Below are 71,783 nucleotides of genomic sequence, written 5' to 3' on the forward strand. Positions count from 1 at the left end.
TGTCTTCCGGTTTAGAGGATGTCTACAAGCCACAAGGTCATTCAATTCTATTTTTAAAAATTCAGTTCAGTTCAGTCGCTCAGTCGTGTGTGACTCTCTGCAACCCCATGGACTGCAGCACACCAGGCCTCCCGGTCCATCACCAACTGTCAGAGTCTACTCAAACTCATTTTCATCGAGTCAGTGATGCCATCAAACCATCTCATTCTCTGTCGTCCCCTTCTCCTCCTGCCCTCAATCTTTCCCAGCATCAGGATTTTTCCAATGAGTCAACTCTCGATCAGGTGGCCAAAGTATTGGAGTTTCAGCTTCAACATCAGTCCTTCCAATAAACACCTAGGAGTTTAGGATGGACTGGTTGGATCTCCTTGCAGTCCAACTTATTTGTCTGCCCTGGGTCTTAGTCGGGATATGTGGGATCTAGTTCCCTGACCAGGGAGTGAACCGAGGCCCCTGCATTGGGAGCATGGAGTCTTACCCACTGGAGCACCAGGGAAGTCTCTAAATTAAATGATGTATCTTTCTCTTTATTTTTTTCTGCACTTCAACCCATTCATTCAAAATAGACCTGCGAGGAGGCTACACTCATTAAGCGCCTGGGCTCTGGGGCCAGACTTCCTAGGTTTGCATCTCGGCAAGTGTGGATCATGACTCAGCAGTTTTTGAGGGGACTTCAGCATTCAGCCCTGAGGGAACCCACGACAGGCCCCAGCTGTAGAAGTAACTGTAGGGAGAGGAGCAGAAGCAGAGTGGGTGATTGGTGAGGGAAGGAAGCGTGCCGTGGAGGGCTGCGCCCAAGAAGAGGCGGAGGGCAGCAGGACAAGGGGTCTTGGGAAGGAAGAGGGGACTGAGGGTGCGGTCTCAGAAAGCTTCCCGTAGCAGGAGGTGCATGGACCATGGCCGGAAAGGGTCGATCAGGCAGCGAAGGCGGGAGGAAGCGTCCCAGCTGGAGGGAGGGACGCCGGGCCCCAAACACCAGCGTGCCTTATTGGTTAGATGAGCTGCTCGCTTGTTGAAGGGTTCTGAGTTGGAGGGTAACCTTTAGGTCACTGGGCTCGAAGACAAGGAATGAATTTGAGTCAGTTCTGGTGAAGTAGACGAAGGGAAGTGAAAGTGAAGTCGCTCAGTCGTGTCCGACTCTTAGCGACCCCATGGACTGCAGCCTACCAGGCTCCTCCGTCCAGGGGATTTTCCAGGCAAGAGTACTGGTGCCATTGCCTTCTCCAACTAATTCACTAGTTTAGTGTGCAATCAAATAACAGAGGCTTTGAATAAGGTAAACTGGCTAGTAACAACTAATCAGTGTTCTTCAGTGATTACTGTTCTACACAGGCAGGAGGTAGGCAAACCTAGAGCCTATTACAGAGAGTGAAGTCAGTCAGAAAGAGAAAGACAAATATCATATACTAATGCACAAATACGGAATCTAGGAAGATGGTACTGATGAACCTACCTGCGGGGCAGCGGTGGAGAGGCAGACGTAGAGAACAGACTCTGGACACAGCTGGGGAGACAGAAGGCGCGATGATTTGAGAGAGGCGCACGGAAACATATATATTGCCATATGTAAATAGCCCGTGGGAATTTGCTGTCTGACGCAGGGAACCCAGATCTGGGGCTCTGTGACAACCTGGAGGGCTGGGGTGGGGAGGGCGCTGGGAGGGGCGTTCAAGAGGGAGGGGCCATGTGTATACCTGTGGCTGGTTCACGGTGATGTATGGCAGAAACCAGGACAATACTGTAAAGTAATTAGCCTCCAATTTAAAATGAAGTTAAACTTAAAAAGGGGATGGTAACTGTACAGAGTGATGGGGCCAAAAATGTGTCTCCAACAGAGGAGATAAAAACAATATAATGGCCTTTAAAGCACTTACTATGTGCCTGGCACTATCCTAAGTGTGTCCATGGGTTATTTCATGTTTTTTATCGCAATCTGATTGGATGAGGACTCTTGTTGTCTTCAAGTTACAGATGGCACAGAGAGATTAAGACACTTGCCCAAGGTCACACAGAGGAAAAGTATAGATCCAGGATTCAAACCCAGACATCCTGGCTGTGTACTTTTTGAGATGCTTTGTGGGCATTCGGGAAGGAGTTGTTGTTCAGTCGCTTAGTCGTGTCCAGCTCTTTGCAACTCCACAGACTGCAGCACGCCAGGCTTCTCTGTCCTTCACTATCTCCAGGAGTTTGCTCAAACTCATGTCCACTGAGTCGATGATGCCATCCAATCGTCTCATCCTCTGTCATTCCCTTCTGCCTTCAATCTTCCCAGCATCAGGATCTTCTCTAATGAGTTGGTTCTTTGCATCAGGTGTTCAAAGTATTGGAGCTTCAGCTTCAGCATCAGTCCTTCCAATGAATGTTCAGGGTTGATTCCTTTAGGATGGACTGGTTGTATCTCCTTGCAGTCCCAGGGACTCTCGAGAGTTTTCAGTGCCACAGTTTGAAAACACCAATTCTTCAGTGCTCAGTCTTCCTTATGTTCCAGCTCTCACATCCATACACGACTACTGGAAAAACCATAGCTTTGACTATACTGACCTTTGTCAGCAAAGTGATATCCCTGCTTTTTAATACACTGTCTAGGTTTGTCCTAGGTTTTCTTCCAAAGAGCATGCATCCTTTAATTTCATGGCTTCAGTCAAGTGATTTTGGGGCCCAGGAAAATAAAGTCTGTCACTGTCTCCATTTTTTCCCCATCTATTTGCCATAAAGTGATGGGACTGCATGCCATGATCTTAGTTTTTTGAATGCTGAGTTTTAAGCCAGCTTTTTCTCTCTTCTCTTTAAGTTTCATCAAGAGACTCTCTAGCTCCTCTTCACTTTCTGCTCTTTAGGGTGTCTGCATATGCCGTCTGCGTATCTGAGGTTATTGATATTTCTCCCGGCAATCTTGATTCCAGCTTGTTTGCAGGATAACAATATAATAACAAAGTAATTGAGAAATGACGCTGCTCCAAAAAGATAATGTAGGAAGAGACTCAGACAGAGTGTTTGCTGTGGGATGGGATGTCTAGGTCTCTAGAGCAGGAGAGAAAGAGGACCTATGAGTTAAGAAGAAAGAAAGTGAAGTCGCTCAGTCGTGTCCAACTCTTTGTGACCCCATGGACTGTAGCCCACCAGGCTCCTCTGTCCATGGGATTTTCCAGGCAAGAATACCAGAGTGGGCTGCCGTTCCCTTCTCCAGGGGATCTTTCTGACCCAGGGATTGAACCCAGGTCTCCCACCCTACAGGCAGACTCTTTAGCGTCTGAGCCACCGGGGAACCTTACAAGTATAAGGGGGCAGGGAAATCAGGGCAGTTGAGGGATCTCTTGGGAAACAGTTTATATGTCCACACCCATGGAAGAGCAGAAAGGCAGGTGGCAGAGGGTACTTGTTAGGGGCTTACAGAGAGGACACAGGCTTTTGGAACAGTGTCCCTGACCACGCAATCTAATAAAGGCTGCACACTCTCTGGGAAGGCAGGGTGTCTGAAACCGGAAGGGCCGGATCCTAGTCCAAGGTCTGCCCTCCTAGCTGCGGAACTTGGGTGGGGCATTTACCCTCTCTGTGTCTCAGTCTCCTCGTTTGACAAACAGGGTTACTTACTTCATAGGGCCGTTGGAAGGACTGATCTTTTAGTTTTCGGAGTGGGCTTGGGATAGTCGACACCCTGCAAGTACTGGGCTTCCCGGGTGGCTCAGCAGTAGAGAATCTGCCCGCCAATGCAGGTGACTGGGGTTTGATCCCTGGGTTGGGAAGATCCCTGAAGACAGACAGAAGTGGCTATCCACTCCAGTGTTCTTGCCTGGAGAATCCCATGGACAGAGGAGCCTGGTGGGCTCCAGTCCATGGGGTTGCAAAGAGACGGACAAGACTGAGGGACCAAAACCACCACAACAATGCAAGTATTGACTCTTATTATCGTCGTCATTATTTTCCCTGAATCCCAGAAGCCTTGACAGCCAAGGACAGAGGCAAGGTTTGGGTGTGGCCAGTGGTCTAGGCCACTCTAGCCTGAGCCCAACAGTATGGTGGCTTGAGTTCAGAGACAGTCACGACGCTCCTGTCTGGAAATGTGAGAAAAGGAATCTCCCTCTGGTTGAAGAACTTCCTCTTTTTTTAGTGGCTGATTCTGGAATCTCCAAAGAGGTTTCCAGATTCACATTCCTATCGTGAGAACACACGTGTGCAGCAGAGTGCTTGCGAATAAGGCAGCAAGCCCTGGGAAAACACGGCGGCTTACAAAACGGGCTTACAAAACGGGCGGCTTACAAAAAGCACCAGAGGCACTTGCAGAGGAACTCGGCGAATCCGAGCTTCAAACCACCGATGCTGCCACCCCCTCATCGAGGTTTCAGTTGATGTAAAAGCTTCCCCCCAAATTTCCCGTTTCAGGGCAGACATTCTATCATGCGAAAATCTTCCCCTTCCCCCTCCGCCCCCACCCCAACCTAGTGGCATTAGAGCTTCTGCTCACGAAAACAGCAAAGACACTGGGACCTTTAACCGACAGACACGCCTCCCTGATGGAGCGACGTCATCCTGATTCCCTTTTAGAGAGCATACTGCCTGTTTAAGATGTCACTCAATCAGTTCACTGTATCAGCAGGACTTCTGAGTCAATCTGTCAGCATCTCAGATGGGAATTCCAGAGGCGCCATCTCTAATACAGGAGAGTCATGTTAGAGACCCGGATCTATCGGCCTGGGTTGTTGGAACTGGTAAAAGTAAGGGATGTGGGAGAAGACCCGAGTCTCCAGTGCACACCCCCAAAGGTTTCTTCCACTCACTGAAGACTACTCGGATTTACAGATCCCTCTTGTGAGAATGCGTGCCTAGGGAATTCCCTGGTGGTCCAGTGGCTAAGATGCCGAGCTCCCAATGTGGGGGTCCCGGGTTTGGTCCCTGGTCTGGGAACTAAAGGATCCCACATGCTGCAACTGAGACATGTGCAGCCAAATAAATTAATTAATTAAATCAACTATTGAAAAAAAAAAAAGACTGCATGCCTAGGGAATTCTCTGGTGGTCCAGTGGTTAGGATTCTGTGCTTTCCCTGAGAGCCCAGATTCAATCCCTGGTCAGGGAACTAAGATCCTGAAAGCTGCATGGTGTTGCCAAAAAGAAACAAATAAAGATAAATGTTTAAAAATAGAGAAAAGTTTAAAAAATGCATGCCTATTCACCTTAGAGTTCATGCTGGGGTATCTCCCACCACGCAGCTGGATCAGGACCTCCAGGGCTGCCTGAGTACCCTGAAGCCAGGGCAGAGGTGGGAAAGCGGTGTAGAGAAGGGCAGGCTCCAGCCCTTGTGACCTTCCACGCTGAATGCCACTGAGAGATGACCACCTGGGGAACTTTGCAGGTCAGTTCAGTTCAGTTCAGTAACTCAGTCGTGTCCAACTCTTTGCGACCCCATGGACTGCAGCATGCCAGGCTTCTCTGTCCATCACCAACTCCCAGAGTTCACTCAAACTCATGTCCATCGAGTCGGTCATGCCATCCAACCATGTCATCCTCTGTCGTCCCCTTCTCCTCTCACCTCCAATCTTTCCCAGCATCAGGGTCTCTTCCAGTGAGTCAGTTTTTCGCATCAGGTGGCCAAAGCATTGGACTTTCAGCTTCAGCATCAGTCCTTCTGATAAATATTCAGGACTGATTTCATTTAGGATGGACTGGTTGGATCTCCTTGCTGTCCAAGGGACTCTCAAGGGTCTTTTCCAGCACAACAGTTCAAAACCATCAATTCTTCGATGCTCAGCCTTCTTTATAGTCCAGCTCTCACATCCATACATGACTACTGGCAAAACCATAGCCTTGACTAGATGGGCTTTTGTTGGCAAAGTAACGTCTCTGCTTTTTAATATGCTGTCTAGGTTGGTCATAGCTTTTCTTCCAAGGAGTAAGCATCTTTTAATTTCATGACTGGGGAACTTCGTAAAGAGGTTACAAAATATGGGGCTTGAATGAAGGAGATGATTTTAGTGTCTTTAAAAATCAATCCCTTAGAGATGTAACTGCAAGCCAAGGAATGGTAAGGATCAAAGGCAACCACCATCACTGGGACTAGGCAGGGAAGACATTCCAGAGAGAGAGTGGTTTTGCCGACACTTGACTTTGGACTTACGATAAAATTCTATTGTTTCAACAGCCCCCAGATTAATCACTGAGAGGACCATTGTTTACTTAATAAGCACTGATATCCTAGGTTCTGCATCTCGGCTACATGTTGGAGTCACCTGGGTAGACTCGACAAGCTCAGATGCTCGGGCACACCTCAGATCAGTTAAACCAGAATCTCTGGGGGTGAGACCCAAGTGTCCAGGTGTTTCCACAATGCAGCCAACATACACAGCACTTGCCCTGTGCCTTTATGCCTGTGTGCGTGCTGAATTACTCAGTCATGTCTGAATCTGTGTGACCCTTGGGACTGCAGCCTGCCAGGCTCCCCTGTCCCTGGGATTCTCCAGGCAAGAATACTGGAATGGGCTGCCGTTTCCTCCTCCAGGGGATCTACCTGACCCGGGGATCCAACAGGGGTCTCCTGTGTCAACTGCATTGCGGGCAGATTCTTTATCGCTGAGCCACCGGGGAAGCTCGTGCCTTCTGCGTATCCACACATTGAATCCTTGCGACTCTCTTAGAAGAGAGGTGCGGACTGTGTTCCCGTTTTATGGGTGAGAAGATGCAGGCACAGCCAAATCCCGTGCTCTGTGCAAGATCACGCGGCTGGTGAGTCGCAGGATGTGGAATTGAGCCCAGGCCATCTGGCTCCAGAGTCCACGCTCTTAGCCAGCAGGTTCATCTCCTCTTGTGACATGGGAAACATAAGTTCTTGGCAAAGCCCCGTGCTGCAAAGTGGCCACGGAGCCAGGAATGGAGACCCTGTAACTACTTTCCGGGAAGCCGAGTAAAAGATTTTTCCAAGCCAGCCCACGTTTATAATTAGTAATTCAAAATAATTTTTGCCAGAAAATGCAGACTTTCCCATTCCTCCCACAGACTCTCTGAGGGTGAAATTTTTCACCCTTTCCTTTCTCTTCCCCATATTCACCCCAAAATGCCGGGAGCTAGACTCCAGCCAGGATTAAGTGGAGAGCGGGTTTAGTTCGTCGTTGGATCTCCTGTTTGTGGTCAAGGTCCAGTCCATTAGGCAGAAGTCTTAATGACACGTGTGCCTGGGTGGAGACTCGTCACGTGCTTATCTAAGTAGTCTGCTGCTACTGGTGGGACGGAAAAGTGGAAGAAACAGCAGAGGATGGGAAGGCACAGCTATCTGGCCCCAGCTCCGTCCCCAGACCAGCCCACAGTCAACTCCAGGCAGCCGACTTCACCCCCCTCCAGGCCTCTTTCGTAAAACGAAGAGAGCTGGATTCAATCTGAGGTCACGTCTCAGTTCAGCCAAGAGACATGTTTTGTTTGGCCCTCACTTTCACATTTTTTTAAATTAATTGCCAACATTAAAAAATTGGAATCATTTACATCAAGTCTAGATTTCCAGCTTCTCTTGAATAACTGGTAGAGACGCTCTCACCCTGCTGGGTTCCCTAGGGAACCGCGGGCTGGCATTGAGGGATGGTGCTCTCTTTAGCGGAAAAGGCAATGGCACCCCACTCCAGCGCTCTTGCCTGGAAAATCCCATGGATGGAGGAGCCTGGTGGGCTGCAGTCCATGGGGTCGCTAAGTGTCAGACACGACTGAGCGACCTGACTTTCACTTTTCACGCATTGGAGAAGGAAATGGCAACCCACTCCAGTGTTCTTGCCTGGAGAATCCCAGGGACGGGGGAGCCTGGGGGGCTGCCATCTTTGGGGTCGCACAGAGTCAGACACGACTGGAGCGACTCAGCAGCAGCAGCAGCAGCAGCAGCAGCAGCAGCAGCAGCAGCAGCAGCAGCAGCAGCAGCTCTCTTTAGACGGGGCTGTGGTCTGCAGGCTTCCCCATCCCTCGCTGGCCGCTGTAGCTCTTTCCTTACCTTTTGGCCCCTGCAGGGACTGGAAACCAGAGGATCTCCATAGTCTCCTCCAGAAGCTGAGACGCCTCGACTCAGCATCTTAAAACCTGGAAGGCAAAGACAGAGTCTCAGAGATTCAGGCTCAGTCAGTATTTTCATATAGAGCTAGGAACCATCCAAGTCAAACTAGTAAACAGCAATGTTCTCCGAGAGATGCTTGCCTCTCACAGAGATGTTTTGTCTTTCCCCTTGACACGTAATTTACAGTGTTCCGCATCCTCTCTGTGCATTTTTATATTCTGGCTCATTTTTCGAAAGCAGAGACAAAACAAAACCCATAAAAGGGGATGAAGAAATTGCATGGTCAGGAGCACAGAGGACATGGGATAATGCGTCCTCAGAAGGACAGTCTGAACTTGCAGAGGAACTACCTGTTCTTCAAAACAAGATAATCTGAAATAAATTCCAGGAAAATAAGTCAGGTGGAGGCTGAGTCTGCTGTTGTTTCGCACAGACCACATTCAATAAAACCCTCTTCTCTTGATGGGACATGATGTTCTCAGGGAGCTGGGAGGTTTATTTAAGAAATTTAAGATGGCCACATAGTCGCTTGAAATCACACATACATGTTTAGGTGCTGTTGACTCAGAGCGCTTCGCCTGTGTGTGCCCAGTCCCCCAGGCGTGTCTGCCTGCTTGCGACCCCGTGGACTGCAGCCCACCAGGCTCCTCTGTCCATGGGATTCTCTAGGCAGGAGTACTGGAGGGGGTTGCCATTTCCTCCTCCAGGGGATCTTCCCAACATAGGGACTGAACTCTGAACCCTCGTCTCCTGCATTGGCAGGCAGGTTCTTTACCACTGAGCTGCCTGGGAGCTCTTCATATGGGACGTTAATAAAATACAGCAGCTGGATGGTGATTTTTAGTCCCTCTGACTACTCACAGTTGTCTTTTATGCATTTCCTTAATTTTTTACTGGCCTAATAATGCAAATCGGAGAAGGCAATGGCACCCCACTCGAGCACTCTTGCCTGGAAAATCCCATGGGCGGAGGAGCCTAGTGGGCTGCACTCCATGGGGTCGATGAGGGTTGGACACGACTGAGCGACTTCGCTTTCACTTTTCACTTTCATGCATTGGAAAAGGAAATGGCAACCCACTCCAGTGTTCTTGCCTGGAGAATCCCAGGGACGGCGGAGCCTGGTGTGCTGCCTTCTATGGGGTCACACAGAGTCAGACACAACTGAAGTGACTTAGCAGCAATAATGCAAATAAAAGTAATATGAATATCAAAGAGTAGAAAGATCTGAAGTGAGAAGTAAATGTCTCTTCGTTGTTATCTTTTTTTATTGTGGTAAAAAATTCACAACATACAATTTACTATCTTTACTTTTAAGTGTTCAATTCAACAGTGTTAAGTGTCCTCACATTCTGTGTTTTCTTCATCATCTTAGCCCCAGTGTTAACCACAGTTGTGTTCTGTGTCCTTTCAGAAAATTACATGCACATTCTTTATTAATATAAATACACTTTTTTACATCTTTTAAAATTTCTACATCAGCATAAGTCAGTATTGCTTGTTCTTTTTAGTGACTGGCAAATATTCCATTTTAATGGATAATTTACTTAACTACTTATTATTGGATAGCTAGGTTCTCTTGAGACTTTGGCTATTACTAAAAAGAAAATAATCCTATAAAGAATGTCTTTGGCGTACACACTGGTGATTGGTTTATGTACAAGTGTATCCTGTGGCTAAATTCTCGGTAGCCCACAAGCAGAAACATTTGTCTGGTTGACACTTCTCTATCTGAAAACAGATAAAAGATCATTTACACACCACTGCAGATGGTGACTGCAGCCATTAAATTAAAAGACGCTTACTCCTTGGAAGGAAAGTTACGACCAACTTAGACAGCATATTAAAAAGCAGAGACACTACTTTGCCAACAAAGGTCCGTCGTGTCAAGGCTATGGTTTTTCCAGTGGTCATGAGAGTTGGGCCATAAAGAAAGCTGAGCCACTGAAGAATTGATGCTTTGAACTGTGGTTTTGGAGAAGACTCTTGAGAGTCCCTTGGACTGCAAGGAAATCCAACCAGTCCATTCTAAAGGAGATTAGTCCTGGGTGTTCACTGGAAGGACTGATGTTGAAGCTGAAACTCCAATACTTTGGCCACCTGATGCAAAGAGCTGACTCATTTGAAAAGACCCTGATGTTGGGAAAAATAGAAGGTAGGAGGAGAAGGGGACGACAGAGGATGAGATGGTTGGATGGCATTACTGACTCAATGGACATGAGTTTGAGTAAACTCCAGGAGTTGGTGATGGACAGGGAGGCCTGGGGTGCTGTGGTTCATGGGGTCACAGAGTCGGACACAACTGAGCGACTGAACTGAACTGAACACACCAAGAGTTTTTAGACAGAGGAGAATCCTTATTGTAAATTATAAGGGCATAGAAAATAATTGTAGCGATCACCCAGACTCTGAAATTAGATGACTAAGCCCAAATTTAGGCCCTGCCAGACTGATTCTAAGTGTTAGTTGCTCAGTTGTGTCAGACTCTTTGTGACCCCATGAACTTACCCTAGTCTTCTCTGTCCATGGGATTTCCCAAGCAGAATTCTGGAGTGGGCTGGCATTTCCTTCTCCAGGGGATCTTCCCGACCCAGGGATTGAAACTGCATTTGCTACAGATCCCACATTGTAGGCAGATTCTTTACTGTCCGAGCCACCAGGGAAGTGTGACTGATTATAAAGCCTTGGAAAATTTGCTCATAACATCCCTCGCCTCAAATCGCTCTTCTGGAAAATGGGTTAATAGTCGTAGCCGCCTCTGAGAGTTGCTGAAGAACCAAATGCATAGTACATGAGTTCTATCAAGAATTCCATGCATTAATTATTGTTTTTAGGACTCTTCTCTTCAATGCAAAATTTAAGCCTGACATTTTAAACGTAATAGCTTACAAGGAATTTTCATTTTTGAGATTTTGAAATCCCATTGTACTTTATAATTCAATTGCTTGTTCAGTTCAGTGGCTCAGTTGTGTCTGACTCTTTGCAACCCCATGAACTGCAGCGCATCAGGCCTCCCTGTCCATCACCAACTCCCAGAGCTTATTCAGACTCATGTCCATTGAGTTGGTGATGCCATCAAACCATCTCATCCTCTGCCGTCCCCTTCTCTTCCCGCTTTCAATCTTTCCCAGCCTCAGGGTCTTCTCCAATGAGTTGGTTCTTCACATCAGGTGGCCAAAGTATTGGAGTTTCAGCTTTAGCATCAGTTATTCCAATGAATATTCAGGATTGATTTCCTTTAGTATGGACTAGTTGGATCTCCTTGCAGTCCAAGGAACTCTCAAGTCTCCTCCAACACCACAGTTCAGAAGCATCAAATCTTCGGCGCTCAGCTTTCTTTCTAGTCCAACTCTCACATCCATACACAACTGTGGGGCTTTGACTAGATGGAGTTTTGTTGGCAAAGCAATGTCTCTGCTTTTTAATACGCTATCTAGGTTGGTCATAGTTTCTCTTCCAAGGAGCAAATGTCTTTTAATTTCATGGCTGCAGTTACCATCTGCAGTGGTTTTGGAGCCCAAGAAAATAAAGTCTGTCATTGTTTCCCCATCTATTTGCCATGAAGTGATGGGACCAGATGCCATAATCTTAGTTTTCTGAATGTTGAGCTTTAAGCCAACTTTTTCACTCTCCTCTTCCACTTTCACCAAGAGGCTCTTTAGTTCTTCTTTGCTTTCTGCCATAAGGGTGGTGTCATCTGAGTATCTGAGATTATTGATATTTCTCCCAGCAATCTTGATTCCAGCTTGTGCTTCATCCAGTCCAGCGTTTCTCATGATGTACTCTGCATAGAAGTTAAATAAGCAGGGTGACAATATACAGCCTTGATGTACTCCTTTCCCAATTTGGAGCCAGTCTGTGGTTCCACGTCCATTTCTAACTGTTGCTTCTTGACCTGCATACAAATTTCTCAGTTCAGTTCAGTCACTCAGTCTTGTCCGACTCATTGAGACCCCATGACTGCGGCACGCCAGGCTTCCCTTTGCCAAAGTGTGGCTAAAATAGACAAAACCCATCAACATGTAAAAACTGCCTTATGAAAGATCTTATCATCTGGATCCAATCATTCCTTGTCTTCCTCCACTTCCTTAGGAACTCTTAGGGGTTTCCCTTTCCTTTTTTTTCCTTACATTTGACATGGCAAATTGCACTTACTTTTCCTGAACTTATTCTAGGTCAGATAAAGCCAATGCCTAGGGACAACCTTTGGAGATTTTTTTTTTTTTTTTAAATATTTGGCTGTGCTGGGTCTTAGTTGCAGCGGGTGGAATCTAGTTCCCTCAATAGGGATCGATCCCAGGTGCTTGTGTTAGGAGAGCAGAGTCTTAGCCACTGGACCTCCTGGGAAGACCTCCAAGAGAATAATTCTTTATACACTTTAAGTGTCTGCAAACGTCTTGGTTTTGCCTCATAATCTTGACTTCACTTTGTCATGTTGCCTGAAATGACTTATTTTCCTTTAATAAATGAAGCAGAGTCCAAAGGCCCGCTATCACCCCTTCTCCCTCTGTTGCCCTGACTTGGGTGGGGGGAGGGATACAGCTTCACCCCCAGCCCATCTTCTTGGGGTGCTTGGGTCACTGCTGGCTGCCTGCCTGGATCTGAGGTCTCACTTGGCATCCTGGAGCCCAAAGCACTCACTCTTGGCTCCAGACTAGCGCTTCCTCTTTTTACAGAAACCTGCTCCTCTCAACTCTCCATGGCTCTGATTGCTCATCTTTTGTTAATCCTAATAAAGGATAGTTCCAGAGAAGCTACAGAAACACTGGCCAGCAAGAGGTTATTGGCAGGAAATGTGATAGGGAGACATGCGTTCAGATACATGTGGAATTTGTCGAGTGCAGCGGCTGTAGCAACTCTTGAATGAGCCTTCATCCTGGAGACTCTACATCCACGGGTGGCATTCAAAAGGCCCCTCAAGCTCCTGGCACTGCTCTGCAGCCACAAGAGGTCCCTGTGCCCTCGGTTGTCAGTGACACGGTCCCTAGAGGCAGGCAGGCAGTCAAGGATCTCATAGACCCCCATCTTGGAGCTTGAGATGCAAGTTGATTTGCTAGGAATAGTTACAGAAGGAAAGGAACTTTGCTGTTTGGCACTGCCCGTACTGACCCCGGAAAGGGTGCCCATCCTGGAACAGTGGCCCCAGCTGCCCTGACCTGCTCCCATTCAGCTGTGGCCTTAACTCCAGGGAGCTCTGGGCCTTGAGAACAGGCTGAGGTCAGGATGTCAGGTCCCTTTGGAGGACTCACCCTGAAAGCTAACAGAGAAGGTAACATTTGTTCAGGACCTACTATGTGCCAGGCTCTGTTCTAGAAGATCTGGGAAGGCAGTGAACAGAAAAGAGGAAGCACCTGCTTTCTGAGAGCTCATATGCCAGAAAGGGCAGTTATAAACAGGTAAACAAACAGTGTGTCTGGTAATGATAAGCCCAGTGAAAAATATCAGAGGCAAGAAAAGTCAGGAATAATAGGAATGAGAACATGAAATAAAAGACATATTGTGAATAAATAAATAAAATTATTTGCAGATGACATCTTGTACATAGAAAATCCTGCAGAGTCCGCTAAATCACGGTCAGAACTAATAAAAGAGTTTAGGAATGTTGCAGAATACAGGATCTTTGCGTCAAAAGATGACGCAAAGCTCAAGAGTATTTACATATACTTGCAATGAACAATCCGAAAAAGAAATTGAAAAACAGTGCCATTTACAGTAGCATCAAATAGAATGGAATACTTAGGAATACATTTAACAAGGGCATTTCGAAACATATTCAAAGCATATTTGTTTCGGCACCCAGGCTTTCTCCAGTTGCAGCACGGGGGGTCTCTTGTTGTGGAGCATGGTCCCAGAGCACATGGGTTGAGTAACTGAGATGTGCAGGAGTTAGTTACCTTTTGGCATGTGAGCATGTGGGGTCTTAGTTCCCCGACCAGGGATCGAACCCATGTCCCTGCATTGGAAAGCAGAGTCTTAACCACCAGACAACCAGGAAGTCCCTTGGAAAACTTAATGTCGTTAAGAAGGCAATACTTACCAAATTTATCTCTGACTCAGTCCAATCCCTATCAGAACCCTAACTGGCTTCTTTGTAGACATTTTCAAGCTGATCCTAAAATTCACACGAGTCCTAAATAGTCAAAATAATCTTTAGGAAGAAGAACAAAGTTGGAGGACTCACTTCTCAATTTCAAAACTTATTATAAACAACAGTAATTGAGACAGTGTGGTACTGGCTTAGGATAAACTTATAGGTCAACTGGATAGGCATATGGAAGAGAACAAATCTGAATCTTTTCTTCCCACCATAAACAAAAATTAACTCAAAATAGAGACTTAAATGTAAAGCCACAGCTATACAACTTTCAGAAGAAAAGTGAAAGCGAAGTCACTCAGTCATGTCCGACTCTTTGTGACCCCATGGACTGTAGCCTACCACACCCCTCCATCCCTGGGATTTTCCAGGCCAGAGTACTGGAGTGGGTTGCCATTTCCTTCTCCAGAGGATCTTCCCAACCCAGGGATCGAACCCGGCTCTCCCGCATTGTAGGCAGGTGCTTTACCATCTGAGCCACCAGGGAATTCATGGGGTAAATCTTCTTGATCTTGGGTTTTGCACTGCATTCTTAGATATGACACCAAAACCACAACCAACAAAAGAAAAAAAGATACATAAGTTGTACCTTATTGAAATTTAAAGCTTTTGGACTTAATTGCAAACTAAATATTTGGTAAGAGACTTAAGAGCTAGAATATGTAAGGGACTCTTACAACTGAATAAGAAGACAAACAAAAAGATGAGCAAAGGCTCTGAATAGTTGTTTCTCCAAAAAATAGGTACAAGTGGACAATAAGCACCTGAAAAGCGGCTCAGCACCCTTAGCCACCAGAGAAGCGCAAATCTTTTGTTTTCCAAATCTTTGGTTTTCCACAAAGATATCCCACTTCGTACCCATCAGAATAGTTATCATCAAAAAGTCAGATAATAGTGTGCCGGCCAGGGCTCTTGGCTTCCTTAATCAATAGAAATTATTAATAGCAAGAGATCAAACAAGAAATTCAGGTAAGGCTTTGTTGGGTCCCCTGCTCCAGCAGGAGGGAGTAAGAGCAAGTAACAGGTTCCCTATCGTCCTTTAAGGGGAACTGCAATATGAAACAGGACCACCTAAACTTTCCAAGAGCAAGAAGCAAACGTTTGTTGAATTAAGCCAATGAGATTCATCTTTGGGGGCAGCAAGTATTTTGACTCCAACCTATCATGCCCTTTCCCCCCTATTTTTCACAAGTACAGAGCTTTACAATACACACTACAGTGTTAGACTGTTTAGGAGAACAATAGTTGGAAATTGCCTGTTGCCTCTTGAGTTTAATTCTCCTTGCTGTTGTCTCCTACCTAAAAAGACAGTTTATGCTTTTTCGAATATTCTGATCACTTTGGGGATCGTGATCGTAAAGTGCGGGCACATTTCATAATTCCCGGAAGGCACTCAGTGTAGCTGGGCCAAAGGCCCTTCTGATATTACTGGAGGCAATCTATTCACGTTCTAATAAATGGAGCTAGACTTTCTCCCATAATTTTTCCAGTAATTGGAGGCAAAAATGTGAACAGTTCATTCAGTGGAGAAGAGCATTAGGCTGCTTTCTGGAAGCCACAAGCACCAACTGAGCTTTGCCTTAAATGTTCCTGCCTTTGCTCATTTTCTCTCTTAATTCTGCCCACTCAACTCCGTTCTCACTTTCTTGCTAGCTGGAAACCAGTCTGTGGGATCTAGAACTAAAACGGGGAGAAAGATGTTTAGGATAACCAGGATCATGTTTTATTTTTAACACTAAGCCCACAAACCAACTGTTTTTTACCCATCATATCCCGATTACAAGAAAACCCTTTAAAGATCTATAATAATAACTCATTTTAGTGGGAAAATGAACATCTTGGCAGGTCAGAATTCCACTCCTGAGAGAATCTAAGAGGTGGACATTAATCTTAGCATCTAGTCTTTACCCTGTACTGACTCAAATACTGCATATGTAAAAGTAAAGTGACCATCCCCATGGAAAAGAAATGCAAAAAAGCAAAATGGCTGTCTGGGGAAGGCTTACAAATAGCTGTGAAAAGAAGAGAGGCGAAAAGCAAAGGAGAAAACGAAAGATATAAGCATCTGAATGCAGAGTTCCAAAGAATAGCAAGAAGACATAAGAAAGCCTTCTTCAGCGATCAGTGCAAAGAAATAGAGGAAAAGAACAGAATGGGAAAGACTAGAGATCTCTTCAAGAAAATTAGAGATACCAAGGGAACATTTCATGGAAAGATGGGCTCGGTAAAGGACAGATGGGCTCGGTAAAGGACAGAAGCAGAAGCTATTAAGAAGAGGTGGCAAGAATACACAGAAGAACTGTGCAAAAAAGATCTTCATGACCCAGATAATCACGATGGTGTGATCACTCATCTAGAGCCAGACATCCTGGAATGTGAAGTCAAGTGGGCCTTAGAAAGCATCACTACGAACAAAGCTAGTGGAGGTGATGGAATTCCAGTTGAGCTGTTTCAAGTCCTGAAAGATGATGTTATGAAAGTGCTGCACTCAATATGCCAGCCAATTTGGAAAACTCAGCAGTGGCCACAAGACTGGAAAAGGTCAATTTTCATTCCAATCGTGTAGAAAGGCAATGCAAAAGAATGCTCAAACTACCGCACAATTGCACTCATCTCACATGCTAGTAAAGTAATACTCAAAATTCTCCAAGCCAGGCTTCAGCAATATGTGGACCGTGAACTTCCTGATGTTCAAGCTGGTTTTAGAAAAGGCAGAGGAACCAGAGATCAAATTGCCAACATCTGTTGGATCATGGCAAAAGCAAGAGAGTTCCAGAAAAACATCTATTTCTGCTTTATTGACTATGCCAAAGCCTTTGACTGTGTGGATCACAATAAACTGTGGAAAATTCTGAGAGAGATGGGAATACCAGACCACCTGACCTGCCTTCTGAGAAATCTGTATGCAGGTCAGGAAGCAACAGTTAGAACTGGACATGGAACAACAGACTGGTTCCAAACAGGAAAAGGAGTACGTCAAGGCTGTATATTGTCACCCTGCTTATTTAACTTATATGCAGAGTACATCATGAGAAACGCTGGGCTGGAAGAAGCACAAGCTGGAATCAAGATTGCCGGGAGAAACATCAATTAACCTCAGATATGCAGATGACACCACCCTTATGGCAGAAAGTGAAGAAGAACTAAAAAGCCTCTTGATGAAAGTGAAAGAGGAGAGTGAAAAAGTTGGCTTAAAGCTCAACATTCAGAAAACGAAGATCATGGCATCTGGTCCCATCACTTCATGGGAAATAGATGGGGAAACAGTGGAAATAGTGTCAGACTTTATTTTGGGGGGCTCCAAAATCACTGCAGATGGTGACTGCAGCCATGAAATTGAAAGACGCTTACTCCTTGGAAGAAAAGTTATGACCAACCTAGATAGCATATTCAAAAGCAGAGACGTTACTTTGCCGACTAAGATCCGTCTAGTCAAGGCTTTGGTCTTTCCAATGGTCATGTATGGATGTGAGAGTTGGACTGTGAAGAAGGCTGAGCACCAAAGAATTGATGCTTTTGAACTGTGGTGTTGGAGAAGACTCTTGAGAGTCCATTGGACTGCAAGGAGATCCAACCAGTCCGTTCTGAAGGAGATCAGCCCTGGGATTTCTTTGGAAGGAATGATGCTAAAGCTGAAACTCCAATACTTTGGCCACCTCATGCGAAGAGTTGACTCACTGGAAAAGACTCTGATGCTGGGAGGGATTGTGGGCAGGAGGAGAAGGGGACGACTGAGGATGAGGTGGCTGGATGGCATCACGGACTCGATGGATGTGAAACTCCGGGAGATGATGATGGACAGGGAGGCCTGGCGTGCTGCGATTCATGGGGTCTCAAAGAGTCGGACATGACTGAGCGACTGAACTGAACTGAAAAGTAAAGTGAAAGTGAAAGTCACTTAGCTGTGTCCGACTCTTTGCAACCCCAAGGACTGTACAGTCGATGAAATTCTCCAGGCCAGAATATGGAGTGGGTAGCCTTTCCCTTCTCCAGGGGATCTTCCCAACCCTGGGATTGTACTCAGGTCTCCCACATTGCAAGTGGATTCTTTACCAGCTGAGCCACTAGTGAAGCCCAAATACTGTGTAAGGGATTGAAAGAATACTAGTCACTAACACTTGGGGAAATTCGTCTGCCTTGCTCTTCTCTTAGTTCCTACGGGGCAGGTGACTGGGCGTGGAGATAGTGCTGGTCGCCCCCGGATGGGAGCCCCCCGCTGCAGTACCCCCACACGCCAGCGCCCTGCGGGACTGCTGCTTCCTCCCATACCCATGGGGGATGCTCAGAGCCGTGGGCGGCCCCTGCGAGCGAGGAGTCCTGCAGCTTAAGCTTCGTCAGCTCCAGAGTGAATCTACCACGGTTCTCAACACACATCGTAATGCTCTCACGGTCCAGAGAGTTAGCTCTTTTAAGACTTTCCTTTCCTTGGGGGCAGCAGGTCACGGCTGCTGCTCTCAGGGCTTCAGTCTCTCTGACCCGAGAGGCTTGGGCAGAGGGGGGCAGTGGGAAGCCTTGGCGATTCCTCCTCTGAGCCTTGCCCCTGCCCTGACTTCCCATCCATGGAAGGGTGTCCACCCTCTCCGCAGGCGTACTTGTTTGTCCTTTAAGAGTTCTCCTCGATCAGTGAGGTCCCCGGTGCGAAGCTCACCTCCTTTGCTCATATAGAACTGCTGGGGGTGACGTGCCCAGCCGCAGGCTGGACCATCACACCCATCCCTGGGGCTTTGTGAGGGTCCTGGGGGCACTGTGATTTGCCCTCCCCCCAGGATAGGCTGAGGGGCCGTGGCCCATGCCGCACATCCCCGTCACGACCTCCTCCACTCACTCATTCATTCATGTTCACTTGTTGTCAGCTTCGTGCCCAACCCAAACGGAGGAACGGCTGGGCGGGACTGCTCTGCAGGGAGCAGAGAGCAGGGCTCCGGTGACGGCCGGTGCCACACCGCCTGGGCGAGGCAGAGCTCCTAGACGTTCAAACGCCGGTCTAGGTGTTGCTGGAGGCATTCTGCGGATGCAGTCAAGTCCGTAATCAATTGCCTTTAAGTAAGGAGAATGTCCTCAATCACTCGGGTGGCCTTGGCTCTGTTGAAAAGTCTTGGAAGCACAGCTGAGGTTTCCGCCTGTCACGGCAGCTCCGGCTCATGCAAGCCCCTCCTGACAGCCTCCCCTGTGGACTTCATCTCCTCCTACCAAGCCCTCCCCATCAAGGGAGCCAGTTCCTGTGATGAGTCTTCTACTCTCTTTCTCCTCCTGTCGGGACTCTCTACTTAACCCTGATCTGCGAATCAACCCGTTTCAGCTCTACTCACTTTCGTCAGCCTTCAGCTCGCAGAGAAAGAGTTGCGTCCAGGTGAGCTAAGCAATTGGTCGGTGATGCTTCTTCTTGAGATCTGAGCTGGGGATCACCATTTCAGGTGACCTCCAAGTTTCTGGGAATGAGTAGAACGTGGAGATGGAACTCAAAATGGAAAAATTAGATGTCAGTCCATAGTGGGTCCCTGTTGTGATGAACCACCAAGAGGCCAAAAGCCTTGAACAGCACAGCCAGCCAAGCCATCAGTCCCCATCAACGAGGCAAAGGGTGGGCCACACCAGGGAAGGCCCGCCTTACTTGCTTCCAGGTACCCAACACTTCTCCATTTTAGACTTTCAAGGTGGTACAGGCTCATACCACTAAGACCCTCATGGAAACCACCGAGAGTGGCATTGTGAGTGTGGGTTCTGGGCTCTAAAAGCTCGGGTCTCCATTCCTGATGTAAACACTCTGATGCGTGGGCTTCCCCAGGGCGCCTTCCGACACCAGCATCCTCTGATTCTCATTATTAACCAACAGCTTGCACATGAATTGGAATGTTTTCCAGAGTAATAAAGTTTGGTCGTGGATTTGGATGGGCTCTCCTCAGAGAAGCTGAACTGATAAAAACCAGCCTGATCAGTGTGTGTGTGTCTGGGGGCTGCAGCCTCCTAATATTTTGAAAGCCTACTTCCTGAGAGACATGTGTACAATTCTGGAAATTCTTCAGAATCTGAAAGCTCTGGCAGTTACTGTTGATCACAGTTTCCCCGTTTGCTGTTTGAGGACCAGATTGTGAGAGACACCTTCGCTGCTGAGAGAACACTGGTTTTTCTCAGCGTCTCAGTGAGCGCGCCTAGACCTGAAGCTTGGAGTAAATGAGTGTGGAAACGTCTAGAAAAGGAAGACCTGTGTGAGGGGAGGGAAGAAGGCAGCCTCTCGATTTGGGTTGAGGTTAGTTTGATGGAGTAATTAATGAAAAGCGATCAAGAGAATGGATTAATTAATTCTCTTTCAAATCCTGCCGTGGAGGCCTATATCCAGAAAAGGAGGTCAGTGACCCTGAAATCAGGGGAAGAGCTGCCCCAGAAGGTGGTTTTAAGCCTCCAAAGCCGCAGCAATCCCAGCGGGGCATAAATAATGCAGTTTCTAATCAAGCCGTCAGCCCCGAAGTCAGATTCTATCATCTCCTGTTCTGTCATCTCCTGTTCTGTCTGTGCTTCAGAGTGGCCAGGGGCCTGCAATCCATCTCTAGACGGAAAAATAGCTCGTTTCACAGCTCTAGTATGCCTCGTTCCCAAATCTATATGGACAGCGTGGTGAGGAACGAAATGCGAATTACTTTTTAAAGTCTTATGAATTCCTTGTGGCTGGTATCAGTCTTTTGACCACCCGGAACATTCACACGGCAGGGGGAGGCCTCTGCACTGTCCTTGACTTTGAAAGACAGTCCTCCAAGCCCAGCCGTTGGAATGGCTGCTCTGGTCCCACAGGCCGCGGCTCAGGTGGTACCCACTCTGCAGGGGGAGACGGAGGGGGCTCTGGGACGCCGGCTTCGCCCCGCTGGCCCGCCTCCGGCTCGGTGGAGCCCCGCCAAGCCCACAGTTGCTGGTTCTGTCCCCACACTCCCCCGCCCCCGTTGCCAGCCGTGAAAGACGTGTCCAGCTGTCCCGGATGAGAGGCGCCCGGGACTGTCCCGGTGTGGCCTTAACCTTTAGTAAGCACAGCCGCTTAGCTGTGCAGCAATTTAGTGAAAGCCTCTCTGGAGCTTACACTCAGCTATTTTCTGGTTCTTTGTTCCACTTCATTCCTCTCTGGCTGGGCTGTGTTTCCATTTCCTTCAAAAGGCGTGGTTCCCCTCTCATCCAGGAGAAATGTCAGTCTTGTTTCTAAAGCTGCCCTTTTCTGCTCCCCTACCCTCATCTCTTATCTTTGGAAAACACAGATATTCAGCCCCAGAACACGTGGAGATCCTCTTTCCAGCGCTCTCTTTTAGAATCAGCTAGTCCAGTTCTGGGTCCACAGAAAGCTCCTATGCTCTACTGTGAAGTTTGACACAGGTTTTGATACATTTTGTGAAACAGAATGGTGAGCCACTGCCAGTTTGGGGGTCTGTTATTTTATTTTTTTGCATGGGAAAAGCATGACACGGAATTTGGGGTATGCTCCTCTATTTCCTGAACAAACTCTAGCAGTTGCTATCTGCCAGATCCAGGGGACTTCAAACCCTGATAGGTGATGTTTTCAAAATGACAACATATGTACCTGGAAATGTCCTTCATTTCACAAGAGCACCCATGGTTTCTTGCTGGCGGTGTTGGAATGACCGAGCATTGGACTTTATGTTTTTCCACTCTCACGTTTTCCTGAAACCGGCTCAGTGCATTGAGCCGGTCCTTTTGCCATCAGATGGATTTCCTGAATTGCTGGCTTCAAGTACTTTGCTCCCTTTTCTGACACTCTGCTTCTATTCATAGCCGGCAGATAATCGGAAGCCAGGGTCAAGGGCAGCTGTTGAACGCTGATTGGCAGCTGGCAAGGTGTGGTGACTGCCATCTGGTCATGCCAGGTCTGGATAGCACTGCCAGAGTTTACTTAATTCAGGCAGAAGCAGTTAACTCCAGCTTGCGTGCGGAAGCAAAGCTAGTTAACCGTTCTGTACACTCCAGGCAGTCAAACTGGTTCCCAAGTTTAGACACAAGTTGGAAATTAAAAACAGCATGGTCTGAAGTCATGGGGTCTGTGCGATACGCCTTGCCTCTCCCTCCTGATTAGGATTCAGAGACAGAAGGATGTGTTTCTCAACCCCTTCGTGACAAATAGCATTGGGTACGTTTAACAGAACATGAATAAGAAAACTGATTTCTGTAGCTCAGAGGGATGAATATTTTCATAGCTCCCCAAGTATTGGAAGTGAGAGAAATATTACCTCCATCATATGAACCAACATGGCATAATTGATCGGTACCTCCCAGAAATTAGGTCAGCCCTATGAGAAACCAGGCTATGAATTCTGTAAATGTATGTTTCGTAAATACACGCTTCAGAGCTCAACTCATTGCTTTTAAGCGGTGGATTGTAGCTAACCCCGTTTATCGCCCGTCCCAGCACTGTAGGGGTTGAAGGGCTGGTGGGGAAAATGCCTACTCTGGTGGTTAAAGCTTTGCTGGGATTGATACGCAGCATTCTTGGCAAGACATTGCAGATCCCGCTTTGTAATTGCGAATGACTTTCGCAGTGATCTCAACCATCGCTCATCAGCAGGCGCTGTGAGTGACAGATGCCCAGCGTGTAGGGAACCATCCCATACACCCCAGGAGTGTTCTCTTCATCCAAGGACTGTCACAGCCAACGTCACCAACTTTCCGAGGGAGGGTTTAGAGTTGGAGCCCCTTTTTCAGGACAGAAACCTGAGTCCTGATAAGAGGAAGTCGCTCTCTGGGAGCCAGGATGACCCTTGACCTCAGCTTCCCTCTCGGAAGCATAAGACCCAGGCAGGGGAGGTGCCAAGAAATGCTTCCATCCATCATTTGGCAAGTTCTCAGGGAAACGAGACTTCTTGCCTGGAGACGGTCATTTTAATTTGAGGATAAAAAATCAAATTGCTTTGCTCTCAAAAGTTTTCTTTGAGGCTCTCCGCATGTAAACTCGTCATTTTCATGTCTGAAGACATGTTTTTAAGGGAAGCTGTGCGGTTTGGTAGCTGAGAGCATCTGCTTTGGGGTCCGACTGGCCCAAGGTTGAATCTTTGCTCCGCCACTTACTCTGTGAACTTTGACGACTTAACGTGTTTGAGCCAAGGTGTCCTCATCCGCGAAAAGGGGCTGGTGAGAGGCGGCGGTGTGAACTGGCAGCCCCCGCCCGAACAATGTGCCTCATCTTGTCATCACCCACTCTCAGGGATCTGCCAATCCCCGGGTGCCCCCGGGGGAGCTGGTGTGTTACCTCTGGGTTCTGAGCCTGTCTGCGCCTGGCATGGGCTCTGATGATCGCCTGGGACACAGATAGGATGACCTGTCTGCTGACCATCCCCCTACTGGACAGGATGACCACCCACCCACCTGCTGGATGCACGCGGCTCCCTGGACTCTTTGCCCGTTGCCTACCCCTTCCTCTCCCGTGGCTCCTGAATGGAACCTGCATTTAGACCACTGTACGGATGCAGAAAACAAACCTACAGTTTCCAAGCAGGAAGAGGGGAGGGATAGATTTGGCAACCCACTCCAGTGTTCTTGCCTGGAGAATCCCAAGGATGGGGGAGCCTGGTGGGCTGCCGCCCATGGGGTCACACAGAGTCAGACACGACTGAAGCGACTTAGCAGCAGCAGCAGCAGCAGCATTTACACACAGATCACTAATAAGGACATACTGTGTAGCACAGGGAATTCCACTCAATACTCTGTAATAATCTACACGGGAAAAGAAACTCTAAGAGTGGGTATATGCGTATGTATAACTGATTCACTTTGCTATGTGGGGGAAACTAACATAACATTGTAAGTCAACTATACTCCAGTGAAAGCTGATTTTAAGACAGACCACTGTATGGTGTACACAGTGACTGGGAAGTTGCCAGATGTTTACTCGTGTGTGTTTCAAGTTAAAGACACCTCTAATCAAATCCCAAATGGTCTCACTCTTAGCCTGTCCAGCTGTGTGTAGAAAGAGATTGTTTCTGAGTTTTGACATGAGAAACGCCACACACAAAAGGAAAACCCAAACGTTATTAGCAAACTTGATTGCTAAATTATGTTTTACTGTGGAAGAGGCCATACAAATGGTTAATGAATATGAAAAAAAATGTTTCGATTTCACTGGCAGCTTTTCAAAATGCAATATCAAAGAGCAAGGAAATTGAATTTTCACAAATTGGCAGATTTAAAAACATGAAAATTTACTGCTAGTGAGGATGCAGAAAGACAGGTAATCCCACTTAAGGCTGGAAAAAAAAAAATTAGTGCAATCACCAGGAAATTATTTGCTGATATGTAATAAAAAGCCTTGGAGATACTCATATCATCCAACGTAGTCATCCATTTTAAAGAGATAATGCTTCCTTAAAGTGAATAAAAGTTATATTCAAAGATATCTGTACCAGTGCTACAATTTTAAATGGGAAGAATTAGAAATAAGCTTAGTACAACAAAAGGATGTTTAAATGTGCTCCTTAGAATGAAATATTATGCTGGCATTGAAATGAGATTTTAGCAAGAATCTATGGCCTAACTACTATTTATGAAAAGTTTACTATATGCAGGGTTACAGGTTAAGCACTCTGAATATACATTACCTCATTTAAACCTTATTATGACAGATTAGTAATCTCCTAACTTCCCACAATTTATCATCTCATTTAAACCTGTCTGACAAATGAAAAATGGGGGGAAAAAAAAACAGTTAACATGAGGGAATACTTTGATATTCTTTTAAAAACAATGACTAGCATACAAAATTGCATGTAGGTTTAGTTCAACTCTATGAATACAATAAGACCCACCTTCCTGTTGTGAGTAGGGGCCAGAATTCCAAACTGCGCCAGCTGTAGGGTTCGTGTGGTCCCCGAGTCCTAAAGTGAAGGTGGGGCCTGGAAGGTGGATACCAGCTCATCCCTCGTCACCCTCCATCCAAACTCACATTATTCCAGGGCTGCAGGTGTTTAGGGAAAAACTTACCAAAATATTAACAAATCGTGAGATAGTAACTGTATTGTGGTATTTGGTTTTTCCACAGAGGGCATAAAATCCTTGTGAAAGCTTTAAAAGTGGAAAAGCCATTTGCTTGACAGCTTCTTAAAGGAAGTGGGCAGTTCCTTCTTTCCTCCAGTCCTTTCCTCCTGACGGCCAGTGACCGACAGGAAAGGGTGAAGGCGAAGCCCCGCCGTCCCAGGGAAGCCAGAGGCGTGTCTCCGTCCGAGCCGCTGAGCGACCCACGTGATGCCCGCAGTGGCTTTGTGGTCACTCATGTACAAGCGGAGAAAAGAGCACGACGGGGTTGCCCAAGCCCTGGGTGTTACCCAACCTCGGGTGCTACCAAAAATGCTCCGAGCAAAACAGAACGCCAGCTACGTACGGAAGAAAGACATCCGTACGAGGGAATGCGCCTTGTCCAGGTTCCCGGGACCGCAGCGCCTCCCTGGAGGCCGGCGCGAGGCCCACGGAGCGTCTCCAGGAGCAGCAGGAAGCGGCTCGCAGCCCCTCCTGCTGCTTGCGGCCCCCTGCTTGCAGCGGCCGCCGCCTCTGAAGCGGTCCCCAGGGCAGGGTGTGCCCTCCGCGCCCGCACAAACCCCAGAGACAGGGAGCGGCCGGCTTCCTGAGCGCCGGGGACCCCCGCGGGGGGAGGCCTCGGGCCGCGCCCCACAGGAAGCACCCCGCTTTTGTTGAGGCTACAGTGCCGAGGGCCCGCCCTTGTTTGCTGGGGCTTTCCTGCCGGGCTCTGTGGCGAGGGGGCTGAAAGCAGAAGGCTCGCGAGCCCCTGGCCGGGCTCCGGCCTAGAGGCGGAGGTGCGGAGGGCCGGGGGAACCCACTCGCCTGCCCGGGTGGTGGCCACGGGCAGCTGGAGGGAGAGAGGCCCAGGACAGCGCTCCAGACGGCGTCCAGGCCAACCTCTCGGAGCACAGCCACATTCTTTCAGAGCCGCTCACTCACGTGTTCAGCTGGCGCCTGCCCAGAAGCGTTACAGGCCCTGGAGCTGGGCCGCGCTTAGTCCCTCAGTAGCGTGTGCCTCTTCGCGACCCCGTGGACTGTAGCCTGCCAGGCTGTCCATGGGGATTCTCCAGGCAATAGTACTGGAGTGGGTGGCCATGCCCTCCTCCAGGGGATCTTCCTGACCCAGAGACCGAACCCAGGTCTCCCACATTGCATGCGGACTCTTTACCAGCTGAGCCACCAGGGAAGGCCAGGAATACGGGAGTGGGTAGCCTGTCCCTTCTCCAGGGATCTTCCTGACCCAGGAATCGAACTGGGGTCTCCTGCACTGCAGGCGGATTCTTTACCAGCTGAGCTACCAGGGAAGCCCATGGGCCCTGGAGCAACCAAGAGAATTAGGACACCACAGCTGCCCCCAGGAATCCAGGGTGGAGGCAGAGGCCGCAGCCTCAAGTAATGGGCTGAAGACCAGGGGGACACAGGTGCTCCCAGGCAGCTCAGGGGGCGGGGTGCCAGCTGTGTGAGTGCATCTTGGACTCTGATGGGATGGACATCACCAGGGCATCTCGCTAAGGTGCACATTCCCATCCAGCAGGTCTGGAGGAGAGCCTGAGATGCTGTGCATGTAACACGCCCCCCAGATGATGATGCTCCTTGTGGCCGGAGGTGCGCGCCGTGAGGGGCAGAACCCTGGGAGAGGACTCTGAAGAAGCTTGGCAGGTGCAGACTTGGGACAGGGTGTTCCTGAGAGACAGGACGTTCCAGGTGGGCCACTGGGGATGTGGGGGGGTTGAATTGTCAAAGAGGCTGAGGCTAAATTGGAGGGCCTTGAAATGGCCCTGGGCTTACCTTTTAATTCTATTCAGTTTTAATTCATTCTGTAAGACTCGGTGTCAAAGCCAATATTCTGAGAAATGTGTTTCTAACCCTCACCTGACGCGGATCCTTCTGCTCACTGTCATCTTCACAGGGACCCTTCCCTGCCGTGAAGGTGATAAGGCTCTCAGAGCACGCCTGGTGGTGGAGGACCAGGCCCCATGACTGAGTGCCTCCAGTCCTAGGCTCCAGCGAGCCCTCTGCAGCCCCATGGCCTGGTACACAGGGCCAGCCAGAGCTCACTGTGTCTTCAGCTTGAATGAAGGAATGGCTAGGAGCACCTCCGATGTGGCTCAGCAGGACAGCAGCAGAGCAGTCAGGAGCCCAGGCGCTGCCGTTAGAATCAGTTCAGTTCAGTCGCTCAGTCGTGTCCGACTCTGTGATCCCATGGACCGCAGCACGCCAGGCCGCCCTGTCCATCACCAACTCCCGGAGTCCACCCAGACTGGCCCCGGTGCAAATCCTGGCTCTGCGCTGCACCTGCTCCCTGGGTCTGGACATACCCTGTGACCTCTCGGGCCTCTGTTTCCTCATCTGAGAAATGGGGATGGTAATAGGACCTGCCTCCAAGAGTTGTGTGTCTGCTGTGATGTATACACCTTGCCCCCAGCAACTGTAAACCTTTAGTACATGTTACTTTTGTTCAGAGCTGAAGTTGACATTTGCCAACTTGACCACGTGTTTCTGCATTAAAAAATTTTTTTACATTGATTTTTGTTGGAGTGTAGACAGCTGACTTACAATAGTGTGTTAGTTTCTGTCATCCACTTTTTGATGGGTACAATTTGGGGAGGATGGGCATATTTGTCTAACCTATGGCTTATGAGGGAACATCATTTATTTTTGTCATGCCTACCTTCATTGACACGAATAATGACAGATATTTGTATTAACTTTTAGAAAATTCTTCCTTGAACGTAAAACAGGAAAACACATGTAATGAAACAAATAGGGGTCTTGGGAGACTACTTCAAGCAGAGCCCCTAGGTCGCAGCTGGTTTCTTGAGACCAGCCCTGCTGTGTCGGGTGGGAGAATTCAGTTGCCCTAGCACATTCCAAGCACCCAGTGGCCACACGGGGCTTCTGGTTACCAAGCTCAAGAGCCCAGGTACGCAGATGTAGGACAGTCCTCGGGACAGCACCAACTTAGAGTGTAAGGTTTTTTACATTCAGAGTTGCAGGCCAGGACCCCCTGGTGGACTAGGGGTAAAGGATCCATCCGCCAGTGCCGGGGACACTGGTTTGATCCCTGGCCTGGGAAGATTCCACATGCTGAAGGGCAGCTAAGCCTCCTGCAGCCACAGCTCCTGAGCCTGCATTCTAGAGCTCAGAAGACAAAGCAAGAGACGGCACCGCAGCAAGAAGTCTGAGAAAGTCCACGCACAGCAGTGAAGGCCCAGTGCCGCCCAAAGGTTTTCTACATTTAAAAAGAAAAGGCTTGCAGACTGTAACTGAGGTACTCAGAGATGGCAAAATCCAGAAGTCACGCAATGAGGATGTTGCAGAATTGAGCACGAAAATTAGGAAATGGTAAAGGGGACGTTTGCTTTCAGACGACAGAGTTTAACTCTACAATTTTTTGTTCCACGGCTGTTATTAACTAGACACTTACTGTGTGTATAGCTCTAAACTGGCGGCTCTAGGGAGGACAGTAACGTCTGGCAGATGCAATCAGTGATCCCAAATTGCTTGCCGTTGAGTTGGATGGACACCAAGTGTATAGAAGAACACTCAACAGCAACTCAAGGAGGAGTGTGAGGAAGACCCGGTGAGATGCTGTGAGACCAGAGTGGCTCTGAAAACAAGCTGTGATGCTTGACTTCCCCAGGACGGGAGACACAAGTGGAGCTGAGTCAGAGGCAGAAACGGGTGTGGTCTGGTGGGAAGCAGGAAGCGGCTACCTTAGGTGAAAGAGAACCAGTGCTTGTTGGTCACACTGGAAATGGAGCTGGGGTCAGATTTTGGAAGGACTTGAGTGACAATGTAAGATGATTCGATGTTCTCCAATAGACAGCAGGAGCCGCAGAACGGCTGTGAGCAGGAGAGCACAATCCCACAGGTAGCATTTTGCCAAGGGGAGTCTGAAAGTGAAAGTGAAGTCACTCAGTCATGTCGCTCTTTGCGACCCTGGGGACTGTAGCCTACCAGTCTCCTCCATCCACGGGATTCTCCAGGCAAGGATGCTGGAGTGGGGTGCCATTTCCTTCTCCAGGGGATCTTCCCGACGCAGGGGTCAAGCCCAGGTCTCCCACATTGCAGGCAGACCCTTTACCCTCTGAGCCACCAGGGACGCCAGGTGAGTCTGGCAGGGGTTAAAAAAACTGGACTGGAGCAGCCCAGCCATCCCTCCTGGGACACCAGCCCAGAGGTTACAGGAAAAGTCCAGGTAGGGAAGCAGAAGGACCAGAAATAGGTCAATGCAAAGGGCAATGGAAAGGGAGGCGATAATGAGGAAGACAGGTTTTCACTGAACAGGGGGAACAATTAGCAGCAGAAGTGTAGACAAAGATGGCTTGCTTTTTTCAGATGTTTGGAGTTTAGGAAATATCCGTTGATCTGGAATTTGGAAGGGGAATCCTCCTAGAGGTAGCTTCATCAGATCCCTTCACATACCTCCTCCAACTGCTCCATAGTGTTATTCTGTGTGTTGAGTGTTTATTTAACTCTTGGCAGTGATGGCCTCTACCCGGCTTTACTTCCTTCCCCAGGGGCCCCAGTTTAAGCACCATGCGTGCTATCATACACGCACGACCATGAGTAACTCGGATAGCCGGCGGGCCGCTGCTGTGGAGTACAGGGAGCTCAGCTCGTGCTCTCTGATGACCTAGAGGAGTGGGGTGGGGAAGGGGGGCTCACCAGGGAGGGGGTTTGCTGTTTGCTGCTCTTCAGTCACTCAGTCGTGTCTGACTCTGAGACCCCATGGGCTGCACACCAGGCTTCCCTGTCCTTCACTGTCTCCCAGAGTTTGCTCAAACTCACATGCATTGATCCTCTGAGGCTCAGCGGTAAAGAACCTGCCTGCAATGCAGGAGGGTGGTAGGCGCTGTGGGTTTGATTCCTGGGTCGGGAGGATCACCTGGAGAAGGAAATGGCAGCTCACTCCAGTATTCTTGCCTAGGAAATCCCGTGGACAGAGGAGCCTGGCAGGCTCCATGGGCTTGCAAAAGAGTTGGACATGACTTAGAGACTAAACAACCTGTCCATTGAGTCGGTGATGCCACACAACCATCTCATCGTTTGTCACCCCCTTCTGCTCTTGCCCTCAATCTTTCCCAGCATCAGGGTCTTTTCCAATGAGTCATCTCTTCGCATCAGATGGCCAAAGTATTGTAGTTTCAGCTTCAGCATCAGTCCTTCCAATGACTATTCAGGACTGATTTCCTTTAAGATTGACTGGTTTGATCTCCTTAGTGTCCAAGGGACTCTGAAGAGTCTTCTCCAGCACCACAGTTCAAAAGCAACAGTTCTAAGGGAGGGGATATCTACATACATATGGCTGATTCATTTTGCTCTACAGCAGAAACTATCGCAACATTGTAAAGCAATTATCCTCCAATTAAAAAAAAAATTACCATGCATGGAAAAAGTGCCCAGTTAGTGAACAGCTGTTCCACAGTCAACTGTAGAGCCAGGCCCTATGATCTAACCCTACCCTTTACATGTACTGAGATAAAGAGAAGAAGGGATTGCTTGTTTGTTTCAAAAATAAAAGTCCTGAGAAAACAGATTGTGTTGGTGAATAGAGATGAATGTCTATAAAATGCCAATTGTTTGCAAAATGGAGATGCAAATATCGACCTCAGAGAGTACTGAGCATTAAGTGAGGGGCGTGCAAACTACCTGCCAAGTAGTAAGCCATCCGTAAATGTTGCTTGATTCTAATCTGATGAGCTGAACGTGGGATCAGGAAACCCCATATATGATTTTATGGCCTCCACTATCTCTCCACTCACGCATTCAATGGAGGCCATAAAATGAGGGAAGTTCCAGTGTCATTCCGGATCACTCTGGGCAGAATTGTTAAAGGTCTTATTTGTTCAACCGAGCAGAAGCCAGGGAGGGCCCAGCCCCAGGGGTAACTCTCATGCCTGAGGGTATCTGGCTCAGCCCTCGTCTGTTTCTGCTTCTTTTACTCTTTGGCAGCGGGGTCACTGTCGGTGGAGTGCTGGAAGGTAAGACGTAGAACGATATTAAAGGAGAGTTTCTAGGAGGGAGTGACGTAGCTATTCGTGTAGATATGGCTGGTTACACCAGCAAGAGAAAATCAGAGTCGCTGCATCCAAATTCAGGGTGTCAGCTACTGCTGGCGCCCACCGCAGGCTGGGCCAGGCACCCTGAGCTGGAGACCACAGCCTCCACCAGACGCTTCCATCTTGTTCTCCCTTCTGGGCGTCACCCTGCAAAAGACAGTCAGAAAAAACTGTTTAATAGACCACCTTCAACTAGCCAGGAGCCCTCAGAGTACTTGTTTCACCTGAAGAGGAAGTCTGGACTTCACTGCTTGGCTTCCCTCCCACAGTCTCGCCCACGATGTCGGTCCAACCATATCTTCTCATTTTCCAAGTGCATCCTCAGCTCCGGTAAGGAGGAGGCATGCAACTTACTTGCGGAAAAACCCAATCCTTGCTTCCCTCTGTGCTTTGGCCGCTGCCCTTATCCAGAACGACCTCACCGTTGCCTTCTGCTTTGCTAGATTTTACGCCTTGAAGACGCAGTCAAGACCTGCTCCCCCCACAGGGCCCCTTTCTGACGACTGCAGCCTGTAGGCAAGCCCCTTTCTCTGGCCTTCACTGTTCTCGTTTATGGTGACACAACACTGACTCGTCTCATGTCTGCTGTCTCTTGCGTTTTCCGACCAGACTGAAGTCAGAGTTCATGTCTTGCCCTTCAGATAACATCATCGAGATCTAAGTTATAGCTCTGTGACATTCACAAATCTTACCTCTGATTCAGGCTTTTCAGAGTGATGTCTGAGAGACTTGAAGAAAAGATTCCTTAGCGAAAGCTTGAGATCCTCAGGTCCCAGTCGTTGGAAACCTGGCAATGAGCTGCCGGTTCATGGTGAGAAGGAACATTCTAGATTGTCATTACTCGTGACCGTCTGAAAGCTCAGCCACTGGGGCAAACAGTCCTGGGATAAGCCATCCCTGCCCCACAGAAAAAGTAGTTCAGTCCTTGAGGGAAACTTGGAAAGCACAGAAGGATATCAATAACATAGAGTTCATCTCTAATCCTGCCAGACAAAAAGAAGCATTGCTAACCTTGGTGTGCTTTCCAGACTCCCAGCCCCACGCACTCGGGTAGACAGATAGTCTGTCCTAGTTGAGATCATGCCATATGCTGAGCTGGGTAACCTACTCTTTTCACAGATAATTACACCACGATTGCTAAAACTCCTCCTGAATATATTTATGAAGTTTCGTCCCCAGGGAGCAGACTCTGAGATGCGCATTGGTGTGCAGGATATTTCTTAGGTGGAGACCTTGGAATCAGCAGCTGCAGAAAGGGACAGAAAGAGACAGGATGAGACAGAGGGAGCAGCTGAACTGGGATGTAGGTGGGCTCCCAACCCAGGTCTGGCCGCTTGCCCCTCGAAAGTTGATGCTCAAGAGACAAGGGTTCGTAGCTAGGGAAAGGTTGCTTCATTTAGGAAGCTGACAACCTGGGGAGAATGTAGATTCGTGTCCCAGAGCCCACTGCCAATCAGGGGTCAAGAGCTTTAAAGGGGGAGTTTCAGGGCTGGGGATGGGAATTATGTGCAGTCGTCTTGAAATTGATCCTGCAGTGGTCTGGTCACATCACCTTGATTGTTTCAAGTGCAGATAACCTTCAGTTCCCGGGTTGGTTTGTTCTCATTCCTGGAGTCCAGTTCTCGGAGCTGTGTGAGATAAAGCAGCTTAGGTCATGGCTACAGCCAGGTCATCATGTTAACTTCTACGTGGGGGAAGCTTCTGTATCTGTAAAGCTGCTCAAAGGACGTGACTCAGGATATTATCTGTAGCCCTTGAGAAGGAGCTAAAGACCTTTGCCTTTGTTGAATGACTCCTGCCCTGCCGCTGTGTTCAGTTGCTTGAATCATATCCGACTCTTTGTGACCCCATGGACTGTAGCCCACCAGACTCCTCTGTCCACGGGATTCTCCAGACAAAAATACTGCGGTGGGTAGCCATGCCCTCCTCCAGGGGGTCTTCCTGACCCAGGGACTGAACCTGCCTCTTCTGTGTCTTCCACATTGCAGGCAGATTCTTTGCCACTGAGCCACCAGAAAAGCCCACTGAATGACTCAGCTATTATTATTTTGTCCCGTTTGACTGCTTTTCTTTGCTTTTGCATTTTTTCATCCTCTGATTGAATTTATCCTTTGGTTAACGTTTTTCTGCAGACAATAGGCAGGTGGAGGACATGGGTGGGGGTGGGGGAAACTCTATCCTGGGAAGGCCCCATGGAGTCCTGCTCCGTTACAGGCCCACTGAAGGCCTCAGGGAACCCCATTGAGGACTCTGGATCAGCAGTGGCCCTCCCCAGCTGTCCTGAATTGGAGTGGCGGGGCTGGACCTTTATATCCCCAGGGGGATTGCTCACTGATCCTAGACTGCCCCAGAAAGTTCACATGGTTCAGGCTAGGTAGGGATCTTTAGCTGAGGAAGTCTTCAAAGGAAGTTCAGAGGTGATGGCTGTCTCAGAGCAGTATCCCTAGAAGATAGGAGAATAATTCCTTCATCGCCAGAGAGGGCGGATGTGGCAATAGGTCAAAGCCTCTGCATTCATAGTACCACGCTGCATAGCCAAGAGTGGGCTTCCCAGGTGGCACTAGTGGTAAAGAACCCGCGAGAGACACAGGTTCAGTCCCTGGGTGGGGAAGATCCGCTGGGGGAAGGCCTGGCAAACGCACTCCAGTTTCCGCACCCGGAGAATCCTAGGGACAGAAGAGCCTGGCGGGCTACAGTCCATGGGGTCACAGAGAGTCAGACAGGACTGAAGCGAGTGAGTGTGCACACGCCCGTGGTCACCAGGAATGGCAGCTGGAACTGAGCACTGGCCGCTCACCAGCATTGTGTGCGGGCTCTCAGCCCACGACTGTTCAGGGCGGTGATTATTGTTAGTGACATCCTCCTTACCGACAAAGACATCAGATGGCCAGCTACTCACTGGGTCCCACCGCCCATAAGCTGGGGAGCCAGAATTTGAATCCTAAATCTTTGTTTGTTTGGCTAAGTACATAAGAGTGCTTTCAGGTAAGAGTTTAAGTTTCCAGGCAAAAATATTGCTACATGCTCAAGTGATAAGTTGTATGCCAGGCCTTGTTGTCATCTTCATGACGGACTAGAAGGATGGGATCTTCAGAAATGGCAAAAACATTCTTAGCCCCCAGATTAGGAACATGTAAGTAACTACAGGGGACGCATCTTTCAAAGTTGTCACTAAAGAGCGATGGAGACTGTTCCCTTCAAAGTCGTTTATTCAAAACACAGAACAGCATCTACATGAGGACGTGAAACCTTCCCACTTAACCTGCCTCTGTTTTTCTACCATGCACTTCAAGGATTGCATTTCCTGCAAGTGAGGGTCTTGTTAGGCTCATACGTGGCCCACCAGGTCCATTTAGCATACCACATCTAGTGTTATTTCCTAGTTTTGGAAGAACTATTCCAATTCAGGGATCATAAAAATTAACATTTAATTCTTTACGCTACTATAGATGTTAAAAATCTTTTGGTGAAATTCATCATTCGTTCTTAACTTCATTCCACCGTTTGACTAGGTTTTTCCACACGCCTACCCAGAGTGTTCATAATTTTTGAACAACATCTTCCTGAAAAGAGAAAGACTTCACCAATTTTTTCTTAACCCCTCTATTTGTCATGCTGTAATCTACACATGCAGCTCTTTAGGCGAGATGAGTACTGTTTCAGGGCGATGGTGTTTATGTATTTATTTGTCCCACTTAAGCATCAGCACAAAAATTAAAATGCAGGGTCAGTTATCACTGGGGAGTGTTCTCAGCACCGTAATGCGGTTGCCAGGCAACCTGTGGGCGGGCGTTAGATAGAGGAAGGGAAAGCTCTCAGCCTGCACTTCAATAGCAGTATTGGCTTTCATTTCAAACGTGCTAAATAATAGGTCCCTGCAACCCAATTCGCCTCCTTTAGCCCAATTTGCTTGCTTTTCTTCTTGAATGGAAAATTAATCTGGTTTAGTACCGGGTAACATTTGCAACCATGCAGTCTCTGCCAGGCACTAAAATAAAAAAAGAAAGTGTTTTCCACTTTGGGAAAGAAGGAAGGTCTATTTTTTCTTCGTGTTTCACAATCTTTCCTTCCTTCCTTCCTTCTTCCCTCCCTCCTTTTCTTTCTCTTTCCCCATCTTTCTCTTTCAGTGAACAAAACACAGGGTCGAGGCAATGGATTGACGAGTTCAGGGAAAAAAAAGCGCCCCGGCCAGCACTTCATGAGATGTGAACACCCTCACGTCTTCTAGAAAGCCATGTTTAATAATTTCGACGTGTTGCCTTCTATTCTGGAGCTTCTTAAACACACAGACATCAGTGAGTCAAAATGCCTGCCCGTAGAGAGAGCCTCAAGCCAAAGAGGCTGGTCCTAGGGTCCGGGCTGGGGTTAGAGGTAGGAGGGATCCCGGGTCCTTAGGAGGAGAGGCAGCGATATACAGGCAGTCGGAGTGCTGGGGGATTTGGCCGGAGGGCGAAGGGCACTCCTTTCCTCCCGAAGCCCAAAACCCTCCTCCACTGGGCTAGGCTCACACGCAGGGCTAACGCAGTGCTCACGGTGGGCCAGCCTCGCCCAGGGTAGGTGCTCAGCAGACGTGCTGGATGCACACATGTGCCGAGCCCGGATGCAGGAAACGCTGTCGGACAGCTGCGCCCCGTCACGGCGCTGTAGGGGAGCGTGTTTGGGGCCTCATGTGATTTCCTGTTTCGGGGATGCAGAAAAGGAACTAGCCGCCAAGGCTGGCAAGCTGTTCCTGGCTGAACGCGAACCAGGCTTCAGCTCTGCAGCCTCAGAAAACTCCTCTCCTGTGTTTTTCCTCCTTGGAGTAATTTAATTTTCATCTGTGTGCTCTGAGGTTTCAAGAGCTTTGAAGAGTGGGCACAGGGTTACCTTTGGAATAGCTCTCGCAGGATTCCCATGCTCTTTTGGGTTTTAAAACCCTGGCCCAGGCTAAGAAGGCCAAGATGCTAACCTGAGGTTCTTCTTTGAAAGCACCGCTCCTCTCCTGGCCTTCCTTCTGTTGCTGTCAGTGGTTTAGATCCCGGCTGTCCCGGGGTGGGCACTGGTCCAGCCTGCTACCGGGGCTTCCTGCTGGAGACTCCTACCCACAGTCTGCCACTGTGTCCTCACAAACTTTTCCTTCCACAGGCTGCCATTTGCAGAAGCCTCTCTGGTTATTTGTCCTTTCTCTTGAATACCACGATCGCATCAGCTCTGTTCACAGTCACAGACAACAGAACTCCCCAGGCAGGGTGTCTTAGTACGGAAGCCAGGCCGCCTTGGTGGTCTGCAGGGGTCTTCTCCGAGGTCTAGGGGTGCTCAGAGTTTCGGAAGCAGCGCCCCATAACTTCACGTGACCGGCTTACCCTCCACTGCGCTCGTGCAGTTGGATTTGTGAACCCACAATGTTTGGCATTGATCTGGTTGTAGGCAGTCACGGGGAGAGTCACAGTCAGGAGCCGAAGAGAGAGGAGAAATACAGGCAAAGAGAAGCTGAGACAGTCAAGGGAAAGCAGGCGCGGAGAGGGGACCATCAGCAGAAGCATGGAGAAAGAGATGGAAGAAACCCGGCAGAGGCCCCACCAGAGGACTTGGTGATCTTAGTGCAAAAACCAAAATGCTTTTAGGTGACTAAGAGGTAATCGGCCGCAGAATAAGGGAATCGGGGATGCTGGGAGGGCATGAAGGCCCAGAGCAGGAGAATGTGGTCAGGCTTGTGGGCGAGAGAACACCCCCTAGGGTCGGCAGGCATTGACCAGAGCACGGCAGACTGAAGGGACTGGGATCAATCACTCTTCCTCTCTCTCTTCTGTTTCTGACACTCTCTACCCTTCTCCCCGTCTCTTGGCTAGCCTATCTGCCTTTTTCTCTTTCTTGAATCAATCAGTTGATCAATCGATCACTTCTCTTCTCCTCCTTTTCCTCTTATCTCAAAAGCGTTTTGCAAGTCACAGTTCTTGACTGAGTAGGTTATGAAGCTAGTGCTGCAGGTTATAACAAGCACTTTCTAAACACGGAAACAGGATGGAATATATAGAATAATGTTCAGTAAAACAGGAAACAGGGTGGGGTAAAGCTTTGTGTTTAGTAAAGTTATAAGTGTGGTGTGAGTATGAGTGTGTAAAATTATTTTCATGTTATATGCTGCTGCTAGGTCGCTTCAGTCGTGTCCGACTCTGTGCGACCCCATAGACGGCAGCCCACCAGGCTCCCCCATCCCTGGGAATCTCTAGGGAAGAACACTGGAGTGGGCTGCCATTGCCTTCTCCAATGCATGAAAGTGAAAAGTGAAAGTGAAGTCACTCAGTCGTGTCCGACTCTTAGCGACCCCATGGTCTACAGCCTACCAGGCTCCTCCGTCCATGGGATTTTCCAGGCAAGAGTACTGGAGTGGGGAGCCATTGCCTTCTCCATTCATGTTGTATAGTATAACCCAAAAGTTTGAAGGCCACTGGGATATAATTTACAACCAAAGAAATCTCTCTATTATTTGATATAGCTAATAATAAGAAAGAAGATAATAAGATAACAATAAGATAATAAAAAAAGATAATAAGAAGAAAGAAAATAATAATAAAGAAATCTCTTTATTATTTGATATAGCTAATAATCTTTTTCTGATGAGTACTTTTAAGAGGATCATATTGATTAAGTTTTAATATTTCTTTTTCTCAACTTCTATCCCCACCCCCAAGGTCAGGAATTTTTCAGTTACTTTTTCCTAGGATTTTTTCTCTTTGTGGATTAGCATCTGTGGAAGGGAAATGTGTTCTTTAGTTGAAAAACCTCATTAAACTCAGAATTCACATAAGCACTTGCTTCAGTTCAGTTACACAAGCAATATTTATCTTCTGGATGCCAACCAATCCTGATGGTTAGGTTGTTGGCTCAGAAAGGGTGAATTTCATTAACCGCTCTTGGATGGCAGGCAGCAGGGTGTTGAGAAGTGCAATTAATTAAATTTATACTAAATACGGAGGGTCTTCTTGGGATGAGAGAGTGGCAGGGAGCCCCCACTCCTGTGTGGTGCGTGCCTCTGTCCTTGAGTTCAAGTCCGTCCCGCCCGTCAGAAGACAGTGCTGTTCCCGTCCCATGTGCTAGCTCCGGAGACAGTAGAGATCACCGTATTCAGCCTGCGCGGGTGATTCCACCTTCCTGTTCATCTTCACTGTGTTACAAATCTTAAAAGCCGTTCACACTTGTTGAATCAAAATCGAACCAGCAAAGTGTACGAAAAGGAGAATCTGCAAGTGTTCTCCCATCTCCTCTACCCCACAGCTCCCTGCTCAGGCCTCTTCACAAGATGATGCTGAGGACTTGCTGACTTGTCTCCTTCTGGGTACAGGGCGGCTTAACTCAGAACTGACCGAGCGCGTGAGTCTCCTGGGGTCTCGTTAGTGCCGGTTCTGACTCCGCAAGCCTGGGCAGGGCTTGAGACTCCCCTCTTCTAACAAGCTTGCAGGCCCAGGAACCACATCTTTCGTGGCCATACTGCTCACTGTCGAACACAGCAACCGCACAGCACGTCCGGCTGTTTAACTTTTAAAATTTCTTAAATAGAGTTAAAGCTTCCATTTCCTCACTCGCAGCTGCCACATCTTGAAAGCACACTTGTCATACATGGCTGTCGGCTACTGGGTTGGACAGCGTGGATAAAGAACATTTTTTATCACGGCCAGTCCTATTGGACAGCGTGCGCTTCCAGCTTTCCCTAGGTCAGTACTAACACACGTCCCGCTTGCCGTGGGGTTAGAAAGCGGTGAGCAGGGACGTCTTGGTGGTCCAGTGGTTAAGACTCTGTGCTTCCGACGCAGGGGGCACAGATTCCATCCCTGGTTAGATAAGATTCACAACCACAACAAGAAGATGACCAAATTTCGTGAGAATTCATTCTCCTCCGAACAGACATTCAGTGAGTTTTGAACAGAGAAAGCTAGGTGAGTGTGAAGGGTAGCCACTGTCCCCCTGTGAGCGTCGTGACAGACGCAGCTTTGGGCAGGACAGAGGTGGGCTGTGGCCACCTTTCCATGGGGGCCTCACTCAGACAGCGGACTGGTGCCTCTTTCAAGGCACCACTGGCCTCGTGCCATCTAACCAATCAATCCATTAGACCTGTGATGCAGGCCGGCCTCCCTTCCTCATTCTTAACATCATGTGGAAATGCTAGTCTCTTAGGACGGGGAACCTACGACAGGCTATCACCGTGTCATTTCAGTAGTGAAGATGTTGCCACAGTTACAGCGTGTAATAATAGGCACATGGTCAAACGGGTCACGGAACTCTCCAACCACTGCGAAAACTTTCCTAAGGCTGTTGAGTGATGCAGGCATGTACTTAAATGAGAAATGAAAACTAGGTGTCTCCAAAACTGCCTTTTCCTGGGTGATGCGTTGTGGGTGGTTTTCCTGTTCTGTATGCTTCCCTACATTTCCCACACTATTTATGACGGACTTGTTAGTACTTTTTTCTCTTTACCCTGAAGTCTTTCAGCATGTATTTTCTGAGACCTAGGATATCCTCTTATCCAACCACAGCAAAGTTACTGAAATCAGGAAATTTAACATTGATACAGAACCATTCACATTCATATGCAAATTTGTATCCTATCATGCCCCCCCATCTATCCAGGATCAAAGCCAGAATTTCATGGCCTATATTACTTTTTAATTAGAAATACTAAACAACTTTTTAAAAAACTTTTTTTATGTGAACCATTTTTAAAACCTCTTTATTGGATTTGTTACAAAATTGCTTCCATCTTATGTTCTGCTTGTTTTGGCCCCAAGGCCTGTAGGATCTTAGCTCCCCCACCAGGGGTGGAACCCCACCCATGGCATTACAAGGCGACATCTTAACCGCTGGAGCACCATAGAAGTCCCAACGGTTTTCTCTTTGAATCAGAAAACATTTGGCTGTAAACAAGTGTCCGGGGAAAGGAGAGAAAATATCCTCTTAGATGCTGTCTCCGATTTTCCCTGGTCATGTCATATATACTTCTTCTTGATTACTCTGTGTTTCTTTCTTTTTTTTGCTTTTGCTTTATTTGTATTTTATGCTTACATAGAGTAAGTGGCAAGGGACGTTGAAGCCAGGCAGAAGTTTTGGTGCCCACTAAATAAAATGTTTATAGCGAGTGAAGGATGAGGACTGACCTGTTCACTTATTTAGTCACTCATTCATTCAATAACGGTTGTTGGGCACCTACCAAGGTTCACACAAAACACAGGCCTTGAAATAAAATGATTTCAGTTTGTCACTTCAGAGCTCAAAGTATAGCCTGTCTCCGTGTCAGGAGAGTTGTCCACTGACCATCTTTGACCAATAACTGGCTATCTGTTGCTTATGGAAACATGCACAGAGACAGAGACACACGCAGACACACACACACACACACACACACACACACACACACACCCAGAGGGGTCAGGAGGGTAATGGAATGAAGGCATAAGGTCCCACAGTCTTAAGAGGATAGATCTGATTTAAACACAAGCAATGCAATCTTGACTAGGTGAGAGCCTGTATCCTCATAGGGTCTCCATCCCATGGACGGAGGAGCCTGATAGGTTCCTGGTAGGCTCCTCCGTCCATGGGGTCACAAAGAGTCGAACCCGACTGAGTGACTTCACTTCCTCACTTTATATCCTTATATGTGCCCAGACAGAAAGACTCATAGACTTCAATCAGTAGCTTCTGTGAAAGGAATGTTCTTGTTGTTTTTGAGTTACAGAGTATTGTACATTTTATTTTTAGAAAACACGTGTGTTAAAACTTGGTATTAATCAAATCATCGAGGCATAATTTACGTATAAGAAAATGCACAGACTTAAAGTACCGTTTGATGAGCTGACGAAGGTGTCTGCCTGCTCACCAGCACACACGCATCGTGTGGATGTCCCCATCACCCAGTACAGGCCCATCCCGCCTCCTCACACCCCTGCCTCCTCCCCTCATCCCACTCTCACGCGCCCACTGCTCTAACTTCTATCGCTGTGAATATAAGGGCTGCAGGTTTTAGAATTTTATGCCAGTGGAATTCTACAGTGTATATTCCTTGGCCTCATTCACATACAGGTTTTGAGATTTATCTACATTATATGTAATTTGTTTATGATTGATGTAGATTTGTCTACACTATTGAAGCTCCTTTTGAATTACTGAGTGGTAATCCATACCGCACTTTGCTCACTCATCTGTGATGAACGTTCGGGTTGCTTTCAGTCTGGGGCTGTTATGAACAACGCTGCTAGGCACGTCCACGGACATTTCTTTCTTCACGTTTGGCGGCACCGGGTCTTCGTTGCTGCACACGGGTTTTTTTCCAGTGTGTGGTGCGTGGACTTCTTTTTGTAGTGGCTTCCCTTCTTGTGAAACACGGGCTCCAGGCGTGCACGGGTTTCAGTACTTGTAGTATGTGGCTCAGTACTTGTGACTCCTGGGCTTAGTTGTTCCACAGCATGTGGAGTCTTCCCAGGCCAGGAATCACACCCGCATGCCCTGCACTGGCAGGGGATTCCGAACCACTGGACCACCTGGGAAGTCTCCACACGCATTAATTGAGGTAGATACATGTTTTCATTTCTCTGGGATACATACCCAGAAGTTCAGTGACTAAATCATGGGATAGGTAAACATTTAACTATATAATAAGCTACCGAATTACTTTCCAAAGCAGCTGGGGCATTTTACTTACCGGCTGTCAGTGACTAAGAGTTCCCACTTCTCTGCACCCTGATCAGCATTGGGAACTGTCAATCTTTTCCCTTTTACCAGTTCTAGTGAGGGTATGGGGCTTCCCAGGTGGCACAATGGTAAAGAACCCGCCTGCCAAAAGCAGGAGGCACAAGAGATGCAGGTTCTATCCCTGGGTCAGGAAGATCCCCTGGCGTAGGAAATGGCAACTGACTCTAAAATTCTTGCCTGGAAAATTCCATGGACAGAGGAGCCTGGGGGGCTGCAGTCCGTGGGGTCGCACAGAGCTGGACGCGACTGAGCAGGGGCTATTCTTTGCTGCGGTGCTCGGGCTTCTGAGCGTGGGGCCTCCTCTTGTTGTGGAGCACAGGCTCTGGAACGTGGGCTCAGCGGCTGTGCTGCAGCCGCGCGTTCCGGGAAACGCACTCACTCGGAAGGACAATGCAGATAGTGGAGTGCAGTTCATTACACCAGCGGGCCCGAGGCAGAGTCTCCTCTTAGTCAAGGACCCCGACCCGTTTTTGTGAAAGCCTTATATACCCTGAGTGTACGTGCTCAAACCCACCTCCCCAAATTCCTTGAAACTAGTCTGGACAAGGTAAAAGAGAGATACGATCAAAGTTAACCCATGATTCATGTGTCACAAGACTAGATAAAAAGTGGATATTTATCAATAGGCCTGTGGTTGTATCCTGATAAACATAATGGAATTTACCACTTTGTTTTGTTACAGAGATAATTAGCATATTCTTTTAGGCGACGGAGAGTCCAAGTCCAAGTCCTGAGGCTCTTTTATCCAGGGGTCTGGCTTTCCATTGGTCTGCCGCTTCTATAGACGCCGGGCACCAAGTTCAGAGTCCACTGGGAGGGCGACCATGTGTGTAGCCTGATGTTCACAGCCTGGCCTAAGACGGAGTCTAGCTCTGTCTGCTTCCTCCTTCAGTTGTGGCTCACAGGCTGAGTTGCCCCACAGCAGGTGGAATCTTCCCCGACCAGGGATCGAACCCTCATCTCCTGAGCTGGCGGGAGGACTCTTAACCGTTGGCTCAGCAGGGAAGTCCTATATTTTTAACATGTAAGCTGCTTTTCCATTCCAATATAGATTGAGTGGCTCCGTCATGCAGAGGTGTAGTCTGGGGTGTTTGGTGTTTGGGCTGGCGTTCTGAATGTATGCAGGCGGGGATGGGTGAGCGGGGCTGACCTGGAGTTGCCTAGACGAGCGGCGTGCACTGCAGCACACCCCCTGCTGAACGCCTGGTGCTGAGACAGTCCGCCACGGCGCAGGCTCCCTACCTGGCCGTCTGAAACGCTGTGGTCTCATCCCTTCACCCTTCGCTCCCTCCTCTAAATCCTGCAAGTACCGGAGGAGAGGACCCAGGCTTTGAGGCAGACCCTGGTGATGGTGGGCTGCAGGCCAGCCCTGGGCCGCCAGTGGCTCTTTCTGTGGGGCCACAGGAGTGTGGGAGTGAGTGGGGGTATGTTTAAACTCTGCTCTATGGCAAACTGGTGTTGATGAGGTTGTATGTCCTGGTTAGTTGAGTCCCTTGCACAGCAAGGAGATCCAACCAGTCCATCCTAAAGGAAGTCAGTCTTGAGTGTTCATTGGAAGGACTGATGCTAAAGCTCAAACTCCAATACTTTGGCCACCTGATGCAAAGAGCTGACTCATTTGAAAAGACCCTGATGCTGGGAAAGAGTGAAGGTGGGAGGAGAAGGGGATGACAGAGGATGAGATGGTTGGATGGCATCACCAACTCAATGGACGTGAGTTTGAGTAAGCTCCAGGAGTTGGTGATGGACAGGGAGGCCTGGTGTGCTACAGTCCATGGGGTCGCAAAAAGTTGGACACGACTGAGTGGCTGAACTAAACAGATAGCAAATCATTCTTGCTAAGACCGTAAGTCCTGGTTGCTTTAGTTACCTTACTCATGCTTATTAAAGTACTCACTGATTTTATTTAGAAAGGAAGAATGGTCCAAAGAAAGAGAGAATGCAGAACTCAAAGTCAAAGTCTTGGGTTGGAATATCAGTTCTTTCATTTGCCCCAAGTGTACCCACAAATAATAAGCAAGTGACACTCAGGGTTGTTGGGAGCATCAAGTAAGAGCACTCTGTGAACTGTGTTACTCAAATGATATTTGAAGTATCTTTCCTTCGTAGCCCCAAAGTTGCTGACATTCAGATCTGAGTCATTTTAAATAGGCTCTGTTGAAATGAAGTGCATAATGGCTTGTCGTTGCTTAGGGATTTACTCTCTTTAAAAGCTCATCAGAAAACGTTTACTTGCTGAATGATTCCCCTGTAGCCTTGAAATACGTTAAAGTTTATTCTACAGAAGGATGGTTTCTAAAGACCTAGGTCATTGTCAATTTGTCATTTGTTAAGGGTCAATGCTTTTGCTGAAGAAGCATTGAAAATACTAAGGAGATAGAGGACTGGAAATTGTGTACCATTATTTATAACATGTAAACAAAAAACCGAAACCTTTCCCCAAAGGCTACAGAAATACATTACTTCAAGTATTATAAAATACACATGATTCCATTTTTCCCTGGTATGAGCTAATTTCAATAAGTATTTTGTTGATAACCATTTTCCCTCAACTATAATAGTGATGCAAACTCATAATAGAAAAGTTGGAAATACATGTTTAAGGTTGAAACAGAAATCCACTCATCTACAATCTTTCACTCCAGGGGGAACTTTTAACATTTTAATGAGTATTTTCCAATCATTTGTATGCATGGATGTCTATATATTTTTTTAATTTATAAACTATCTTTATATAATTTTGTATGTTGCTTTTTTTCCCAGTTAATAGCATAAAAAAATGCTGAGGTCAATGAATATTCTCAGAAAAAAATAATTTTGAAGTCTGCCTGGTGTTTTACCAAGCTTACCATATCTAAAAATATTTATATATTTTTCCAAATTTTTCTTAAGTTAATCTATTTAAATTAAATTTTATCTACTTAAATTTGTAAATGTTAAATTTGAGTTTCTGAAATAATTCTGAGTTCAGTATAGGGGAAGGAAAGTAAAATACATACATTCAGATATACACGTGAATTTTAAAGGTGCACCATGCATTCTCAAAGTGAAAGTGAAAGTGAAGTCACTCAGTCATGTCTGACTCTTTGCGACCCCGTGGACTGTAGCCTACCAAGCTCCTCCGTCCATGGGATTCTTCAGGCAAGAATACTGGAGTAGGTTGCCATTTCCTTCTCCAGGGGATCTTCCCGACCCAGGGATCGAAGCCAGGTTTTGAACCCGGGTTTCCCACATTGGAGGCAGACGCTTTAACCTCTGAGCCACCAGGGAAGCCCACAGCATTCTCAAAGGCTTCCCTGAGGGTTCAGTTGATAAAGAATCCACTTGCAATGCAGGAGCCCCCGGTTCAATTCCTGGGTCAGGAAGATCCCCTGGAAAAGGGAAACCCACTCCAGTATTCTGGCCTGGAGAATTTCACGGACTGTATATTCCATGGGGTTGCAAAGAGTTGGACATGACTGAGCGAATTTGACTTCACTTCATGCATTCTCAACAGGGATGATAGCACCCCAAAGGAGTAAAAATTGATTTTGTTGGTAAAAAACCTGCCCTTTTAATGGATAAAGCATAGATTATGTTACATATAGAGATATACAATACAACTGTAGTATTAAAATTCATGAGAGAGGGGGCAATTAGGGGGAAAATGGTCTAAAAAGGTTTATAGAGGGGTAATAATGAAAAAATAGGTGGAGAAACACTGTTAGGGGGGCAACTTTGAAAATAGGCTGAGACAATCTAGTAGAGAATTGAATTCTGCAGACAATGCGATTACTTTAAACCTAAGCTCAGATCAAAGAAATCAGTTTCCTTTCTAACATGAAGAGTCTTCTGACGTAGTACTGTGAGTTCTACCTGGTTTTGGGCTCTCATTTCTTTTTGAGTACAGGATGCAGAAGACAGAAAACGTGCAAATTAAGGTTGAAATTCTGTGTCTCAGTTATGTTACACAGCAGCACTATACCATGAAGCTAATCACTGTCAAAGAGCAAACGCATTTCTTCTGCCTTAAAAAACCCAGAATTAATCATTTACCACTTGAAAGAAAATATCAGTTTTTTCTTTGCATTTTAATTTGACAAACTTCAGTGGTTTTCCAAGAGTACGAATTTTCTCATACACAAGTCTAATAATTGAAAAGACATCATTACCACAAGAACAAAAATGATAGCAAGATACATTGACTTAGGGTGTTTCTTTATAGCAGCTTTTTTAAGATATAATTCAATATGATAAAATTTACTCCAGAACATACTCTCATGACTCAATAACAAAAAGTTCAATGATTCCATCCACTCAAACTCCTTACAGCAAAATGCAGAAATTTAATGACTGTGGGTGCAGTTTTCTCCTGAGGAAGACATATTCTTATTGTTTAGCAGACTGGATATTATGCCCGTGTGGTCAGCTCACTGTCTGACTTTGCAGGGAGAATATATTGTTGTGGGTGCATTGTGGTTACTATGGAGATGTCCTACTTTCACCAATCATCCTTTCTGCTAATCTCAACTCCAGCCCTGGAAATGGGTATGTCAATAGGTTTTATTGGATTTTACAAAAAAATGAAAAAATGAGTTAGCAGGTCTTGTTAGCTTTTCATTTGACACCTTTATTTAGGCAAATTATTGCATGTGGTCACCTAATTGTTAGTCATGGCAGGACTAAAATGACAAAACTTGCTTGAAGTATGTTCTACTAGAAGCTATCAAGTTTCAGTTTTCAGCCTCCAACAGCATTTTGCAGAACAGTCATGGCGCACTTCTGCTGCTAAGTCACTTCAGTCGTGTCCGACTCTGTGCGACCCCATAGATGGCAGCCCACCAGGGTCCCCCGTTCCTGGGATTCTCCAAGCAAGAACACTGGAGAGGGCTGCCATTTCCTTCTCCAATGCATGAAAGTGAAAAGTGAAAGTGAAGTCACTCAGTCATGTCCGACTTCGCAACCCTATGGACTGCAGCCCACCAGGCTCCTCCATCCGTGGGATTTTCCAGGCAAGAGTACTGGAGTGGGGTGCCGTTGCCTTCTCCTGGCGCACTTCTAGTACATCAGAACTAATCTGTAGCAAAACTGACTTCACTTCCAGATAAAGGTGACTTTTATTTAGTCCTTTTACTGAACAAGTGGTGATTCCAAATGAATGAAAAAGTCCAAACGGAAATGCAAAGTGCAAGAAGTAGTTCTTGCTTTAAGGACTTAAGAGTCTAATTGGTCGATTTCTCTTACCTGTAGAGAAATTAGGCTAGACTCACTAATAAGACTTTATTTTGGCAGAGACTATAAAAAGAAATACAATTTAAAATGGGAATATGACTGGAAAGGGGAAAAGTCAGAAATAATTTAAGGTTATTTGTTATTACTGGTAATTTACATCATTATAGAAGTCCAAGCCAATGTAATAAGATAAGAAAAAAGACAGAAATGTACCTATCTTTGAATATGGAAATCAGTCCTGAATATTCTACTGGAGGGACTGGTGCTGAAACTGAAACTCTAATACTTTGGCCACCTAATGCAAAGAGCTGACTCATTTGAAAAAACCCTGATGCTGGGAAAGATTGAAGGTGGGAGGAGAAGGGGAGGACAGAGGATGAGATGGTTGGATGGTGTCACTGACTCAATGGACATGAGTTTGGGTAGACTCTGGGAGCTGGTGATGGGCAGGGAGGCCTGACGTGCTGCAGTCCATAGGGTCGCAAAGAGTCGGACATGACTGAGCGACTGAACTGAACTGAACTTGAATATGGATAGAAAAATGATGTGAGAGAATAAATGCTCGACTATGAAAAGTGATATTTTTGAGAAGTGGATCCATGAAGTGAAGAGGAGGTCGACCTTTATTTGTTTTCCTCTCTATGTTTCAGGATAGATTGAATTATCTATTTCACCACAAATATACATTAAAAGGTTGCATTTTAAGTTAAAAAAGTTAAGAAATTGACAAAATCATGAAAAAGGATTTACCACAAGCCAGAAAGAAAGCAAAACTAAATCAGTTATCAAAACAGAAGTCACATCAGAAGATTATTGAGAGCTGGAGGAGGAAGTCATAGGTTTGGAGAGCTGGTGAGGTGAGAGTATGTAGTGGTGGATAAAGCGGACACATGGAGAGAGCAACTGGGGAGCCGTCTATGACAGTGAGGTTTCATGCACATCATGAAATGTGGTGTACCCATGGGGTTAGGGTTAAGGTTAGGGATTAAAAATAAAGCACTTCTTTTCTTTCCTGGAACCATTTGAAAGTAAGTTGCAAACATCATGACACTTTACCTTTCGATGTTTCAGCGAGTTTATAATCCACAATAACGGTCAAATCGTAGTAATAGCTGTAGGTTTTATATTTCTTACTGTGTGCCTGGCCCTGGGCTGAATGCTTTGCATTCATCAGCTTATTAATCCTTAAAATAATCTTTTGTGGAAGGTTGCTCCTTTTTGTTGAGGAAGACCAAGATGAGATTCAAGCCTGTCCTCAATTGACTTCCTATTCCACGCTTGAATATAAGATGGACTATAGTTAAGGGCCAAGATGAGTAAAATGACATTCAGTTTCCATCGAACTTCAGAGGAGGGTACAATCATAGCAGACCTGAGCAGTTTAGAAACATTTCCCAGAAATGAATACGTTTGACCTAGACTGACAAGAACTTTTCTTTTTTCCACTATTGTTAGGGAGATATGTCCTAAGAGCACTGACTTTTGTAAATCCATTTTCCATTTTTATTTCCAAAAGTAAAATTAACTGTATATAAACACTTACTTTTCCTTATACATAACTGCAATGTCATACCCTGAAATAAAGGGTATTATGACACATATTATATGAAATTTATCTTACTTTGATGGCATGAAGTATTTCCATGGTGGGAAGTAATAGATTACTGTAAAGGACATTTCTGTGAGTAGCTGTATAGAGAATTTTAAAATCATAGCTGTCGTAGAAGGGCTATCGCTAATGTATATAGAGATGCTTGTATGTGTGCAAATATATCATCCAGAATGCACAAGATCAAACGTGTGAAGCTAAACACAGCTCATAACTGAACGAAACAAGAGTGAGGTTGCACTGAAACAACTGTGCTCTTTATATCTCCCATTGCAGCAACACTTAAAGAAGGATTAGTTCAGAAAATCTGAGTCAGAAGTGAGGGATGAGTAATACTGTGCTGTGGACTTCATGACTGTTTTGCTGCTGAAGGGACATTATCTAGCGTTCTTCAGCAAGGCAATGGGTTACTGCCTCATTCTTAGATTCCTAACCAGCTTATTTGGAAAAAGTTGAATATAATTTGAAGATTGGTATTGGCAATCTAAGATTGGTATTGGCATCATCTGAATTTAGCACTGAGTTTTATGTTCTAATTTAATGAATAATTGCTTTAATCTCATTTTTACCTCGGAGGGAATGATTTCTGGGGGCTGAATGTTAAACAGTAAGCTTCAAATAGATCAACAGCTTTTTTAGGAAATAAAAAACAAGGTTAGATTGACTCACTCAGTCAAAATACACATGAAAATGTATTAGTGTCTTGACATTTTAACTTTCTTTGTGGATTTAAAAACTCTATCATGATGAAAAGGTCAATGAAAAACATTCATGAGACCCATGATGGGGATGGATTTTGTGTCTCTTAATTTGTACATTCCAGTGGGATTTGGAAGTCTCTAAATTTCATCCCTCTGTATATTCCGCACCCTCACTCACAGATTTCTCCCATTGAGTGTAACATTTTTTGACTCCTATTGTGAATGAGCCAGAAACTTTTCTAAACGGCCTAGGATAGGGTTGAGAGTCCCTATTTTAAGCCAGTGGGGCCATGCTATTTTTAGCTCCTCAGCAACTTTTTATGGAGCATCAACTGTGGTTCCAACACTAAAACTGGAAAAGTGAGCACAGCTTATCTATTTTCCCCCATATAACTCTTAGACCTTACGGATGAGCCTTGCTTTCCCCCGTGTAACTCTCAGACCTTACGGATGAGCCTTGCTTTCCCCCATGTAACTCTTAGACCTTACGAATGAACCTTGCTTTTCCGTTTGACAGATGCAGACTCTAGTACAGTGATCCTGGCATACACTTAACAACGGAAAGAACAGTCAGCACCTTTCCAGAGGGAGCCCACTTTCACACTGCTAGAAGACAGCAAGGTTTTCCGCCTTGGAGTAAGAGACACACTCTAAACTGATGAAGGGGCACGCCATTGTGCTACAGGAAGGATTAAATACCCAAAGACATATGTTTTCAGAGTGAAGGAAAGAGCAAAGCACAAAGCTTAGGAAGGCTAACATGAAACAGGGGAGGAGGGATGCACGCTGGCTTTAGGAAGGAGCCAGGGACGCGCTAATGAATTAGCTTCCTTGCCGGTTCAAGATATGACTCATGTTATCAGTATGGACTGAGCATGGGGTCAAGAATAAAGATAAGATTTTTGAAATACTCTTTTGGAAAAATCTAAGAAAATTGTCCCTAATTTGCTTCCCGAATCACATTAGAACCTCCTCTTTAAAATAAATACTGCGCTTTCATGATAGACCATACATGAAGAAAGATGTATGATTTGGCTAGCTTTTCAATGGTACCAAGATAAGGAGACGATTGAACTTTTTATAGCAGATGTATTACAGCTTGTTGTCTTGGCATCTGGAAGGAAGCTGCTAGAGGAAAGTTATGAGCTGCTGGCCCAATTCTAGTCATCAATTTTGTCAGTAATTTATTCAAAGACATAAAGTTATCCCTTTTCTGTTATAAGAGTGCCACACATTACAAAACCGAAACAGGACCAGCTAACGTAACACACAGCAGAATTAAGAGAGGACTTTGTTATGACAGGCGACAAATCTACAAATAGGACTTCGCAGGAGAGATGCAAATTTCTGGTCTCAGGTTCAAAAACGTATTGTACACTCAAAGAGTGAAGATGTCCTTAAGAGATCTTAAGAGAAGCACAACAATTCAGAGGGGAGTTATTATGCAGACGAAGGTTCTGAAACAGTATTTTTCATCCTTTCGGTTCTTACTCTTTCGTTTATTTACTTATGTATGCAATTATCCTATGGCAAAAGTAACACAGGATTCTTGGCCCTCAAAGGCTTACATTCTAATTGGTAATTAGATAATTACTAGTAATTGCTGGTAATTGCTGAAGGAGGTGGTGAACGGTAAAGGAGAGGGCTGGGCAGGTCTGCAGAAGCAGAGAAGGGAACAGCTCTGCGTTCCCTTCATGGAGGAGCTGAGCTTTAAACTGGATGTTGAGATTAAATAGGAGTTCATGAGAAAGACAGAGCAGGCAGAGCGGGGAGAGGGGACAATGTGAATGAAGACAGGAGGCTGTTTTGAGCACTGAGTGCACGTTAGATGTGGTGGGAGTTCAGGCCCAAAGCTCAGGCAGGAGCCCACCTTGAAAGGTCTTTTGTGCTCTTAGAGACTAGGGTCTTGGATGCAAACAAATGGCAGTGGGGGTGGGGTGGAGAGTGACTAGTAGATGTATGGGGTTTTCTTTTTCGTCATTTTATTTATTTTTGGCTGCACAGAGTCTTCACTGTTGCGCGGGCTTTCCCTAGTTGTGGTGAACCGGACTACTCTTCACTGTGTGGGCCTCTCATTGCGGAGGCTTCCTCTGTTGCAGAGTGCAAGCTGTAGGGGGCATGGGCTTCAGTAGCCATGGTGCCTGGGCTCAGCTGCTCCAAAGCATGTGTGATTTTCCCGGAGCAGGGGTCGAACCTGTGTCTTCTGTATCGGCAGGCAGATTCTTAGCCGCTGGACCACCAGGGATGTATCAGGTTCATGTTTAAAAAAGATGATTCTGGCCTTTAATATCGTGGTTTTGAGGAGGGCAGTTGAGAGCCTATTAGAGGCAACAGCATAAGGCTAAGATCTGAACTAAGTCCAGGAGTAATAGAGGAAAGGACACAGGAGAAATACTAGGAAGATACTTGAAAGAATCCTATGAGATACAGCCAAAGTGAGCATGCTTAACCTGGAGGAGATAATAAAATGAGCGGGTGTCTTCTCGTTCCTGAAGGACTGTGGTACCTGGCATTGACTAGGATCAGTGGGTGGAGTCGTGAGTAACAGTGGAAGCTCTCCGACAATGGAAAGGGACTCCGGTGTAGGCAGTGAGTTCTCTGCCCTTGGAGGTATGCAAGCAAAGCCAAATCACCACCTGTCAGACATGCTGCAGTAAGCACATCCCCCGCTCTGGGAGACAGCTTACGCCATGTAATCCCTACCGTCTCTTTGAAGTCTAAAATTCCATGATTCTTTGATCTCAATAAAAACTCAAGCCATCTGAATGAGCTCCAAGGGACACAGATTTGTATCCTTCCTGAAGGAGCTCTTGAAGCTCCCCTGCAAAATAGAGAAAGGGGAAAACAAATTGGCTGTGAAGCCGAACAAAAACAAACTGACTCCTAGTGCTTTTTAAGTCAAAGGCTTTGGGTTTACTCTTGATATGCAGTGAAGATTTCTTATTCTGGATATCGGAAAATCCTCAAGGACTAGCATCATATATATCTCATCTCCTGTCCTATTTCCACGGTCCCGAGCCGAACGCCCAGCACACAGCCAATGCTCAGCAAATGTTGATAAAGAAACAGAGTGGGTGACGGGGCACAGCACCCAGATCTGCCTTCGGGGTTAAGGACCCATTTCCTTGGCTGCTGGGAGTACGGTCAGCAGACAGCCTGCAGCCCTCTTCAGACCCTTGCTTGGCTGGGCAGAGCAGCCTCTTTCTGGGGCAGCCACCATCTGGGAGCTGGTCGGTGGGAGGGCACAGGGCCTGGCCTCCCTGTGTGCCCACCCTGCCAGCTCTGCGGAGCACCTTCAGTCCAGAGTTCCCTGTGGGGCTGGCTGGGGCCTCGGTTGTGACTACAGGCTCAGCCCAACCCCTTCCTCTGCCCGGGCCGGCTTCTTTCCTTCCTTTCTGTGGGTCTTGGTCCCAATAATACTCCTGATGAACCTCCTGCCCACTAATCTCCATCTCAGAGTCAGTTTATGAGGGTATCCATCCCAGGGAGTGACTGTCTGAATGCAACTCCGTTTCGTTTTTGACAGAATTCTGTGGGACCCAGAATGAAGGGTCCTGGGCGATGGCACCCCACTCCAGCACTCTTGCCTGGAAAATCCCATGGATGGAGGAGCCTGGTGGGCTGCAGTCCATGGGGTCGCTAAGAGTCTGATACAACTGAGCGACTTCACTTTCACTTTTCACTTTCACGCGTTGGAGAAGGAAATGGCAGCCCACTCCAGTGTTCTTGCCTGGAGAATCCCAGGGACGGGGGAGCCTGGTGGGCTGCTGTCTGTGGGATCGCAGAGAGTCGGACACGACTGAAGCCACTTAGCAGCAGCAGCAGCAGGGCTGTTAACAGCTTGATAAGCTGTGCTCTCAGTTTCTTCCCAGCAGGCCTTTCCATTTCGTGTGAGATGATAGGAATAAAGCCTTTTCCATGAATGGACGCTGCCAACCACCCTCCACCCTTTCCTCTCCAGTGTTCCTACGTGTCTCACAGCACTGACTGCTGTTTGATGTGCGCGCCAAGGCCGGGCCTTCCGAGCATGTTCATCGGGGGCTTGATCCACTGCTCTTTGGCCTTGGTGTGTTTCTGTTTGATTTCGGATCATCATTAATCTTCCTGGAACAGCCTCCAGGGGCTGATGGTGGCCTGGCCTATGCACTGATACAAGCAGAATTATTCAGAAGTTCATGTATCATCCCCTCTTCTGACACCCTTTATCCTCTTAAAGTCGCCACAGTACTTAGAGGGAGAAGGAGAAGATGGGAGGGGAAAGTCGTGGTTGTCTGAGCTTCAGCAAAGGGGCCACGACCGGGCTGCTGGTGACATGACAGATTCAGCAGCTGGTGACCTAGGGCTGGAGGGAGACACTTCACAGAGGGCACCGGGGTTGTTCAACACCGAGAAAATCCCTCCTAACCTGTGGGCCTACCATCTGTTGGTGTGCGAACATCAGAACCTCACAGGGGCCTTTTCTGTCTCCAGATGTCTCCCCTGGGGACTCTCTTTCACCTGGACAGGACCTCAGATCTCGAGTCATGCTGGGAAGCCAGAACAGATGAGAAGTGGGGAACAGCACCATGGTCGAGTAGACACACTCCAGAGCCAGGTTCAAATCCTGGTTCTTCCACTTGCTAGCTGGTTGATCTTGGACAAGTGACTTAGCCTCTGCGCCTCAATTTTCTTATCTGTAAAATGACAGTGATTGTAATAGTGTCTGCTGCTGCTGCTGCTGCTAAGTCACTTCAGTCGTGTCTGACTCTGTGTGACCCCATAGACGGCAGCCCACCAGCCTCCCCCGTCCCTGGGATTCTCCAGGCAAGAACAGTGGAGTGGGTTCCTATTTCCTTCTCCAATGCATGAAAGTGAAAAGCAAAAGTGAAGTCGCTCGGTCGAATAGTGTCTAACGATTGTCTAATTCACAATGTGAGGGTTATATGGGTTAATACATATCTGCTACTTAAAACACTCCCTTGTGGCTCAGCTAGTAAAGAATACATCTGCAGTGTGGGAGACCTGGCTTCGATCCCTGGGTTGGGAAGATCCTCTGGAGAAGGGAAAGGCTGCCCACTCCAGTGTTCTGGCCTGGAGAATTCCATGGATGGACTGTATAGTTTGACTCATGTCGCAAAGAGTCGGACATGACTGAGCACCTTTCACTTTCACTTAAAACAGTGCCAAGAACACAGTAAGCACTATATGTGCTTTGAAAACTTAATAAAAATCTGTAGGAATAACAAAATAATACATCGAGAAGAACGTTTGGCCTGGAGATGGGGCCATAGGACTGGCCGCCTCAAGTTCAGAAGTCTCCACTGACAAATTCTGACCACAGACCATGCAACCACAAAGTAAAATGTGGACCTAAAGATTCAGACTGTGGCTCAGATCATGAACTCCTTATTATCCAATTCAGACTTAAATTGAAGAAAGTAGGGAAAACTGCTAGACCATTTGGGTATGACCTAAGTCAAATCCCTTATGATTATACAGTGGAAGTGAGAAATAGATTTAAGGGCCTAGATCTGATAGATAGAGTGCCTGATGAACTATGGAATGAGGTTCGTGACATTGTACAGGAGACAGGGATCAAGACCATCCCCATAGAAAAGAAATGCAAAAAAGCAAAATGGCTGTCTGGGGAGGCCTTACAATAGCTGTGAAAAAAAGAGAGGTGAAAAGAAAAGGAGAAAGGGAACGATATAAGCATCTGAATGCAGAGTTCCAAAGAACAGCAAGAAGAGATAAGAAAGCCTTCTTCAGCGATCCATGCAAAGAAATAGAGGAAAAGAACAGAATGGGAAAGACTAGATTGAGGTCTCTTCAAGAAAATTACAGATACCAAGGGAACATTTCGTGCAAAGATGGGCTTGATAAAGGACAGAAATGGTCTGGACCTAACAAAGCAGAAGATATTAAGAAGAGGTGGCAAGAATACACGGAAGAACTGTACGAAAAAGATCTTCACAACCAAGATAATCATGAAGATGTGATCACTAATCTAGAGCCAGACATCTTGGAAAGTGAAGTCAAGTGGCCCTTAGAAAGCATCACTATGAACAAAGCTAGTGGAGGTGGTGGAATTCCAGTTGAGCTGTTTCAAATCCTGAAAGATGATGCTGTGAAAGTGCTGCACTCAATATGCCAGCAAATTTAGAAAACTCAGCAGTGGCCACAGGACTGGAAAAGGTCAGTTTTCATTCCAATCCCAAAGAAAGGCAATCCCAAAGAATGCTCAAACTACCACACAATTGCACTCATCTCACATGCTAGTAAAGTAATGCTCAAAATTCTCCAAGCCAGGCTTCAGCAATACATGAACCGTGAACTCCCTGATGTTCAAGCTGGTTTTAGAAAAGGCAGAGGAACCAGAGATCAAATTGCCAACATCTGCTGGATCATGGAAAAAGCAAGAGAGTTCCAGAAAAACATTTATTTCTGCTTTATTGACTATGCCAAAGCCTTTGACTGTGTGGATCACAATAAACTGTGGACAATTCTGAAAGAGACGGGAATACCAGATCACCTGACCTGCCTCTTGAGAAATCTGTATGCAGGTCAGGAAGCAACAGTTAGAACTGGACATAGAACAACAGACTGGTTCCAAATAGGAACAGGAGTCCATCAAGGCTGTATATTGTCACCCTGCTTATTTAACTTCTATGCAGAGTACATCATGAGAAATGCTGGGCTGAAGAAACCACAAGCTGGAATCAAGATTGCTGGGAGAAATATCAATAACCTCAGATATGCAGATGACACCACCCTTATGGCAGAAAGTGAAGAAGAGCTGAAAAGCCTCTTGATGAAAGTGAAAGAGGAGAGTGAAAAAGGTGGCTTAAAGCTCAACATTCAGAAAACGAAGATCATGGCATCCGGTCCCATGACTTCATGGGAAATAGATGGGGAAACAGTGGAAACGGTGTCCGACTTTATTTTTGGGGGCTCCAAAATCACTGCAGATGGTGATTACAGCCATGAAATTATAAGACGCTTACTCCTTGGAAGAAAAGTTATGACCAACCTAGATAGCATATTCAAAAGCAGAGACATTACTTTGCCGACTAAGGTCCGTCTAGTCAAGGCTATGGTTTTTCCAGTGGTCATGTATGGATGTAAGAGTTGGACTGTGAAGAAGGCTGAGCACCGAAGAACTGATGTTTTTGAACTGTGGTGTTGGAGAAGACTCTTGAGAATCCCTTGGACTGCAAGGAGATCCAACCAGTCCATTCTGAAGGAGATCAGCCCTGGGTGTTCTTTGGAAGGAATGATGCTAAGGCTGAAACTCCAGTACTTTGGCCACCTCATGCGAAGAGTTGACTCATTGGAAAAGACTCTGATGGTGGGAGGGATTGTGGGCAGGAGGAGAAGGGGACGACAGAGGATGAGATGGCTGGATGGCATCACGGACTCAATGGACATGAGTCTGAGTGAACTCCGGGAGATGGTGTTGGGCAGGGAGGCCTGGCGTGCTGCGATTCATAGGGTCACAAAGAGTTGGACACGACTGAGCGACTGGACTGAACTGAAAGATTCGGAAGCTCCACTGCTGGTTTTCCTTTGTTACAAACTTTGCATTGAATAAGTAATTCTAACGGCAAGATGGATGTGCAGAGCGTGCAGCTGTCAGCAAAATGGCCAAGTGTAGGCAGTGTTAAAGTTGGGCCCCCAGAACTAAGAGATAAAATGACAAAGGAAATAAGAATACTCATAGCTGCCTGAAAGGCAAATATAGAACGGTTAATTTTAGTGTCTCAGACGTGCTTACGTCAATACACCTTCTAGTCGTGTTAATGGGGTGACTAAGTGCCATGGTACAAAGCACATACACATGAAGTGAGTGAGCCCAGCTGGTAAACATGACGTGGAGAGTCATAGGAATATGTTGGGTATGTGTATATCTATCACGTGTTAGCCAAAGAGAAGAAAATGAAACAGAAATTTCTCCCTTCTCAAGGTAGTCAGTTCAGTTCAGTCGCTCAGTCATGTCCAACTCTTTGCGACCCCATGAATCACAGCACGCCAGGCCTCCCTGTCCATCACCAACTCCTGGAGTTCACCCAGACTCACGTCTATTGAGTCGGTGATGCCATCCAGCCATCTCATCCTCTGTCATGCCCTTCTTCTCCTGCCCCCAATCTCTCCCAGCATCAGAGTCTTTTCCAATGAGTCAACTCTTCTCATGAGGTGGCCAAAGTATTGGAGTTTCAGCTTTAGCATCATTTCTTCCAAAGAACACCCAGGGCTGATCTCCTTTAGGATGGACTGGTTGGATCTCCTTGCAGTCCAAGGGATTCTCAAGAGTCTTCTCCAACACCACAGTTCAAAAGCATCGATTCTTCGGTGCTCAGCTTTCTTCACAGTCCAACTCTCACATTCATATATGACCACTGGAAAAACCATAGCCTTGACTAGACCAACCTTTGTGGGCAAAGTAATGTCTCTGGTTTTTAATATGTTATCTAGGTTGGTCATAACTTTCCTTCCAAGGAGTAAGCATCTTTTAATTTCATGGCTGCAATAAGTATAAACCCAGAGTAACCCAACTCTTGGGGCTTTTAAGATGTAAATATGTCAGGAATATATTTTTCCAAAAAGAATCCCCAAAGGATGGCTCTTTGTGTTATCCCCCTTTGCTGAGCAAAACATGATTTAAATTGTGAAAAATAGCAAGTACAATGAATATTGCTATTAATTGTGTTAAAGTGAAAGTGAAAACGTTCAGTTGTGTCCGACTCTTTGTGACCCCAAGGACTGTAGCCTACCAGGTTCCTCCGTCCATGGGATTCTCCAGGCAAAAATACTGGGGTGGGTTGCTGTTTCCTTCTCCAGAGGATCTTCCTGACCCAGGGATCAGACCTGGGTCTCCCGAGTTGTAGGCTGATCCTTTACCTTCTGAGCCCCAGGGAGGTCCAATTGTGTTAGAAGTGGTGTGGTCACTACTAGCCACTATGCTCAGGAGTTTTTTTGATGGATGTAGTTTCAAAGCAAGAGGTAGGGGGGCATTGGGTTTCTGTTAAAAGCAACTCTTGTATGTTACATGCTCCAGAGATGTTAAATACAATATTTCCCTGGTGGCTCAGACGGTAAACCGTCTGCCTACAATGCGGGAGACCTGGATTCAATTCCTGGGTCAGGAAGATACTCTGGAGAAGGATATGGCAACCCACTCCAGTACTTTTGCCTGGAAAATCCCATGGGCAGAGGAGCCTGGTAGGCTACAGTCCCTGGGGTTGCAAAGAGTTGGACATGACTGAGGGACTTCACTTTCACTCTATTTTTGGAGTCTTTGTTTGCCATGCATTCAAGTTAAGGTAAAATCAACACAAAAGAAATAGGTGAATGGATGTATAATACTGAGATTAAAATTAATGGGTGCAGGCTAAGTCGCTTCAGTTGTGTCTATTTGTGACCGTATAGACCGTAGCCTGCCAGGCTCCTCTCCCGTGGGATTCTCCAGGCAACAGTGTTGGAGTGGGTTGCCATGTTCTTCTCCAGGGAATCTTCCTGACCCAGGAATCAAACCCACATCCCCTACATAACAGGCAGATTCTCTACCATCTGATCCAGGGAGGCCCTTTAAAATTAGTGTTAAAATATAAAAAAAGTGTCAAACATGTGTTAAAAAGAATAGTAACAAGCTGAGAGCCCTCTTAAGTCATGTGAGACATTCAGTTACTCTGGCAGTAATCGTGGGGGCCTCCCTTCTCATAACAACTGTATTAAATACATCCTCAGTAGTGATAATATTTGTTGAAAGTTAACTTGATTTTAACAGTTTTACTAGGAAAATTATCATTGATTTCGTTTTTCCCTTTTAAAATGTTTGAGTCATTCTTTCATTTCTTTTGGAGCTGGACCATTTTCTGTGGCCTCTGAAAAGCTCCTGGAGTTTGGGCATTGAGCTGATGGAGTCTAAGGAATGAAACAGCCCTGTTACTGTGGGTTTTGGGTCTTAGTTTCCTCATCTGTGAAGAAAGTGTTTGCCAAACTGAAACACACAGCGCCTTCGTTGGGATGTAAATCCTCTCTCGTGGGCTCCTGGTGGAGGTGGGGGCGGGGGCGGTGGAGGCAGGGATGCATTGCACTGGAATCTCCTTCTGAGGCAGGGTCGGGGTACAGAATTTGCCTTTGGTGAGCGTGTCTCTAGGATTCTGCCATGGCCAATGTTTCCCTGAAAAATCCTCCATGAAGTCAGCTGTCCAGCCGCATCCCTTGCATTTCCTGCGGCTGCGCTGTCCAGTACGGTAGCCAGTAGCCACAGGTGGCTGTGTAAATTTAAGTTAATTAAAATGAAATAAAGAATTCAGTTCCCCCCTGGCAATAGACAAGCTTCCAGCAGACACGCTGCACAAGGCCAGTGGCCACTGCACGGGGCGGTACATGTGCCGGCCACCCCCATCACTGTGGAAAGTCCAGTCGGATGGTGCTGTTCCATAGTCTTGGCATCTGGTTTCCTTTCAAAGGAAACCACTTGCTCTTTCAATAGCCAAGTGAGTTAAACAACAGCAATGTTTCTGAAGTATAATGTATACACCCGAAAGCTCATCCATTTTACGTGAACAAGTCAACGATTTTTAGTAAATTTACCAGAGTTTCTTTTCTGAAGCAGAAAACACAGAAAATGATTAAAGTGACAGTTCTCCCAAGGATGGTACATAGCTAACACAATTTCAGATGACAAGGAGAAAGGTTGATCCATTATACACTTGGATGGGTGCCTTAGGATCTTGAAGCTTAATTCTCTCCTGGAACTCCAGGTGAAAAAGACAAAGCTATTAATAATTTGGCAGCATTTTAAATTATAAAGAGAAATATAAATAAATACAGCTGAATGTCCCTAATTCAGACAGCGGTGCAACTGCATTGTATAACCAAATTTGGCAACTATTGTGGTTATGTTGCAATATACCACAACCTTTCCCTTCCTTCCTTCATAAACAGAACTATCTTTCTGAGAAACGGAGACCTCATAACCATCACCTACGATTAATGTAAAGCTGCTTTGAATCCACTCACACGCTGCACTGTTATGTCAGTATTCATGCTGCATTCCTCATGAATCAGGTATTGTCTTTGTTCTTGCATAAACATTCTTTTTAACGCAGTTGTAAGGGATGTTGCGTGTTGTTTTCTTTAGCCTTTGTTTACTTCATTCATCTTTACAGTCTCATTTTCTGGGATATCAACAGCATCTATAGACTTGCTACAGAGCATTTCAGTTCATTGATTTCACACTGTGTTCTTACCCTGGCCCCTATTTAGTGCCATGTCAATATTTCCAGTGAATTGGCCTTATAAGTAAGGCTACAGTGATAATACCTGTTGCTTAGGTATGAATTTTTGTTCCTCCCCCTCCCCCTACCACCCTGACAAATTCACATGTGGAAATCCTGACACCCAGTGTGATAGTGTTATAATTCGGGGCCTTTAGCAGGTGATTAAAGTGAACAGGGTGGGGCCCTTATGAATGGGATTAGTGCCCTCATAAAAAAATATCCCACAAAGCTCCCTAGCCCCTTCCTCCATGGGAGGACACAGCAAGAAGATGCTGGCTATGAATCAGGAGTTGGATTCTCATTGGAAAGAGGCTGTGCTGGCACCCTGATCTTGGACTTCCCAGCCTACAGAACTCAAAGAAGTACATTTCTGTTGTTTATAAGCTACCTGTATTTAATATTTTGTTATAGCAGCACAAATGGGATGAGAAACTTATTCATTTTTTTCTTCCAGGTCATTTATAAATATGCATGTTATTTATATATATACATAAATGCATATGTATATATAAATAGGTATGTTTATATACGCACATAGTTTGTGAAATATTATCATTATCTATGTTGTCTTATCCAAAATAGTAGCCATTAGCCACATGAAATATAGCTAGTCTGAACTGATATGTGCTTTAGATGTAAAATACACACTGGATCTTGAAGATTAATGTGAACAAAAGAATGCAAAGGATATCATTAATAATTTTTATATTGCTTATATGTTGAAATAATTTTTATATTCTGGATCCTATACATTATTAAAATTAATTTCCTCTGTCTCTTTGGACATTCAAACTGTGGCTATTAGAAATCTTAAATTACATATATGGTTCACATTATATTAATATTTCTTTTGGATAGCACTGGTCTGATGCCTTTAAATTATTTCTGGATTTTCAATTTATTTAATTAATTTATGTAAATAGTTCAAAAGAATCCGAAATGCAGTTCTTGGGTGCCATCTCAAAAATGACAGAATGATCTCTGTTGGTTTTCAAGGCAAACCATTCAATATCACAGTAATCCAAGTCTGTGCCCCCCCAAGCTGAAGTTGAATGGTTCTATGAAGACCTACAAGACTGTTTAGAACTAACACGAAAAAAAGATGTCCTTTCCATCACAGGGGACTGGAATGCAAATCTAGGAAGTCAAAGAGATACCTGGAGTAAAGGCAAGTTTGGCCTTTGAGTACAGAATGAAGCCAGGCAAGGGCTAACAGAGTCTTGTCAATAGAATGCACTGATCAGAGTAAACACCCTCTTCCAACAACACAAGAGAAGATGCTACTCATCGACATCACCGGATGGTCAATACCAAAATCAGACTGATTGTATTCTTTGCAGCCAAAGATGGAGAAGCTCTATACAGTCAGTAAAAACAAGACTGGGAGCTGACTGTGGCTCAGATCATGAACTCCTTATTGCCTAATTCAGACTTAAATTGAAGAAAGTAGGGAAAACCACTAGACCATTCAGGTATGACCTAAATCAAATCCCTTATGATTATACAGTGGAAGTGACAAATAGATACAAGGGATTAGATCTGATAGAGTGCCTGAAGAACTATGGACAGAGGTTTGTGACATTGTATAGAAGACAGGGATCAAGACCATCCCCAAGAAAAAGAAATGCAAAAAAGTAAAATGGCTGTCTGAGGAGGCCTTACAAATAGCTGAGAAAATAAGAGAAGCTAAAGGCAAAGGAGGAAAGAAAAGATATGCCCATTTGAATGCAGAGTTCCAAAGAATAATTTACTTATACAAATACTTTATCTCGCTCAGTCGTGTCCAACTCTTTGTGACCCGTGGACTGTAGCCCACCAAGCTCCTCTGTCCATGGGATTCTCCAGGCAAGAATACTGGAGTGGGTTGCCATTTCCTTCTCCAGGGGATCTTCCTGACCCAGGATCGAACCCAGTTCTCCCACATTGCAGGCAGACACTTTAACCTCTGCACCACCAGGGAAGCCCCTCCAAAGAATAGCAAGGAGAGAAAAGAAAGCCTTCCTCAGTGATCAATGCAAAGAAATAGAGGAAAACAATAGAATTGGAACGACTAGAGATCTCTTCAAGAAAATTAGAGACACCAAGGGAACATTTCAGGCAAAGATGGGCACAGTAGAGGGCAGAAAAGTAAGGACCTAAGAAGAAGAAGATGTTAAGAGGAGGTGGCAAGAATACACAGGAGAACTATACAAAAAGGATCTTCACGACCCAGATAATCACGATGGTGTGATCACTCACCTAGAGCCAGACATCCTGGAGTCTGAAGTCAAGGGGGCCTCAGGAAGCATCACTATGAACAAAGCTAGTGGAGGTGATGGAATTTCAGTGGAGCTGTATCAAATCTCAAAAGATGATGCTGTGAAAGTGCTGCACTCAGTATGCCAGCAAATTTGGAAAATTCAGCAGTGGCCACAGAACTAGAAAAGGTCAATTTTCATTTTAATTTCAAAAAAGGCTTTGCCAAGGAATGTTCAAACTACCGCACAATTGTACTCACATCACATGCTAGCAAAGTAATGCTCAAAACTCTCCAAACAAGGCTTCAACAGTACGTGAACTGAGAACTTTCAGATGTTCAAGCTGGATTTAGAAAAGGAAGAGGAACCAGAAATCAAATTGCTAACATATGTTGGATCATAGAAAAAGTGAGTGAGTCCAGAGAAACATCTATTTCTGCTTTATTGACTATGCCAAAGCCTTCGACTGTGTGGATCACAATAAACTGTGGACAATTCTGAGAGAGATGGGAATACCAGACCACCTGACCTGCCTTCTGAGAAATCTGTATGCAGGTCAGGAAGCAACAGTTATAACTGGACATAGAACAACAGACTGATTCTAAATTGGGAAAGGAGTCCATCAAGGCTGTATATTGTCACCCTGCTTATTTAACTTATATGCAGAGTACATCATGAGAAATGCTGGGCTGCAGGAAGCACAAGCTGCAATCAAGATTGCTGGGAGAAATATCAATAACCTCAGATATGCAGATCACCCCACCCTTATGGCAGAATGTGAAGAGGAGCTAAAAAGCCTCTTGATGAGAGTGAAAGAGAGTGAAAAAATTGGCTTAAAACTCAACATTCAGAAAACAAAAATCATGGCATCCGGTCCCATCACTTCATGTCAAATAGGTGGGGAAACAATGGAAACAGTGACAGACTTTATTTTCTTGGGCTCCAAAATCACTGCAGATGGGGACTGCAGCCATGAAATTAAAAGACACTTGCTCCTTGGAAGGAAAGTTATGACCAACCTAGACAGCATATCAAAAAGCAGAGACATTGCTTTGCCAACAAAGGTCCATCTAGTCAAAGCTATGGTTTTTCCAGTAGTCATGTATGGATGGGAGAGATAGACTATAAAGAAAGCTGAGCGCTGAAAAATTGATGCTTTTGAACTGTGGTGTTGGAGAAGACTCTTGAGAGTCCTTTGGACTGTGAGAAGAGCAAACCAGTCCATCCTAAATGAAATCAATCCTAAATATTCATTGGAAGGATTAATGCTGAAGCTGAAACTCCAGTACTTTGGCCACCTGATGTGAAGAACTGACTCCTTTGAAAAGACCCTGATGCTGGGAAAGATTGAAGACAGGAAAAGGGGACAACAGAGGATGAGATGGTTGGATGGTGTCACTGACTTGATGAACATGAGTTTGTGCATGCTCCGGGAGTTGGTGATGGACAGGGAGGCCTGGCGTGCTACAGTCCACGGTCACAAAGCATTGGACATGCCTGAGCGACTGAACTGAACTGACCTGAATAGTTCATACCTAATTCCGGTGATTCTTATAATTATTTTAATAATTTATAGTAACTTGAAATAGAACATGAGTACAATGATACCTTTAGGTAGTACTTGGCATTAGTGATTTCTATGTTTACAGATGATGTGTTCCACAAATTTATAAAATTCTACATATTTATATCATGAGAACTTTTACTTTATAGTTCATTAAACCTTTTCATTAGCTTAAAAATATTGTTATCTTTTCTAATTTTAGGCTTTGCAGATACCTTATTTCTGCTTTATTTATTATATATTTATTTTTCTATTTGTATTTTACGTATTTTAAGCCAATTTATTCTGAGTTGATATCATTGACTTTTTTCATTTTTTAATAACTTGTTTATTTCTACTTTCTAAATATAGCTGCATTCACTTACCCAAACAGAATTTAAAATTTCATTTTTTTCCTGTTTTTATATATGATTTTTTTTCTTCTGGAATATAGCAAGCTAATTTTGTATTTGACTTTTGCTAAGGTAGTAATCCACTGTGCATATTTCCTTATTTTTATGATTAATTTTTATTAAATATTTTGCTATAATATACCAACTTTGCATTCTTTGAATAAATCCTGCTTTTTCCATATTGGACAATTTTCAGACCTATTACATTTTGTTTGTTAAGATTTTGCATCTTTGTTTCATTAATGAGAATTTCTAGCCCTGCTAAGGCCCCAACAAATTTACTTAGGAAATATTGTTCCCTACAGAAACAAACCATACTTAAATATATGTATTTGGGGAATAATTTAAGTAGCGTAAGGGGTTATTTATTCTTCAAAAGCTAGAAAAGTCTCCAGTTAGGTGTCAGGGTCATATGTATCTCACTTTTCCTGTTCATATATCATGAATTAACAATATTTTCTGTTCCTTACTGCATATGCTTTTTGTTACATTTGTAAGAAATCATACGCACATGATTATTAAATCAATTATCCATAGACTCATCGCCAAGAGCAGTGTTCTTGACCTTTTTATTTTTATGGGCTTAGTCACACTCCTTATTTGTTTGCTTTTACACAAAGATGTGTAATCATAACAAAAAACGGCAGCTGACATTAAGTGGAAATTTTCTCTACACCAGAAATGCGGTGGGTTCAGTATCTTCTTCGCACCTTCAGAGAAACTCCAGAAAGTAGACACTGTGTTAAGCCTCACTTTAAGGAAGGTGAGGCTTTGAGAGATGACATCTTCTTCCCAAGGTCACCCAGGCAGTCAAAATTAAACGAGCTCAAACCCAGGCTTGTTTGCTTCCAAAGGCATGACCAGCATAAAGCACAGAGCCTACGGTGTGAACAAGCACGAAGCTGGAACAGATTTGCCCGCCGTCACCCAGTCCCTCCCAGGCTTGGTGTAGTGTGAAACTCAGCTGCTAATAAGAGTATGAGAGAAATTCACACTCCCAGTGAACTGGTGTTGAATAAATGAATTACCCTTGGCCTCAGAAAATAAGCCTTCAAATCTCTGCATCATCCTGTCTGAGCAAAACTCCTAGGAAGGAAGATCCCTCTGCTTAGGCCAGGTCACAGGAGTGTGGGTCCCTCAGACCTCACTCCCCTGCTTCAGATCATCCAAAGCGTCTTGAATTTAAGGGCCGAGATGATGTCTGCTGGAGAGCCCAGCTTCCTCTTCCTCTGTCCCCGTTTATCCACCACTGCCTCCATCTGCAGAAGAGGGACATATATTCCACAAATACCCTGAGTGCTTCTTAACACAACTTTTAGCTGTTTTAGCTGTCTTCTCCCTGATTACACTCATTTGTAATTTCTCGTTTTCATCAGGCCAATGATTTATCAATTTTGCCATTTTGTCAAAATGCAAACTCCTATTCTGTTGGTTTCCTGTGATTATTCCTCCTTCATTAAAAAACTTCCGGTTGCATTTTTTTTGCTTTCCTTCTTTAGTTTGGTTTATTATTCTGTTTTAAATTCCTTATTCTGTTTTAAAGCTCCTTAGGTACAGAATTAATTCGTGATGTTTCTATCCTCATTTTATTGTTAGTATATATTTAAGGAGATACATTTTCTGGCCACAGTTCTGTCGGCATCTTATTAATTGGAAGGATCTGTTGCACTTGTATGGTTGCTGTGTTAAAAAATACTTTTGCTGCTGTAACTTTTCTCTATGTAATTTAATGCAGGGTTTAAAATTTTAATTCCCATGTGATTTGTTTCTGCAGAATTTTATTTTTCCTACTTAATTATAATTGTATTGTTACATTGTGGTGTGAGAATATGGTTTCATAGATTTCATGCTATTGTTTTCTGCATTAACTAAGTTCATTTTCCTGTCCCAGTATCTGATTAATTTGTATGACTAGAAAGAATGTGTATAATCCCTTGCCCCGTGATTCAATACCTTCCCTACATCTGTTGACTCTACTTTATTCCTTCTATCTTTCAGCTGTGGTTTCTCTTTATCCACACACTGTTGTATTCTTTTAGTTCTGAAATCTACAATTTCTATCAGTTTATCCTTGCACTTGGCCAGCTGTGCCTTAGTCAAGCACTGGCTTCAAGGTCACTCTAACACATGCAGTGTTACAGGGTCCTACTCTCGGAGGGACCCCGTGCTTAGCGTAATGCTCTGCTGCTACTGTTTTGAAACTCTTAGCAATGTCTGAGCAAAAGGTCTTGCGTTTCCATTTTGCAATGGGCTGCTACAAATCATGTGGCCGGTCCTGCTTGTTCCTTATATCCTGAGACTTTACAGAGCTCATTTTTGTTACGAGCAGCTTGCAGATGCTTTGTTGGATTCCCTAGATAAGCCATCCCATCATCTATGTGAGAGCCTCTTCCAAGGCGTCCCTGGTGGCTCAGCTGGTAAAGAATCCACCTGCAGTGTTGGAGACCTGGGCTCAATCCCTGGGATGGGGAGATCCCCCGGGGAAGGGAAAGGCTACCCACTCCAGTCTTCTGGCCTGGAGAGTCCCACAGACCGTATAGTCCATGGGGTCGCAAAGACTCACCCACGAGTGACTGCCTTTCACACCACGTCTCACTTCCAGCCAGGCAGCTTCGGGAAAGCCCTGTGGTTAGCTCTTGACCAGCGGCAGGGTGAAATCCCTGCTGAAAGTCCTCTTGCCTCCTTCACGTAACGCGAGTGTTCTTTCATTACTTCCAGGGGCGCTGGAGGAGCTTGCGGTCAGCTGTTGCACTGATGAGCCTCAGCTCAAGCCTCAGCAGGACTCCTCCCTTGAGTTGCAGCAGGAGCCGAAGTAAGCTGGGCCCCTCGCCTTGCACCCTCCCGCGCCCAGGTCCCCCGGCCTCCCCGCCTCTCACACAGAAAGGATGGGGCTTGCTCCCTCTTCTGCTCTACGCTTGTCTGCCTTAGCTGTGCACACCGTCTGAGGGGGCCCAGATTCACTTCCCTTCCAACACAGCCATTCTCATGAGGAACAATGGAGGCGACCCGTTTTCCATGTATCCTGGGAGTCAGAACCACCTCCGGGCAGGATGGGGTTAAAACCCACTGGAGCATTCCTGAAAATCTTAACTGGAGATGGGCTTGTCTCTTATCTGTGGGCCTGAGGCAATCACTTCACCTGTCTGAGCCTTCTTTATCTGGTGGTGGCGAAGGTGGTGGTGAAGTCTCTTGGTCGTGTCCGACTCTTTGTGACCCCGTGGGCTGTAGCCTACCAGGGTCCTCTGTCCATGGGATTCTCCAGGCAAGAATACTGGAGTGGGTTGCCATTTCCTTCTCCAGGGGATCTTTCCGACCCAGGGATGGAACCCAGGTCTCCCGCATTGGAGGCAGACGCTTTAACCTCTGAGCAGCTTCAGTCGTGTCTGACCCTATGAGACCCTATGGACTCTAGCCCACCAGGCTCCTCTGTCCAGTGAAATTCTCCAGAAAAGAATACCGGAGTGGGTTGCCTTGCCGTCTCTAGGGATCTTCCTGACCCAGGGATTGAACCCGAGTCTCTTACGTCTCCAGCACCGGCAGGCGGTTCCTTACCCCCAGCACCACCTGGGAAGCCATATAAAGTGTTAGCCGCTCAGTCATATCTGACTCTTTGTGACCGTAAGGACTGCAGCCTGCCAGGCTCCTCTGTCCATGGGATTCTCCAGGCAAGAAGACGGGAGCGGGTGGCCATTCCCTTCTCCAGGGGATCTTCCCGACCCAGGGATGAAACGTGGGCCTCCTGCACTGCAGGCGGATGCTTTACCGTCTGATGCACCAAGGAAGGGGGACTGATAGTGGCTCTGTGTCAGCGTGTCTGTGATGCTGAGGGTTGGGGTTCGGTTCAGCTCAGTTCAGTTCTCATTTGTGTCCGACTCTGTGCGACCCCATGGACTGCAGCACGCCAGGCTTCCCTGTCCATCACCAACTCCCGGAGTACACCCAAACTCATGTCCATCGAGTCGATGATGCCATCCACCCATCTCATCCTCTGTCGTCCCCTTCTCCTCCTGCCTTCAGTCTTTCCCAGCATCAGGGTGTTTTCCAATGAGTCAGCTCTTCGCATCAGGTGGCCAAAGTATTGAAGTTTCAGCTTCAGCATCAGTCCTTCCAATGAACCCTGCTCACAGAAATCCCACCTCCAGATCCTGGAGACAGAGTCTTGATGAAACAAACCCATAAAGCTTGACTCTCCAAGCAGGTCCACCCCAGGGCCTGTTTATTCACCCCCGATGGGCATATGTTTAGGCCTGGATTAGGGTTGAGAGGCTGCTTCTCAGATGTCCTGCTCGTCTCAAGATGCCCCCATGGCCTGCCCTGAGGCCTGAAACGATGCGCATTTGCCCAGGGACACTAACCAATACGTGTCCCATCGCTGCCCTCTACTCAGGCCAGAATCAAGCAGGGCTCTCGAGCCAGACCCTCTAGGAACCCTCCAATTCCACTAATGCTTGCTTTCATTTTGGTGCATTGGAATAATCCCATTTCCAACCCAGTAGCCGTGTTCCTCATCCACCTTTCCAGGTGGATAAGTGGTTTTCCCCAGTACAGTCACTGGTTGCTGGGCTCACCTCTCTGTTTCCTCTTGACGAGACTGTAATTTAGAAGGACACGATTTCTGTCCTCTCGTGGTTTTATGTTTCTCTCTCTTAAGAATCATTAGCTTGTGAGATGCGCTGGAAAGACTAATGAGATTGTACAACACACAGTGTCCCCACCGGTGGCTTAGTGGGCAGTCTCGGAATCCCCAGGCCAGCGTAATGTACGTTGAAGTCAGTTGTCAAGGTCATTAAGGGGATGGAGTGTGTATGTTCCAACAAATATCCATGTTTTGCGATTGAGCAGACACTTACTACATTCAAAGTGAAAATAAAGGGGGCCATTGACTGGGGCTCTGAAATGTAGGGGCATGGAAACTTTTACTGGTAAATGGTTTTCACACCCCAAACTCACCTTTATGGGGACCAGTGAGGAGGGAAGTACATTCAATACAGATGTGGCTGAGACTTCCTGTGTGTGCCGGAGGCAGAAATCTCAGGGGTCTAATTGACCTTTGGGGGAAATGGCTTGTGAGCTCAAATTGCTACTTTTTGATCAGATTTCCTGGCCTCCTTTAACTTGTCAGTGTTGGTCTGCACCCATCCCAGGGGGCAGGTTGGGAGGCAGGGCAGCCGTTTTCTTCCCTGTGTGACCAAAAAGGATAATGAAATCCCTACGGTTTAAAGGATTTGTCTTACGACAAACAGTGACCAAATGGCAAGGGTTCAGACTGGAGCTCCCAGCCAAAGCATCTCGGGCCGGGGGGCTGAGTCACGCAGCCAGACTGCTTCTTGACACCCTGCCTTGGCCAGAAGGTCTGAATTTCCCGACAAGTAAGAGTGAGAACAGTAGATTGTTGGAACGGAATGTTTATGCACCACGGCGGAGAAAGGGGCTTATGAAAGACTTAAGATTTAAGCTGTGTGTTTAAAAGGAAAAAGGAGGCAGAGCAGAGATGGTTGGGCTCATTTTTATGGCTGAAATGTCAGTGTAGATTAATTTGGTCTTTGCAGGGAGAATGGATGAATTAAAGAACACAGAGATGATGGATCAGTGTGCAAAGTGTTTATGGAGGCAATAAGCCTGAGTTTGACACTGGAGAATATGGTGATAACATGTTTTATTTTGGATACAACCTAGAGTTAAAAACCCAAGGTACCCATTATTGGACCTGGAGATTGAAGGTGATTTCAAATTATTCCACATACTCTAATTGTATTAACATTGTACTCTACTAGACACTTTAATTTCCCCTGTTACATAGACATCAAGACCTCAGCATCAAAGAAGTTACTATGTCAGGGAAAGAACCATTTTATAATTCACCAAATGGAGACTCTTCCCAGAGAAGAGAATGTCCTGGGATAAAGACAAACCAGGGAACCTAATCTAAACAGTAGGAAAAGTGGACAAATTTAGTGCAACGATTGAACTCAGACTATGGGAATACATGAGTGCAAAGGCGTTCCATCTCAAGACAGCAAACGATAGAAAAATCACTTCTCTAGTCAGAAACACGTAGCTTGGGAAAGAAGGCTCACACATGACATTACATGCGATAGTAATTCCACTAAAATGAAGACAACCAAGAACAGGAAAAAAAAAAAAACAACCAAAACAGCCAAAGAAACAAAAAATCCAACATCTAATTTGACTTTTAAAAAAAGTTAAAAAATCTGTGACTAAACAGAGTCAGCAGGTCAAAGGAGTCACTCATATGACCTTTTGCCTTCAGGCTAGAGCGGTTCATACCGTCCTGGTAGATAATTGCCTACCCTATTCTTAAGGTCCTTGTGCAAAGGAAATTCCAGGGCCCTCCGGTGCTGAGGCCTCGCGCCTCGTGGCACAGAAGGATTTCCTCTCGGTGGAGCCTGAGATCCCCGCGGCCCTGGTGTGTCCACTTCCTCTTGCTCTTGCGCTAGTCCCCTTTGAGCTCAAAGTCCTCTGTTTATATGATCACGTGACATGAGAGATCATTTAAGGCTCCCTCCTTTTAAGGTCTTGACAAAGGTCTGATAAGGCAAGAAGCATCTGCACAGCAGCTGGGGTCAAGGCGAGGGCCTTGGATGGGCCTGAGTTTGGGCCCTGGCTTCCCCAGAATGACCTTCTGAACCTTGTTCAACAAGCCAGCCTGTCGCTTCCTTGCAGCCTCAGTTCACTCAAGTCTTGCTCCCACCCCAAGCCCCCTCCGAGGTGTTACTGTGTACCCAGGCAGATCGCAAAACGGCGAGCCTGGCTCTCAATCTCTTCGCACTTGCCCCAGATTCCTTCTCTGTCTTCTGAGTTTTTGGGGGTGGTGGTGTGTGTCCTGAACCCTGTCGGCTGCCTCCTGGGTAACAGGATTTACCCGCCTTTGCTCTCTCACGTGGTCTCCACG

The 71,783-nt window shown here is 46.3% G+C and overlaps 3 long non-coding RNA genes across 3 annotated transcripts; 1 reads left to right on the plus strand and 2 right to left on the minus strand.

The window, feature by feature from the left end:
* Nucleotides 1-526: 526 nt before the first annotated feature.
* Nucleotides 527-25,658, minus strand: LOC138428349 (uncharacterized). Its single transcript, XR_011252392.1, has 3 exons — nt 24,901-25,658; nt 7,960-8,045; nt 527-1,504 (listed from the first exon to the last, which is right to left on the minus strand). It is a non-coding gene; the product is annotated as an uncharacterized lncRNA (long non-coding RNA).
* On the plus strand, nt 25,348-27,634 carry LOC138428342 (uncharacterized). The gene is made up of 3 exons (XR_011252391.1): nt 25,348-25,902; nt 26,643-26,812; nt 27,018-27,634. It is a non-coding gene; the product is annotated as an uncharacterized lncRNA (long non-coding RNA).
* A 37,787-nt stretch (nt 27,635-65,421) lies between these two features.
* LOC138428354 (uncharacterized) lies at nt 65,422-67,660 on the minus strand. The gene is made up of 2 exons (XR_011252393.1): nt 67,434-67,660; nt 65,422-66,129 (listed from the first exon to the last, which is right to left on the minus strand). It is a non-coding gene; the product is annotated as an uncharacterized lncRNA (long non-coding RNA).
* Nucleotides 67,661-71,783: the final 4,123 nt, after the last annotated feature.

The sequence above is a fragment of the Ovis canadensis genome, chromosome 1 (genome assembly GCF_042477335.2).
Source record: "Ovis canadensis isolate MfBH-ARS-UI-01 breed Bighorn chromosome 1, ARS-UI_OviCan_v2, whole genome shotgun sequence".
Taxonomy (NCBI): Eukaryota; Metazoa; Chordata; class Mammalia; order Artiodactyla; family Bovidae; genus Ovis; species Ovis canadensis.